At 38.6% G+C, this 72,089-nt stretch overlaps 2 pseudogenes; one reads left to right on the forward strand and one right to left on the reverse strand.

The window, feature by feature from the left end:
- Nucleotides 1-12,075: 12,075 nt before the first annotated feature.
- On the reverse strand, nucleotides 12,076-12,175 carry LOC127133807 (uncharacterized; annotated as a pseudogene).
- Nucleotides 12,176-26,834: 14,659 nt separating this feature from the next.
- On the forward strand, nucleotides 26,835-37,147 carry LOC127126941 (glutathione S-transferase DHAR2-like; annotated as a pseudogene).
- The last annotated feature ends 34,942 nt before the right edge of the window (nucleotides 37,148-72,089 follow it).

Raw genomic sequence — 72,089 nt, forward strand, 5'->3', positions numbered from 1 at the left:
TCCAACAAGTTCACATGACTTGGAGGTCCATTTGAAGGGTTTAAGTCAAGGGTTGATTGTTCAGAAGTCATCAGTTCATGCACAGTCAGGCAAAAACCCTAAAAAGTCAAAGTTGGTCAACAGTCAGTCAAAGCAGTGGATGGTGGCCATTCTTGTGGAATTTGGGCACCATGATCAATAATCAAGAGTCCATACAATTTGGGACATCATTTGAAGTCAAGGTCTCAAGGAGTTAGGGTTTGGAATTCATCAGTCAGTGCATAGACAGTCAGAAACCCTAGAAAGTCAAAGTTGGTCAACTGTGGTTGATTCTATGGTTTTGATGGATGGAAATGTTTTGAGAGAGCTTATTCATGTCCTAATAGGCCTCATATGTCATGGCAATCAACATCATTGAAGAATTTGAAGCCAATCAGAAAATTTCCCAAAATAGAAAGTGGACCTGTAATTTTAACTGCCAAAAATGGAAACTTCTTGATCCTCAACTTGCATCATGATACAAGCTCCAAATGAATTTTTGCCCAACATGAAAGTTGAAGATCTTGTTCTCCCATTTTCAAAAAGTCCAAGAACTCTCAAATCCCATGTGTGGTTGTCAGGATATGATCAATTCAATTTCAGAAATTTGTGAACTTCAAAGGGCCATATCTCTCAAACCATAAGGCCAAATTTGGTGGGGTTTTTTCCTACAAACCACATTTTTCATCCCCTTTCCAAAAATATAAATTTCATTCACCAAAACCCTACCATTCAAAATGGCATTTTTTGACCTTTTCCATTAAAAATCAAAGTTTGACCAAACTTTGACTTTTTGATTCATTGACTTTTTCTCACTTTGGCCAATTAGGAGATGTTTAGAATCATATTTGAAACTTGTTCCAATTCCAAACTCATGTTCATACCACCATTACACCACCATTTTGGATTAAAATGCAAATTTGGCAAAATTTGCAATTGGCTTCATGTAAGCAAAACCAACTTAGCACTTCAGGTACAGACATCAAACAGCAAACGCAATTGCCATATGCAGCCTGTTTTGAGGCCCAGCTCGGGCAAATCATACCCCTCCACTATCCACTTATGCAAGATTAGCAAATGTGCAATTGGATTAAAATGAACAAAGCTTGATTACCATTCCATTAGTTGATGATAAACAGAATATATAAGTTCATTTTCTGACCATTTGGAACCCTAGCCACAAGCCATACACGCACAGAAACTTCATTCTCTCCTCTCTTGCATTTTTGCATATTGGCAATTTCTGCTCATAAACTCAAAAGACTCGAGTTCCCTTCATTGTTCCATCATCCATCAACTATTTGGAGGCTGTTTTGGACCTTACTGCTCGACTGCAAGCAGAAGAAACTCATTGTTCCATTGCAAGCTTCACACATGGCATTTCTAAGCATGAACCATACCCAGCATCTTTGAGCTCGCAACCTTCATTCATTCAGCTTCTTGAAGCTTGTGGAGTAACTTTTTCAGACTTGTGGAGCTAAAACATCATTGAATCTGCAAATGAGCTTCATTTTGGTAAATTTTCGATCCATTTATTTTCCAAAATCGTGCCATGTTTTAGATAGCTTACATCTTGCTGAGTCCAAAGAGCTTTAGATTATTGAAATTGGTTGAGTATGGAGTGAGTAACTCAGTTTTGAAGTTGGTTGTTCATAAACGTTTTTGCTTATTACTTTGTGCCCAGTTTGTTTTAACGAATATGGACTTGAGATTATGATTATGCTTGGTCTGATTGCTCGATTGGTATACATATTGTTGATTTCTGGGCACTTTGCTTTTTCATGCTTGAAAGTTGGAAATGAAGTTACTCTGTTCATAAACCTTGAGGAAATCTGCCCAGAAAATTCACATGCAGTGTGTTTGGTTTGTGTTGTTTTGATGTCGCATTGAATGTTAATATTCCATTGCCTGGCTGTGTTTGAAATTTTGTTTGAATTCGTTTTATGTTGATTAGCATGAATAAGTTGAACTTGCTGCTGCATAAACCCTAACACCTGCCCAGAACATGAACCGTGTTTGGTTATTGCTATTGGTTTTTATGTTGCATGAACCTTGCTGTTTTACTGCCATTTGGTTTGCCATGCTTTTGAATTTTTTTTTGGTATTGATTGCATGAAAATGAATGCATGATATTGCTGTTAAACCCTAGGTCGCATGAAGTTTCTACTTTGCCCAGAACATGAAAACATTGATTGGTCGTTTTGTTTGATTTTCCTGCGAATTTACTGTTCCATTGGTTTTAACCAATGAGAATATTTCGTTGCCCTAGCCCAAAACGGTGTGTTTAGATAAGTGAGTTACTTATTTACAGCATTGCCATTCGGTCAACCATGTTTGACCATTCATCATGCTATATTGCTCATGTTTGCTACCAATTGATCATCAACTTCCACAATTCATATTTCACTCAAATTAAATCCAAAAATCATGAGATTTTTTCCATAATGTTCATGAATGTGTCTAGTATTTAATTGTGATTTTTAATTAATTTTTCATTGGCTGGATTTTAATTGATAATTGGTTTCCTAACATGTATGCCAAATTGATACATTGTGCCATTCCTTTTGTGAAATACTCATGTTGCATCCTTTGGTCTTGAAATTTTTTGTGGTAAAACTAGACACATTCACCTTCATTTTGATATAAAGTTTGTGCATTTCTCATATGTGGTGTGTGAGCTTTGATTTTTTGAAGTTAAGTGTTACATTTGGTGTTACATGAATGATGTGCATTTTCCCAATTTTGTTTGACATGCTTCCTTGCATCCAAATGATCCAATTTTTTGCATGAGCCATCCTTTATATGTCTAGTTCATGTGTGATTTTTCTTGGAATTGATTGTGCTGTTTTCCATTTGATTGTGAATTTTCTTCCCTGCCTAGTCCATGTTTGACTTTTTGTGCTACACATTGCCATTTCATTTGGGAAATCCTCATACCATATTGTATGACCATGAAATTTCATATGTGATAACTAGACATCTCAAGCTTTGCATTGGTGTTAATCTCATTCATTTCTCATCTGTTTTCAATTTGATATGATTTTTTGAAGTTGACCCATGCTTGTTGACTTTCATTGTGCTTACTTGAAATTGGTTTGACTTCATGATTTTATTTGACTGCCTTCCTCTCATCCAAATGCCATGAAATTTGACATGCTTGCCATGCTAGATGTTAGGATTGAATGTGATTTATTTGATGATTTTTGAAAATGTTTGGGTTGACTTTTGATGCAAGTCATTCTGTTGACTTCTTTGAGCTTTCATTTGCCTTACTTTGACTTCAAATGTTCATGAAATGATAATAATGCATGATTTGAATGTGGGCCCAATTGTGATAGCTTCTTAAATGTTTGACCTTGACTTTGGTTGACTTTTCTTTGCTGTTTTGACTTTTTCTTTCATCCTTGACCCTAGGCTAGTCCTAGTGGTCTTTTGTGCTTACTATTGAGTTTCTGTTTCAGGTTAAGCACCATTGCCATTGAGATCATGCAAATGTGATTGGATTTGTTTACATATGAACTAACCTTTGTTTTGTAGATGGTTTGACTCATGTGTTGAGTCTTGCTTTGCACAGTTGACCTTCTGTGGTTGACTGTTTATCCATTCCTTTTGCTTTTAACTGTTTAATTGCATACTGATTTGTTTGGTTTTTTCTCAGGTACCCTTTAGTTGCTTTAGTTGCTTGCTTTGCTATTTAGCAATTGCTTTTGAGGTATAATTACTCTCTCTTCATGTAGTCTGGAGACCCGGTCTGTTATTTGACCGGGCAAACTGTCTGAAGTCCTCCTTAAGAGGCCATGCTTGTGGGTGTTTAAAATTGTCCCGAGCAGTAAAAGTCCTTCAAGTAAGGCAATTGGTAGATCAAAGGGATAAGCAACCTATCCCCTACTATTCAGTGAGTCTTCTCCTTGCTCCCATTACATGGTTGTAGCATTGAGATCAAAAACCCAAGATCTATCGAGTCAATAATGTGGAAAGAGCTCCATCTTTCTGAGCTCCCACACTTTCTGATATGCTCTCCCTGATCAGGGATAGAAGCAATGAGGCACACCCCTCATCTCCTTTCATCTGCTTCACCTTAGCCCCTCAATGGCAAGGTTAAGAGCACACTTCACCCCATTCCAGAGGTTTGTTTGTTGAGGTTGATATGACCCCTCAACTAAAACCTAACCCTTGTGTGAGCCTCTTGTATGTATATAGTGTGTGCTATCTGTGATTGTGATTGCTTTGCTTCTTAGGTTTAGCTTAGACTTGCTGCTTGTGCAAGATAGGTTTAGTTTAGACTAATCCTTGTTTGCTTTCGCCCTCGTTGCGATCCTTTCTTTCGCCCTCGTTGCGATCCTTTCTTTCGCCCTCGTTGCGATCCTTTCTCTCGCCCTCGTTGCGATCCTTTCTCTCGCCCTCGTTGCGATCGAGCCTTTTCCTTTCTCTCGCCCTCGTTGCGATCGAGCCTTTTCCTTTCTCTCGCCCTCGTTGCGATCGAGTCCGTTTTCCCTCCGTGGCCGAACTACGGCAACTCTGATTCTCACGTTCAGGTGAGATACGTAGGCACGAGATGCGATGTCTTGCCGAGTTTGACTAACAACTAACAGCTAATCCTTGCTTGCTTTCGCCCTCGTTGCGATCCTTTCTCTCGCCCTCGTTGCGATCGAGCCTTTTCCTTTCTCTCGCCCTCGTTGCGATCGAGCCCTTTCCTTTCTCTCGCCCTCGTTGCGATCGAGCCTTTTCCTTTCTCTCGCCCTCGTTGCGATCGAGCCTTTTCCTTTCTCTCGCCCTCGTTGCGATCGAGCCTTTTCCTTTCTCTCGCCCTCGTTGCGATCGAGCCTTTTCCTTTCTCTCGCCCTCGTTGCGATCGAGTCCTTTTTCCCTGCCGGCCGAACTACGGCAACTCTGATTCTCATGTCCAGATGAGATACGTAGGCACGAGATGCGATGTCTTGCCGAGTTTGACTAACAACTAACACTAACTCTTTTCTCTCACCCTTGCTGTGATTGAGACCTCCCCTTTCTCTTGCCCTAGTTGCAATCGAGACCCTTGCTTCCTGTGCAAGCCGTGTCTAGGATAGGTTGGCCCTTGTGCCATTTAGCTAGAAACCTTAACTTAGGGTTGACTTTGCATGACAACATCTAGGCTCGAGTCGTAGTCTCCCTAGTGTTGTGTCTCCCTCTGTTATCTGGTTAGGCTAGATCCTTGTCCCTGCGTAGGGGAACTACATCGCCCTGATCTTCATACCAGATGAAGTATGTAGGCAGGAGATTGAGCTGATCTCTCCGGGCGCCTTTTCTTTTCTTTTGTGTTTGTTTGACAGTTGTAGGCTGAGTCCCCGACTCCCTATCTACCTGTTGTGTTGTTTTGTGCTTGGAAGCCGACGTAAGTCCATCGAGTGGCATTTGGGTTCCAGTGTGCGTGTGTTTGGTTCGGATGCTGATGTAAGTCCAGTGATTGGCATTCAGGCTCCACGTTTGCCTTTGTTTCGTTTTGTTTGTGTGCGTGTCAGCCGAGCTACGAATGCTCTGATTCTTCTCTCGTCCGAGAAGATACGTATGCATAGGATGCGATATCCTAGCGAGCATGTGTCGTTTCCCCAGTCCGAACTACTTCGACTCTGATGTCTATGCCTGATAGACTAAGTAGGCCCAGGATACGACATCCTGCCGAGTCAGTTTCAGTCAGTCTCTTTCGTTTCTTTCAGCCAGTGTGTGTGTGTTTGAGCAGTGTTTAGCAACCAATTTTCCTTTCTAGTGTGCGTGGATCCCGTAGAGTACTACGGATGCGTAGGGTGCCTAACACCTTCCCTTCGCATAACCGACTCCCGAACCCATCCTCTTTGGTCGCGAGACCATGTTCTTTCCTAGGTTTACTTCGAGCGTTTCCTTTCCCTCTTTTGGGATAAATAACGCACGGTGGCGGCTCTGTTGTTTCTTTCTTTTCCCGCCGGTTTTTCGCGTGATGCGACAATAGTGAGTAAAAACCCAAGATCTATAGAGTCTAACTTGTGGAGAGAGTTCCATCTTTCTGAACTCCCACACCTTCTGATATTCAAAGCTCTCCCTGACCAGGGATAAGAGCATGAGGCACACCCCTCATATACTTTCATCTGCTTCACCTTGGCTCTCAATGTCAAGGTTAAGAGTACCAGTAACCCTATTCCAGTTGGCTTCAATGCCCACCCTTTGTATGAGCCTCATTGTTTGGTTATAGAGTGTGTTGAATGACTTCATTTGATTGATTGCTTATTTCATATGCACATGTTTGCTTGTATGATTTATGCATTTATCATCATTAATTGCTCATTAGTGCATGATCATTTCATTTGTCTTTGTGACATATCCTTGTTGTTTGCCCATTGAGGACAATTGTAAGACCATTCATTGGCCATTGTTCCTATGATATGGAAGTGAGTATAAGACCATTTCATTAGCCACTCATCATCTCTTTGCTTGATGCATTGGTTTGTTGTATGTGAGGATGCAATTGTAAATCAGTGTAATTTGGCATTTGTTTTCCTATGATCATATGTTGGAGGTTAGAGTAAGCCCAGATAGATTGGCATCTGACATCTAAGTGTTTGCTTTATTGTTGAAGATTGGTATAAGTCCAGATAGATTGGCATCCGGTATCCACCTTTTTATTTCTTTGTTGAGGAAATTGGTATAAGTCTAGATAGATTGGCATCCGGTATCCACTTTTTATTTCTTTGTTAAGGAGATTGGTATAAGTCCATAGAGTGGCCTCTGATATCCAGTTCTATTTTAGGAGATTGGTATAAGTCCAGTGATTGGCATCCGGTATCCGCTTTTGTTGACTTTCCTTTTTAGCTTTGCTTGTTTGTTTTTTGCTCATTGTCTATTCCAAAGGACGCACTTGAATCATCTTCTATATGATTTCAAGAGGTGAACCTTCTAGGAAGTTTTACACTCCATCTTCATCCATTCATCCCTCTTTGTCCTAAACCTTTTCACACATTGCTTTTAAAACTTGAGATAGATATTGTGCAAACATCTTCATGCTTTTAAATTAAAAACCTGGACCCCAAGTCCTTGACTTTTTCAAACTCCATTTTCATAGTACTTCTTTTGAATCAATCTTAATCATACTTTGACCCTCCTTTTGTGAATAATCATAATCAGTTAACTTCACCCATTCAATGGTTTTGTGGCTTTGTCCACTCTTGTTAAGTTTTCATACATTAGCCATAGGTTTGATTTATCCTAGTTGGTTGATGTTAATCTCACCTATTTGTCCTTAGTTGATTGAATTGTAAGTCTTCCTTGCTTATTATAGGGTTAACCCCTCACTAGCAAGTTGAAGCTTTTCTCACATGGTGAACTCGTTGTTTGTATAAGGTTGAGTTTTCTCCCGTGGATAACGTAAGACCTTAAGGCTTGTGTTTAAAATTGAATCCACTAATTTTTGGAAATCTTTTAGCCGAACTACGGCGTTTTGATCCTTACCTTTGATGGAAGGTACGTAGGCAACGGGTTCATCCGTTCGAACACAAAAATAATTAAATTGTATATTCTTTTCTCATCATCCCACTCATGTTTGCACAATAAATATTTCATATCAAATAACAATTTAATACAACAAGTGTGAAAAGGGCTCCCTAGGAGTACCTAGGACGTGATGGGTGCCTAACACCTTCCCATTGCGTAATTTACCCCTTACCCAGATTCTCTGATCTTTTTCATTAGTTTTCTACGTGTAAAACTTCTTAGGTTTTTGTTCGCTTTTTAACCATTCCTTAGGATAAATAAAAGTGCGGTGGCGACTCGAGTTCATTGTATGCTTTGCTTATGGTTTAATCAATAAATCATATAGCGACGAATACACCGCTACACAGAGTTAACCCCATTTTGTTCATCCTACCCGATGACGGTTACTCTTCTGTGGTTTTCTACCTAATATTGGTATATGTAATCCCCTCTTTGACAATTATCTTTATCCAATATTCGATATTGACAGTCCTTCACTTTTTGAGTGTATCTCCCAATAACAGATGATATATCTCCCGGATCATTGCCTTTGTCAATGTATCCCCAGCGGGTCATCTTTCATTTACCCATTGGTTGGTAATGATTGTTTCTCCCTTTGATTGGTCATCATTTTATACCTAGTATTCGGTATCCTGATGTCCTTTCTTTTCGGTCGATTTATCCTTTATTAACCCAGTAATCGGTTGTGGATAATCTTCCATGCGAGCATGTTATCTACATTCTGACGGTAATAGATAATATATCTCATGCGCTCTTTGGTCGAAGTCTTTTGCTCTTCCCCAGTCGAGTAAGATTCGTATCCCCTTTTGCGGAGTCGAATGCCCATCCTATAGTTGAGTTTTATTTTTAGCCCTTCTTTCGGATGATGAGTGTCTTGGAAACATTCCCCAATTCACGCTTGGTTGGTCACCTATTATATGTCCAGTAACCGAGATCCCTGGTGTTCGTTCCTTTCTGCTCCCTATTATGACTTTTGTCCCTTGTGGAGTCAAATTTTCCTAAGTTGAAAAACACCTTTTCAGGTCTTCCTCAGATGTTTTGGATGTTTTATATCTCTCACCCTCATACCAGTCTTAGATATTCATTCTACCTGAGCATGTTGTTCTCTCACCCTTATACCGGTGTTGCGATCACATGTCTCCTTGAGCTTATTACCTAGTAACTGGTAATACCTCATTCTGTTGTTTCCTCAGATGAGTCCTGTTTGGACATTCCCCAGCGAAGTCCCTTAGTGGATTTTTCCCCATCTGAGTCCGGATTTTCATCCGAAGTATCCTTTATGGATAGTTTTGCTGTATTGGCATATTCCCCAATACATGCATCTTTGAGTCAGCTCGAGTCCTTCCATTGATTTATTTTCATGGAATTCTTCTCGTGTCTCTCAGCAAGTCTCAAGACGTGACCTTCTCACGCATTTTATTCCCTTTCTTATCCCCCATTAGAGTTCCCAGAGTCTCTGTCCCATTGAGTGTATTACTCATATGGATTGACAGTCTCTCCTGATTTCTCTTCTTCTTTGTGGACACATATCCCCACAGAGTACTACTTTTTGCGTACATACATTTGCATCATGAGGTCTCTTAGGGACCAAAATTCGTCTCTTTGTTATTATTTAAGCCTATTCTACCTCGTTGAGACGAAGATTTTAACCTTCATATCTCCGGCTAGAATGACCTTAAATAGGGGCATCTGTAAGACCCCAATTTTGACCCTAAGATCCCTCATTGCATCATAATATTGCATTTACATTGCCTCAAGGATCATAAGCATCTTGGATCCTTACCTTTGGGTGGGACCTCTTGTGAGTTGGTTTGAGATCACCAAGCATGCTTGAATTGTATATTATTGTTTTTCTCATTTTTATTTACTAACCAAAAGCACAAAAATATGTCACTAACATCTCTTGTTTGTAGCTTGAGCAGTCACAAGGTCCAAAGCCTCTAGGAGATCCTATGCGCATTAATATGGCCAAGAGAAGATGAAAGCAAGCATGGCAATGGTTCCCAAAGCTCTCATCCATCAAATATGCCTCCCAAGTATCTCAATTCATAATTTTTATCAAAGCAAATCAAAGGGTTTGAGGCTTGTTTCCCAAGGAAACCCTATTTCATTTGTTCATCAACTGTGCCTTGCTCATGAAGCAACCTTAACCCATGTGATAACACGAAATTATATCATATTTTAGGACTTAATTCCATTAAATTCTATGACTATTTATTTCGGTTTACTGCATTTTATAAGATATTACGTGGTATTTTCTTCCTATTTGTCTCAGGTAGTCTATTTTGAAGAACAAGTGAAAATGGAAGAAAAGGAGGTGCAAAAAGGAGAGAAAAAGAACCAAATGCCAAAGCCCAGCCCAAAGCGCAAAACATAAAGGCACTACCTGTGACGGACGTCACAAGGTGCGTGACGAGCGTCACGCAAAGCAGCCTTGTGACGGACGTCACACATGGTGTGACGAGCGTCACACCATTCCACTATCTTTTTGGCGCAAGTAACGCCCTCAGAAGACTTGAAGAGACGTTGAGGAGTTTGTGTCCTATATCCACGCCATGCATTTAGCCACGTTGAAGACCCTTGGGAAACGAAAAGCAGTTACCAACACCAATATAAATAGCTACTTCAAAAACCTAAAATGGTTCCTCGGTTTTTCCACGCTCACACTGCCGAAGCTTTTCCAATTTTCTTTCTTTTTTCGCTTCTGCAATTTTCTTTTCCAGCAACTTAACATTGTTTATTTATTTATTTCTTTTGCAAGTTCTACGTTTTTTCCCTTGCAATTTACCTTTCCCTTTTTAGCATTTAGATATTTTTCGCATAATAGTTTCTACACCGGAAACTATTGTGTAACTTTTTTATCGGATCTAACCTTACGTTAGATTCTAGTTTTATTTCCTTGGTTTAATTTATTGTTTAATTGAAGAATCCAAGAACAAATCCTACCGGCTTGTGGTGGAGTGTTCAAGACTATTGTATTACGCATTCAGGTTCTTTAATCATTATTTAATGTTTTGTTTTATTATTTATTTATATTATCTGCCTGGAATGAGTCTGTTTATGCATGATATGTATTCTGGTTCGTTTAGCATGTCTAGCTAATTCGCCTAGATATCGGTATGTAAAGTAAGCAGAATAAGGGATCAAGACTGAGTCGGTCTATTTAAACTTAAAATTAAAATCAATCTTTTTACGGTCTCAACTTACAGGTTTAATAACAAGATTTTTTACAAAAGTAAAGGACATAAAGAAGTTAAAATCAATAGAGCGAGAGTTTGAGGTTTTAACTGGACAGTGTAAGTTAGGCATTAATTCTCGAGAGCAAGTTTTAGAGTTAATTAAATTCTGACCTTTTCCAAAAAGTATTTTTAAAGATTGAATGTGAGGACGAGAGTTAAGCATTTGGATTTAATTATATAACCTAAGTCAACAGAGCGAGAGTTTGAGATAAGGGTGTTTAAAACGGTCAGTGTTTTCTTAAGAAGAGTTTCTGCAACTTTATTGCTTTCAAAAAGTGGTTTTTGACTTAATTATAAGTGACAGCTACATTAATATAAAATCATGGTTTATTCAACAGAGCGAGAGTTTGAGATAAAACCTTTAACCAATAAAGTTAACCGAAACGATTTATTTTAAAACCAAGAAACCGACAAAGACTTGATTCCCTAGTTTTGACGAACTACATACCGATATCCGTTTTATTAATATTTAAGCTAGATCTTAGTTTAGCCTTTAGTCTTTCCCCAAACAATCAAACATTTTTCACCTTAGCTTTACGTAGTAACCTTAGATAACGGTATATCGATTCATAAGTCCCTGTGGGATCGATATCTTTTAAAACTACGCGATAGAACTGTGCACTTGCAGTTTGTATCCCATTCTCGACTCACACAGTCGAGCGATCAAGTTTTTGGCGCCGTTGCCGGGGACTTTTATTTAATCGATATCGTAACTCTTCCGTTACGCTGTAGAGACTAAGGTTTCTTTTTCTTCTATTCTTTCTTTCGTTGATTTGTATGCCACGCACTCGCTCACAAGGCGAACCGCTCTATTTACGAATCAACGATATCGAACTGTATCTCCGAGTCTTACGACGAATTCGGGAATACCGAGCTGAAAACAATCTCCCTCCTATCGAATTTCCTGATCTCAAAGAAATTCTTCTTTCACCCGAGATGGCAGAACCAGCTCGTGCTCTTAGAGATTACGCCGCTCCATCGCAAGATGAACCGCATTCAAGTATTGCTCCGCCCGCAATCGAAGCAAACAACTTCGAACTTAAACCTTCGCTGTTGCAGGCTGTGCAACAGAACCAATTCTCTGGAAATCTTACCGAAGATCCAAACCTTCATTTATCCGTCTTTGTCCAATACGCCGATACTGTTAAAGCTAATGGTGTCACTTCAGAGGCAATTCGACTTCGTCTTTTTCCTTTCTCATTAAGAGATAGCGCTAGAAGATGGCTTCAATCTCTCCCTTCCAACTCAGTCACCACATGGAACGAGTTGAAGAAAGTTTTTCTTGCCCGATATTTTCCGCCAAGCAAAACAGCTATGTTAAGAGCCCAGATAAACGGATTTAAACAGAAAGACAACGAGTCTCTTTTCGAAGCATGGGAAAGATACAAAGACATGATGAGACTTTGCCCACACCATGGTTTGGAAGATTGGTTAGTAATTCATACATTTTATAATGGTCTCTTATACAACACAAGGTTAACAATAGACGCCGCTGCAGGTGGTGCATTAATGAACAAACCTTATGCTGATGCTTACCAGCTTATCGAGAGCATGGCCCAAAACCACTATCAGTGGGGAACCGAACGAACAACGGTGGAAAAACCTCAAACGAAAACTGGCATGTACGAGATAAGTAACCTTGATCACGTTAATGCAAAAGTGGATGCTTTGGTCCAGAAAATTGAAAGTTTAAACGTATCACCCCCAGCCGCCGTGGTTGCTATAACTCAGAATTGCGAGGTCTGTGGAATCCAAGGTCACACCCCTGCGGAATGTCAACTCTTGACTGGAATCCAAGCAGAGCAAGTGAACTATGCTCAAGGAAGCCCCTACTCGAATACCTATAACCCAAATTGGAAGAACCATCCAAATTTTTCATATAAGAGTAATAATGCTTTGTACGCACCTGGACAGTCTCCAAATCAAGCCCCATCTATACCTCCGGGATATCAGAAACCGAATCCGTCCATGCCTAACAATAACACCCCTAGGAAATCCAACTTGGAAATCATGATGGAAAACTTTATAGCTTCCCAACAACAAACCAATAAAGATTTCTTAAACCAGAACATACACACTGGCGAACAACTTAAACAACTAGCAAGCAAAGTAGATGCCTTGGCTACCCATAACAAAATGCTGGAAACACAAATATCACAAGTAGCCCAACAACAAGCACCTACTGCTGCCCCAACTGGTACATTCCCTGGACAGCCCCAACCTAATCCGAGAAGCCAAGCTCATGCAATTATATTAAGAAGTGGAACGGAAGTGGAAGGACCGTCTGATCCAAGGATAGAAAACCAAAACCCTAAGAAATCAACTGAGGAAAGTGAACCTAAGGAAAAGGAAGAGAGTAATAAGGAAACCCTAGAAAAGAAGGAACCTTATGTACCTCCACCACCTTACAAACCACCTATCCCTTACCCTCAAAGGCTTGTTAAAACCAAAGATGCGGGCCAATTTAGAAAATTTGTTGATCTCCTTAAACAATTAAACGTTACAATTCCGTTCACTGAAGCTATTACGCAGATGCCCTCATATGCTAAATTCTTAAAAGAAATTCTTTCTAATAAGAGGAAACTTGAGGATAGCGAAACCGTTACACTCCCTGCCGAATGTAGCGCTATAATCCAAAACATGCCCCCTAAACTCAAGGATCCAGGTAGTTTCTCTATACCCTGTCACATAGGAAAATTTGTCATTGACAAAGCCTTATGCGATTTAGGAGCCGGAATTAGCGTTATGCCTTTATCCATATGTAAGAAACTGGAAATGGGAGAATTAAGACCAACCAAAATGTCTGTGCAACTAGCAGATCGTTCCATCAAATATCCTGTAGGAATCCTTGAAAACGTTCCCGTACGCATAGGTCAGTTTTACATTCCCACTGACTTTACAATTATGGACATTAGAGAAGATGATATTACACCTATTATACTAGGAAGACCGTTCTTAGCAACTGTCGGTGCAATCATAGACGTAAAACGAGGACGACTCACCTTCGAAGTAGGTGAAGAGAAAATTGAGTTCATTCTTTCCAAATTCTTGAAAGCACCTGCAATAGAAGATACATGTTACTTCATGGATATCATCGATGAATGCATAAAAGAAGCAGAGTTAGGAGAAGACAAATCATCAGACTATCTTTTAGAAGACAAATCTAACCAATGTTTAGCAATAACACTGGACCCTACGCAATGTCTTAACAAACCAACCCCTGACCTGAAAACACTTCCCAAAAATCTGAGATATGAATTCCTAGACTTAGAACTTGAACGACCTGTGATAGTTAATGCAGACCTAGGGAGACTCGAAACAGAAAAACTCCTACATATCTTAAGGAAGTATCCAACCGCACTAGGGTACCACATCACCGATCTTAAAGGAATAAGTCCTTCTATCTGTATGCACCGTATCATGTTAGAAGAAGACTGTAAAACCTCTAGGGAACACCAGAGAAGACTAAATCCGATCCTAAGTGAGGTAGTAAAAAAGGAAATAACCAAGTTATTGGAAGCAGGTATTATATATCCTATATCTGATAGCAAATGGGTTAGTCCTGTACACGTTGTACCAAAGAAAGGAGGCATAACCGTTATTGAAAACGAAAAAGGAGAAACTATAACTAAACGAATCGAATCGGGATGGAGAATGTGCATTGACTATAGGAAACTAAACAAAGCAACCCGAAAAGATCATTTCCCTTTACCATTCATTGACCAAATATTAGAACGATTAGCAAAACATTCACATTTCTGTTATCTAGACGGTTATTCAGGCTTCTTTCAAATACCAATTCACCCTGATGACCAAGAAAAGACAACGTTCACGTGCCCTTTTGGTACCTTCGCTTATAGACGAATGTCGTTTGGTCTGTGTAATGCCCTTGCAACCTTTCAAAGATGCATGATGGCAATTTTCGCCGACTTTCTCGAAAACATCATGGAAGTATTTATGGATGACTTTTCTGTATACGGACAAAGTTTCGAAGAATGCCTTGAAAACCTGGAAAGAGTTCTTGAGCGATGTGTAAAAGTAAACTTAGTACTTAATTGGGAAAAGTGCCACTTTATGGTACAAGAAGGAATTGTTTTAGGACACATCATCTCGAACAGAGGAATTGAAGTAGACAAAGCCAAAATAGAGGTAATCGAAAATCTTCAACCCCCAAGAACCGTGAGAGAAGTACGAAGCTTTTTAGGACACGCCGGTTTTTACCGACGATTCATCAAAGACTTCTCTAAGATAACTAAACCTTTAACCGGACTGTTGATGAAAGATGCTGAATTCATATTCGACGATAACTGTTTAAAAGCATTTCAAAAGCTTAAGCAAGCATTGATCTCAGCACCCATAATGCAGACACCAGACTGGAATGAACCATTCGAAATAATGTGCGATGCCAGTGATTATGCTGTAGGTGCTGTTTTAGGACAAAGAAAGGATAAAAAGCTTCACGTTATATATTACGCAAGCAAAACCCTGGATGAAGCACAAATGAATTACGCCACTACCGAGAAAGAACTCCTAGCAGTGGTATTTGCGCTAGATAAATTTCGTTCTTACTTGGTCGGAGCCAAAATAATAGTCTACACTGATCACGCTGCTATCAGGTACCTTTTAACAAAAAAGGATGCTAAACCTAGACTCCTAAGATGGATCTTGTTGCTACAAGAATTCGACTTAGAAATCAAGGACAAGAAAGGAACTGAAAACGTAGTAGCAGACCACCTCTCTAGACTTGAGAACCTTGAACCGGAAAGAACATCAATTAATGATGATTTCTCGTACGACAAACTTATAGCTACTTTGGAAGAGAACAACTCCGACATGCAAGTAGAAACCACCTTAGCTATATCTGCCACACCGTGGTACGCTGATCTCGTCAATTATTTAGCTGCCGGAATAGTCCCACCTACTTTATCTTACCAGCAGAAGAAACGATTCTTCTACGACATAAAACACTATTATTGGGATGATCCCTTACTTTTCAAAAGAGGCCCCGATGGTATTTTCCGTCGATGTATACCCGAAGAAGAGGTAGAAAATATAATCCAACACTGCCACTCCGCTCCTTATGGTGGACACACAAGTACATCCAAGACCTGCTCTAAAATCCTACAAGTCGGCTTTTATTGGCCAACTATATGGAAGGACGTACATGCGGCTATTAAGGAATGTGACAGATGTCAACGCACGGGAAACATATCTAGACGTGACGAGATGCCACAAAAAGGTATTTTGGAAGTAGAGATCTTCGACGTGTGGGGAATAGACTTCATGGGACCTTTTCCATCCTCTTTCGGTAACAAATACATACTCGTGGCAGTTGACTACGTATCAAAATGGATCGAAGCTATAGCTTCTCCAACAAATGACACCCGAGTAGTAACTAGACTCTTTAAAAATATAATATTTCCGAGATTTGGCATCCCAAGAATAGTAGTCAGTGATGGTGGATCACACTTTATATCCAAGGTACTCGAAAAACTACTACTTAAGTATGGAGTGAGACATAAGATAGCGACACCTTACCACCCTCAAACCAGTGGACAAGTGGAAATGTCTAACAGAGAAATCAAGCAAATACTAGAAAAAACGGTCGCCACTTCAAGGAAAGATTGGTCATTGAAATTACCAGAAGCTTTGTGGGCATACCGAACTGCTTATAAAACCCCCATAGGGACGACCCCATTTAAGCTCATTTATGGAAAATCCTGTCACCTCCCGGTAGAATTAGAACATAAAGCCTATTGGGCTATTAGAAATCTAAATTTGAACTATAAGGTCGCCGGTGAAAAGAGAATCCTTGACATAAACGAATTAGAGGAACTCAGAAGAGACGCCTATGAAAACGCCAGAATCTATAAAGAAAGAACAAAACAATGGCATGACAAGCGTATATCAAGGAAAATCTTCAAGCAAGGCGACGCAGTACTTTTATTTAACTCTAGACTAAAGTTATTCCCGGGAAAACTACGATCCAGATGGTCAGGGCCTTTTCATATCACTAAAATCTTTCCCAGTGGAGCGGTAGAAATAAAAGGAAAATCTACAGAACCGTTCACCGTAAACGGGCAACGTCTGAAACACTATCACTATGCGGAAACCAACGAGGATTCGCAAATCCTACACTTAGACGAAACGCCCCCAGGACCTATAGATTATATTTAACAGTTTCTTTGTCGAGCTTGCGACATTTAAACAAAGCGCTTAGTGGGAGACAACCCACAAATTAGTTTGTTATTTTCTTATTCTATTATTATCATTCCCCTATTTCTTTCTTAATTATTCTTTTAATTTCTGTTTAGTATTCATTCTTGATTTATTCAAAAAGAAAAAAATAAATAATAATAATAATTTTTCCTTCTTTCGGCATTTGGCCAAATCCTGACTTAAACTCATGTTTTCTTTTCTCTAGCTAACACCAACCAGATGGGACATATTGATCGTATGGGTATCAAGTTCAGAGGAATGGCTCAGAAACAAAAGTTTGAAGAACTAGCCGCTAGAGAGATGCTACCTAGTTTATATGCTGATGATTGGGCTATGACTGCCCTTGGACTGAGACAGAGTGTCCTGTATTTGCTGAATCAGATAGGATGGGAGACATCCCCTATCCTAAGACATTTCACCACCTACCGGAGACTCACACTAGAATTCCTTAGCTCATTAATCTATCTACCCAGCCATGGAAAAGGAATTAGCAGAGGTTTTATCCAGTTCAGAATGTTCAACATGGAGTACCAATTTAATATTAGAGACTTTACCAATCTTTTGGGTTTTCCTACCTCCTTTGATACATTCACTGTAAGCCAGGAAGAACTTTTTGAATATAGAGAGCTTGAACACTTTTGGGGTAAGCTGACTGGAAATGATGAGCCCGAAGAACATGAGTTTCTCTCTGGAAACATACACAACCCAGCCTTCCGCTATTTCCATAAGATCCTGACCCACACTTTATTTGGGAAGAAGCCAAACAGTACTTCAGTTTCACGTGATGAACTCTTCATCATATTTTGTGCCTCCCAGAACCGTCCAGTAAACGGTGCTACCTTTATGTTAGCTAATTTGGACCACCTTATCCAGGATGAGCGAGCACCAATCAGAATAGGCGGTTTGATAACTATGATAGGTAATGCTATTGGATTACGTCAGCCTATGCTTGACCTAAACCCTTTTTGTGGCATTACTACTATGAGTATACCCTTCCTCTTCAACACTATGTTCATAGCAAACCTAGGGTCTGATGAGTTTGAGCTTATTATTGATAACCAGGTTCTTTGCTTATTCACCATGCCCGATCCTAGGACTAGCATTCATAACCGCAGTAACTGGCTCTATAACCTGAACGAAACTCCCACTCCTGCTAGATCCACTGAATCCATCCAGGACTATGAGATTTGTGATGACTATGAGACTTATGATGACCAGATCCCTCATGCTGAATCTGACCCTCAGACACCATCCGGCTATTATGATATTGACCCTCCGCCTCAACCTGTTCAGACCGAAGAATCAGCCATAACCGACCAGCGGTTTACTGAGTTGTTCAGCAGGTTCGACAACTTAGACTTACGTCCGAGATCACCAGGTCCAAGAACCAGAGGCGGAAGACAACCTTAGTTGTAGTTTCTTTTTCCTTTCCATATTGCATTTCATTTCCTTAAAACATTGAGGACAATGTTTAATTTAAGTATGGGGGGGAAAACTTGTTCTTCCTATTTCCATTTTTCAAGTATGTACCTTTCCTTTTAATGTTATTTCCCTCTTTAATTGTTTAAAAAAAAAAATATATTAAAAAAAAAAAAAAAAAAAGAAAAAATATAAATTTTTAAGTTAAGTCCCGAGTGCGAAAATTTCTATTATCTATTCCCTCAAAAATTTTCATGAGCCATAACAAAAATTTAACACACCCAATAAGTACAAAAGTTGCTTACTTTATAAAACTTGAGTGAAATCAAGACAAAATTATTACCATAACAACGCTCTGAGAACCTCAACATGTTAGATCAGGATAAGTACCTCTTATACCAATCCCTTGAACTTTTAGTTTTATAGTAACCCCGAGTAGTTTATACGAGAAGTCAGCACCATCTTAAACTACGTGGAGAGTCGATGAATATAAGTGAATGATCCCCAAAGTAACACAAAATATATGAATATATCAGGAAATGCACTGATTAAATTAGGTGATCCTTACCAGATCATTTAATCTAAAGGTTGCAGATCATGCAAAAAAACACAATATGAAAGATCCATTATGAGTTGGTTCAGTAGGTATCTGGTACTGAACTCGGTAGGGCGGACTAAGGTTCGATCCCCCACAATTTGCAATGGACTGAATAACGAAGTTATCCGACTTATGTACCAGAACTTCTAGCTAAAAGCGGATCATAATCACTAACCGGTTACTCCACTATGTGCGCGAAAAGATAAAGGGCTTAATGTGATTTCGCTAGAATGAAAGCGGGTGAAATAAAAGTAAAGGAACTAGGATAGCTATAATGGCATTACTTGAACTGATTTGCATAAGCTAGGGTTATCTAAGTTGTAACGGTAGTTGTTGATGTCAAGATTAAACTCAAGTTGCTTCTAAACAAAATCCACTTGCAACCTATTACGAATTGATGTGTGTTTTGAAACTTCACCTGGCAAAATTTTTGAAAACGATTTCTATACTGAATTTTGCTTGAGGACAAGCAAAGATCTAAGTATGGGGGAGTTTGATAACACGAAATTATATCATATTTTAGGACTTAATTCCATTAAATTCTATGACTATTTATTTCGGTTTACTGCATTTTATAAGATATTACGTGGTATTTTCTTCCTATTTGTCTCAGGTAGTCTATTTTGAAGAACAAGTGAAAATGGAAGAAAAGGAGGTGCAAAAAGGAGAGAAAAAGAACCAAATGCCAAAGCCCAGCCCAAAGCGCAAAACATAAAGGCACTACCTGTGACGGACGTCACAAGGTGCGTGACGAGCGTCACGCAAAGCAGCCTTGTGACGGACGTCACACATGGTGTGACGAGCGTCACACCATTCCACTATCTTTTTGGCGCAAGTAACGCCCTCAGAAGACTTGAAGAGACGTTGAGGAGTTTGTGTCCTATATCCACGCCATGCATTTAGCCACGTTGAAGACCCTTGGGAAACGAAAAGCAGTTACCAACACCAATATAAATAGCTACTTCAAAAACCTAAAAGGGTTCCTCGGTTTTTCCACGCTCACACTGCCGAAGCTTTTCCAATTTTCTTTCTTTTTTCGCTTCTGCAATTTTCTTTTCCAGCAACTTAACATTGTTTATTTATTTATTTCTTTTGCAAGTTCTACGTTTTTTCCCTTGCAATTTACCTTTCCCTTTTTAGCATTTAGATATTTTTCGCATAATAGTTTCTACACCGGAAACTATTGTGTAACTTTTTTATCGGATCTAACCTTACGTTAGATTCTAGTTTTATTTCTTTGGTTTAATTTATTGTTTAATTGAAGAATCCAAGAACAAATCCTACCGGCTTGTGGTGGAGTGTTCAAGACTATTGTATTACGCATTCAGGTTCTTTAATCATTATTTACTGTTTTGTTTTATTATTTATTTATATTATCTGCCTGGAATGAGTCTGTTTATGCATGATATGTATTCTGGTTCGTTTAGCATGTCTAGCTAATTCGCCTAGATATCGGTATGTAAAGTAAGCAGAATAAGGGATCAAGACTGAGTCGGTCTATTTAAACTTAAAATTAAAATCAATCTTTTTACGGTCTCAACTTACAGGTTTAATAACAAGATTTTTTACAAAAGTAAAGGACATAAAGAAGTTAAAATCAATAGAGCGAGAGTTTGAGGTTTTAACTGGACAGTGTAAGTTAGGCATTAATTCTAGATCAGGGCGAGAGCAAGTTTTAGAGTTAATTAAATTCTGACCTTTTCCAAAAAGTATTTTTAAAGATTGAATGTGAGGACGAGAGTTAAGCATTTGGATTTAATTATATAACCTAAGTCAACAGAGCGAGAGTTTGAGATAAGGGTGTTTAAAACGGTCAGTGTTTTCTTAAGAAGAGTTTCTGCAACTTTATTGCTTTCAAAAAGTGGTTTTTGACTTAATTATAAGTGACAGCTACATTAATATAAAATCATGGTTTATTCAACAGAGCGAGAGTTTGAGATAAAACCTTTAACCAATAAAGTTAACCGAAACGATTTATTTTAAAACCAAGAAACCGACAAAGACTTGATTCCCTAGTTTTGACGAACTACATACCGATATCCGTTTTATTAATATTTAAGCTAGATCTTAGTTTAGCCTTTAGTATTTCCCCAAACAATCAAACATTTTTCACCTTAGCTTTACGTAGTAACCTTAGATAACGGTATATCGATTCATAAGTCCCTGTGGGATCGATATCTTTTAAAACTACGCGATAGAACTGTGCACTTGCAGTTTGTATCCCATTCTCGACTCACACAGTCGAGCGATCACCATGGTCAAATACAATCAAGGGAAGTTCCTTAATTCATCATTTCATGCATATTTGAACTTATTTGAGTGTCCTCAATCATCAATTCATCAAGATATGAGGTTTGGACTTGAGAAGTTGATCAGTCAATTCATCTAACTATTTTGAAATACACTGAGACCTAACTTTTTATGTATTTGTCAAATGGAGATGACCCCGAGAGAAAACATGTTCTTAAGGACTATATGAAAAACTTTCATGTTCATCAAAAATTTATTTGAAGCTTGGAAGGTCATCATCCATTCCAAGACATTATAGGTCATTTTGACTGAAACCCTAATTTTGGGTCAACTTCCCAAGGACATAACTCCTTTATTTTTATTGATTTTGAGGTGAGATAAAATGAATTGGAAATCTTAAGATGTCTACTTCAAATGTTATGTTGATCAAAATTTCAAAATATCAAAAGAAACACATGTGATAATGCAAAACATTATAGGTCACTTTGGACCAAATGCATTGAAATGTGAGAAAGTCCAACTTCAAGTGCCCATAACGTCTTCATCAAAACTCCAAATGATGCAAAATGTAAGTCCAAATTGATTGTCTTGAAAATATCTACAACTTTTATGTTGAAGATTTTGTCATTTGGAGCTTGTATCATTGAGACAGAAGGGCTTGAACGTTGGCCAATGTTGAAAATCTCACACATGCATGATTTGCACCCTACACTTCATGTTCAATTTTCACCAATTTCCAAGGCCCAAATGGAGTTTTGATCAACATAACAAATGATCCTTATGAAATAAGCTTTCCAACCATTACTCATGAGGTGGTGTTTCCATTTTTGGCATAGCATTTTCGAAGATTTGAATATTATAGTGCAATTTTGGAAGATCATTTAATTTGCCTTGCATGGGCTAATACAGTCCAATCTTCACGTCCATTTTTCTTTCATCATGCATCAACCTTCATTTCCAGTTTGAATTGGGCCCTCCATGCGTCTGTACAGGCCCATGCATGGAGGCCCTTTCCATTCATGCAAACTTTTGATCATGCATTTCAGCTTGCTTCTCCTATAAATACAAGGCCATTGCTCTTCATTTCTTCAACCTTAAGGCGCCCCAATTGCTGCTAAACTGAAATCTCAGCCATCACTAAAGGAACTAGCTCTCTTTTCTTTAAATTTTTCAGATCTGAACTTTGGTTTCATTGATCAATTTTCAGATCTTAAAGTTCCTAAACCTTTTCTCCTTGATCTATAGTGTCAACTGTAAGCATTAGCATCCAAGGATTGTGAATCAAAGCCTTGCAAATCAAAGGTTCATACCAACTGTTATTTTCTTCGAATCTACTTGTATAGTGCTCAATTCTCATTGTTGTTGTGTGATCTGAAGTCCTCTACATAGAGGCAACATTGATGTGCTTTCAATTTTTGAAAATCATGAAGTTCATATAAGCACCACAGATCTTTCACTTCTGATTTCTTCCCATATAGAGATCTAGAATGGATTTGAGTGGTACAGGGGTGATGTACATCACCCCAGCTCTCGATTGATGCCTGGATCGTGCCTTTTGGTTACCTTTTTCATTTTTGCAATTTTTTGACTTGGCCGAAGAAGACGGTGGCGCTGGCCACCGTCTGGTCTCCAGATTTCATCAGAACCGTCCATTCATGTTTCCAGATTCAATCTCACGCGTCCAACCTTATGACTTATTTAATGGCTTGGTGTGTTGCGTTTGACTAGCGCGTATGGTGAACACGTGCTTCTTAGCCGTGTGATGATCCACGTCAATTAATGAATCATCATCAGACGGCTCACGCTTTTTTCAATTTCTATTCTCTGATTTTATTTCCATTTTATTATTTTAATTCCCTTTCTCTTTAAAAATTCATATCTCTCTCATTATTGGTCCAAAAATTATGGGACCAATTTCATTCTTCTCCTTTTAATTTTTAATTTCTAAAAGTGATTTTTAATATTTTTTATTTTATCATTTGATATTTTTTAGTAATTTTCTCTTTTCTGGTTATTTTTAATTCATTTAAAATAGTTTTTGATATCCAAAAAATACAAAAATAATTTTATAACCTCTTTGAATGATGATAGATCTATGAAAAATATTCTCATCAATTTACTAATTGATTTGAGATTTATTTGAGATTTTAATTCAATAAGGTTATTTTTATGCATTTTTAATTGATTTAAAATAGTTTCTGACTTTTAAAAATGCTGAATTTTTTTTGTCAAACTTTGTTTGACCATGTTGAACTTGGGATAATTCACTTGGACTTTTTAAAGTTGATTTGAAGTGAGTTTGAAGTTTGACCTTTCTTTATTATTTTAATTCAAGTTTTATTTTAATATTAAAAAATGCCAAAAATATTTTATTTGTTTCTTGACTTCTAATCTTCATTTTGCTTCTGTATTCTATTGTTTGACCTTGATCTTCTCTATCTTTGGTCAATGCTTGTTGATTATCTCATACCATTTCCATTAATGCACTTTAATTCTTCATCTTCTTCTTCTTCTTCTCTCTTTTTCTTTTTGATCAATGAGTTAAGGATTGGTGGTTAGCATTGATACATGGAGGCTTAATCTTCCTTGATACAAATCTAATTCATCTTGATCATGGATCAAGTGAATGGCTTTGCATTAAGGATAGGTTGCTTCCTAAATCATGCAAAGAACCTAAATCAATACAAGATCATTTCTCATTTTCTTTTTGGCATGGCAAGTTGTTGGAGTTTGTTTCACTAATCAAGACCTCTAACTTGTGTTGTTGCCTACATTATTATTGACCGGCCTCAGATAGTTGTGACTTCTACATAAGTCCAATTACGATTGCTTAACATAGCGCTAAATTGCCTTATGGCACACTAACTATTAACACTAACCATTAACCATTAACATTTAATTCTTGCACTTTACATTTATGCAATTTACTATTCTTGTACATATTATTCATTTGCTTTTTCCTTTGCTCATTTGAGCACATGTTTATGTTAATGCAATTTGCCTTTTGCTCACTTGAGCATATAATTGTGTATATATTATTGTGCTTGTGTTTTGTTTTGTTTGTTGTGGACCAAATGCAAAGAAATGGACAAATGGACTTAGTTTCTAGGACATTCCCTATGCAAAATTGGAGTAAAAGAACCTTAATGTTGAAGATGGATTAGAAGGACCAAACCTCTAAACTCACTCTTGTCCATTCTTGATTTACTTCATAGAACTTTTTGATGTGTGTGCTTTTGTGCTAGGGAATCCTATGTGAGCCAAATTGAAGAACCATTGCCATGTTCATCCAAAGTGAAAGATACAAGAGACATTGGGGATCTCCTGAGAGCTTGTTTGATTATGTTGATTGCTTGAGCTTACACTTATTTTGCTTGCATATTCCAAAGGATGGGAGCTACTTGGATCATCAATATGATCTCAAGAGAAAAACTCCATTTGTGGTCTTGTTTCTTATCCCTCATCTCTTGTATGATTAGGACTTTAGCCATTCTTCTTCTTCCCTCCACTCTAACCCAAGTCAAAACTTTTGTGCAAACATTTAACACTTCTTTTCAAACATTAGAAACCTAAGCCTTATGCTTTTGATTTTCAAACCTTCTTTTCATAACAATTATTTTGAATTGAATCTTTAAGTCAACTTTGACCATATTTTGTAAATACTTTTCATTGGTAAATATAACTTATTCAAATAATTTTGTGGTCTCAATGGCCACTTTCTTAATCAAAACTTTTCATAACCTTTAGCTATTAGGTTTGAGTTATCCCTGAGGTAGATGTAATACTCGCCTATATCCTTAATGATGGACAATGAGTCTTCCATGCTTATTATAGGGTTAACCCCTCACTAGCATGTTGAAGCTATCCTCACATGGTGGATTTGTGGTTTTAGGTTTAGTTTTCTCCCTTCGATAACAAAAGACCTTAAGGCTTTTGGACCAATCAATTCACCAATTCATTTTGAGATTTTTACCCCGAACTACGAGGTTTTGATCCTAATCTTTTTTAAGATGGTACGTAGGCAATGGGTTTATCCATCCAAACACAAATTGTAATTAACTTGTATATTCTCTTCTTATCTCTTCAATCATGTTTGCACAACTCACAAAATACCAACCTTACAACAAGTGTGAAGAGGGCTCTCTAGGAGTACCGAGGATGTTTTGGGTGCTTAAAACCTTCCCATTGCATAACCAACCCCCTTACCCCGATCTCTGACATTTTTACTAGTTTTTGATTCGATAAAACTTTTAGGTTTTTGTTTGCTTTCTAACCATTCTTTTGGATAAATAGAAGTGTGGTGGCGACTCGACTTGTATGGTTTACCTTGGATTTAGTCAATATCTCTAATGGTAACGAATACCCCGCTACAATGTTTAAGGGGAGAGATGGTAATTGTACACACTCTATGTTCATATTGCAGTGGAATCCAAAGTTTATCTTTCCTCTGAGTGAATTATTGTTTATTTGTCGTCTTGTTGTGGATTTTGAGAGGAATCCAAAGTTGAAATCATATTCTTTATCACGTGAGTTGTTTCTTCCTTGGACCTCATCATTTCCTCTCTGGTAGTACTACTCTTCGACTTCACGTATGGCTCAAAAAAATATTATTTTTCCTTCTCTAGATCATTCCACACTGCATGCATTAACCTATTTTATTTATTGTTGCGTTTTATAATGTTATTTCAATTCAACATATGTATGCACGTGTATGGTAGCTTTTGGTTGTATGTTATTTCATGGAGAGGTGGAAATAGATCATGCTACGTTCACATAAATTATCTTATAAAATTATTTGACATGTCATTTAATAACGTTATTAAAAAATAATTTCTTCAATTTCCTCATGATTATTTTCCTCGAGATTATTTGGGATCCGAGAAACAAGTTCAACTTTCTAATGACTTAGTCTGAACCATCTTTAAGATTTTCAATGGATCTGCTATCTCACCTTTAACAACAACCTCATAAGTTTTGAAATCAGTTATTACACCTGTTTCGACTCATCTTGGAAAAAATGAGGGTGTGGCATGGCGGACCCACAAGAACCACACCTTTAAAATCTAAAATTGAAGAAAAGATCTATAAACTCTTTTAACACTATCATACTCAATCAATTATTAACTAAACTTAATCCCATCCAATTAAACCAAAGACCGAACCGTAACAATATTCATTAAATAATTGATGAATCTAGTCCATATATAGACCATATACATCAAATCTTCAACGAATCTAAAAACAAAATTTTATTTATAATAATGACTAAAAGAAATAATAGTTATATTATTCAAATAAATATTTTTTAAATTTAAATTTCATACCATTCAAATAAATATTTTTTTATGAGACTGATAATATACAAATATGTCTTTGATTTGATGTGTTGTATCACTAATATAACTTTTGTAATAGTACTATGTCAAACTTAATCTCATATGCTTAATAAACATTAGAGTATTTTAAGCAGACTCTAACCATTTCCTTAACCAACCTTCCATCATTATAAAAACACAGCACCAATCGATCAGTCACAAAACACACACTAGTCATTCGCCAATTCACATTCTTTCTTCACATTCATTCATTCATCGCAAATGGCTCTCGAGATCCCTGTCAAGGTCATCGTTGGTGCTCCGACTATTCTCGGAGACTGTACGCTTCTCTCCCTCTCTAGATTTTGGTTATTCATTCTTCTTCATTTATCATATTTGTATTTTGTTTCGTTTTCATTTCAGGCTATTTTCACAAAGAATGTTGTTAACTTTGGAAGAGAAGAAGATCGCGTATAATACTCACCTGATTGATGTATCTAACAAACCCCAATGGTACTCCAAAATCAACTTTGCATGTAGTTTTTTTCTTTTTTTTTTCTTTTTCTAAGTATTGTTTCTGTGTATTTTGTTGAAATTTGAGGGTTATTATTCATTGTTTTGTTGTTTGGTTTTTGGAAGTGAGTCCAAAGGGAAGGCTCCGGTGGTTAAGTTTGATGGAAAATGGGTTCCTGATTCTGATGTTATTGTGGGGATTCTTGAAGAGAAATACCCTGAGCCATCCTTTGTTACTCCTCCTCAATTTTCTTCAGTGTATGGTCCTTCAATTTGACCCTCTCTATTTTTGTCCTTTCAGGGTTTACTTTTTCACACCGTTTTGTTTTCATTGTGTTGTTGCTGTCACTGTTTTTGGTCCAATTTTGTTCAAAAATGATACAGGGACCCTTCATTTTTCTACACCTGCATCAACTTTCAAATCACATGCAGGTGTGGTTAATTTAATTGAGTTGTTGGTTAATTTAAATCATGCATAAAATTGAGAAACAGTCTAAATTATGTATTTGAATTAATTACAATTTTGATCTTGAATTGAATTAATCCTCTACTCAACTGAATTAACAACATTTTCTAAAGTGATTTGTAGGATAAAATGGGTGTCTGAAAATTATTACTGTTGATATTTTTTCCTATGTTAAAATTTTCTTTTGTTCTTTTTTTGTGTGGTGATGTTTAAGGGGAGAGATGGTAATAGTATACTAGTAAGACACATCTCTTCAAAGAAAGAACAACCTTGAAAAGAGGTTATGACAATTCACACATTGAAGATAGTATTTAAGATCATGGGAATGTTTATGTTGGTGTTGGTTATGATCTTTTTTGTCTGTTCTTTTGTGAGGTGGGGTTGTGAACAGTTAAATTAGTAGAAAGAACTATTTGGATTGATTTATTTGAGCTTATTTACTTGTTTAAACACTTCTTAAAACTCTTTAAGAAAGCTTATGGAAACAATTTATGACCTTTTCTGTTTATATCCATAAAATCTCTTGGATAGATTACGAGAAAAGTTCGACTTTATTTTATACACATTTTTATAGAAATAAATTTTACGTAAGCATTAAATAATAAGGATTTGTGCTTTTGAATTTGGCTATACACACTCCATGTTCATAATTGCAGTGGATCTAAGATATTTAGGACTTTTGTGAGCTTTGTGAAGAGAAAGGATTCAAATGATGGAACAGAGTAAGCCTTGGTTGCTGAACTGAATGCTTTGGAGGAACATCTTAAGGCCAATGTATATATGTGAATTTATAATCAACAACCTTATTTTTTGTTAAGTTTTTTTTCTTTTTTTACCTTATGGTAATAGCTATTTAGCCACACTAATATGTTGGAAGTATGTATGGTAACCCAGGGTCCATATGTTGCTGGTGAGAAGGTCACTGCTGTTGATTTGAGTTTGGCACCAAATCTTTACCATGTAGTGGTTGCACTTGGCCACTTCAAGAATTGGACTATTCCTGAGAGTTTGACACATGTTCACAACTACATCAAGGTAAGCGGTTGTTTTCGGCAATGCATGTAATATTTTTGGTACAACTAAGAAGTTGAAGTTAGCTTCAAATGTGAAACTTTTTTTTAACGGGTCCTATTTAGCCGTAAAATTAACTGTGGAATATGCGTATGGAGGTCCTTTTTGTCATAGCTTAATCATAAAAATCTATGTGAGGCATGTGGTGTTAGTCGTCTTGCACCCCCTCATAGTCGGTCTTGCAATCATGTCTTATGCATTACCATTGAACATCTGTGAAAACTGCGTGATGAAATTGTTTGGCATTTTGTTATGACAAATTTTTCACATAATGAGGCACAAACTGTATATGGTTGGTTGCTTTATAGATAATAATGTTATAAAGTTGAATTTTAAGATGACACGTACTGATAATAAAGTAGAGAGTATCTTTCCTCTGAGTGAATTATTGTTTATTTGTCGTCTTGTTGTGGATTTTGAAAGGAATCCAAAGTTGAAATTATATTCTTTATCACGTGAGTTGTTTCTTCCTTGGACCTCATCATTTCCTCTCTGGTAGTACTACTCTTCGACTTCACGTATGGCTCAAAAAATTCTTTGTTTTCCTTCTCTAGCTCATTCCACACTGCATGCATTAACCTATTTTATTTATTGTTGCGTTTCATAATGTTATTTCAATTCAACATATGTATGCACGTGTATGTTCATGGTATTGTTAAAGTATACATGGTAAACAATACCAACGGCAGAGAGAGAGAGAGAGAGAGAGAGAGAGAGAGAGAGAGAGAGAGAGAGAGAGAGAGAGAGAGTTCTGATTTTGATTATATGGTTGACCTTCCTATTAAGCAACAATGTCACTTAATATCTCTCTTTTAAAGTTTATGTTTATTTGCTTAATAAACAGTGAGAAACATTTTTTTCTTATTTTATCTAAATCTTCTTATGGTTTTGAACAATCTATAACAATATATAAAGACAAAACTTAATTTTGGTGTCACCTATTTTCTTTTTTCATAATACGGTATTCCAAATCACCAAATTATTCCACTCACATTATTGATTTGTTTGAAAAAAACTGGTTGAATAACGTCACGTCACAATGCGGTTTTCTCAATTCAAACAAAATTTAATACAAAAAATATTACATTGCCGTAATAAAGGGGAAACAAAGATGTTGTGGTTCATGTGTTTATTTACATGCCATATCACCCAATATTCAAGTCATATTCAAGATCACTTAAGCCCTAATCAAGTTCTCATCAATGGATACTCATTATATCATCAACATGACCTGAAATGCAATAAAAATCAAGTTTGCACAGAGGGATACAAGGTGGTTTGACCTAATTTGCAAGTATGGCATGCCTTTGGTCCAAACTCCATAACTCCTTCAGTTTTTATCCATTTTCCAAGATTATCTTAGCCAAATGTGCCTTTTTGGATCCTCTAAAACTTTGATTCAAGGGTCGAACATCAATTCATTCATTAAGGACCTCATTTGTGCAAAAGACCAAGTTGCCAATTTGGGCCAAAATCTTACCATGACCACTACTTTTCACCCTTGCCATTTCCAACTCAAGCACTCCTTTTACCCCATTCCTTTTGAATTTTGTTAAGCTTATGTCAAATATCATTTGACCCAAGTTTGGCTCAAAATGAACGAAGGGATCAAAATTTATGGCATCATGAACATGTGACCTCAAAATGATCAAACATGCTGCAAAGTGCTTGACCAATTGCCTAACCTAAAAACCAGGTCACGACCCCAACTTCATAAGCATGTAACTTTCACCTCAAACCTCCTATTGACTTGTTTCTTTTTGCATCTTGTTCTACTCCATGAAGTGATCATTTGGCTAAAAGAAAATCAGAAAACGCCCGAGTGTATTGGATTTGGCCTAAACATGAACATGGTGACCTGAACTCTATTTGCACCGTGACCTATAATCTGTAAACATGCCAAAATCAACTTGGGACCACTTCTCATGTGTGAAAACTTGCTTCCCATGATCAAATGCATCTGACCACAACATGAAATGACTTGCAAAGCTCCAAAATCACGAGTTTGGCACCAAAATTTCACACGGGTTGGATCTGAAAATTTCCAAGTTGATTCACATGAATTAAGATCCATTCCACACGTATTTGAATCCCAACATATTCCCTATAAATAGAGGAAGATGTTTCCTTCATTGGCAAGCTTTGAAGCCAAAGAAACTCTGAAACCATTGAAGCCCGGTACCTCAAATAACCAGTCACTCTCTTTTTCGATTCAAGCCCTTTTACTTTCATTTCTTTGCTCATAATCCTTCATAGGCATCATCTGAAGCTATCTGAAGCATTGATGTGGCATGAATCCTCCTGCAACCTTGCTTTCAGATCCACCATTATTGACTTCTGAAGCTACAATAAAAAAGGTAGATACAAGTTACCATTTCAAGCAAACAAGTTACCATACTCTTCGCCTTGTTCCACTGATCAAAAACCCTCACTTACTTGGAATTTATTTTCAGTATCCATCATTTAATTTTAATTTGAAGATATAGGGTTCTTCGAGTTCTTGAGCAAATTCTCCCTGCTCAAAGTCAATCAATTTCTCTGATGCAGGGAGATATGAACGATGAGATGTTTAGCAACTGAATCCATGTTTGATTCATGTTAAAAACACGAGTTCATAACTTAGCAAAAAATCTGAACCGAGGTTGAAGACGACCATACTTCCCTAGTGTTTCAAACATTTTGATCCAAAATTCAATTATCTGACCAATCATGTGCTGACGCGTGTTTTTTTTGAATTAGTTTGTCCGCTGTGATCTGGTACAGTGATCCCCATGGTGAGCGCGTGTTAACTTGGAATCTTGGCCATGTGATTAGTTGACTAGACTTTAATAGTAAGATCTAGTGGTTCTTGATTTTTCACTTATTTTAATTTTAGTTTTATTTTGTTTTTATTTCCTTTTTCTTTAAAAAATTATTAAAAATATCTCCTTATTTCTTTTTAATTCCAATTTTTTATAGAAAATCCCTAAAAATATTTTTTATTGGATTTTATTTTCAAACTATTTTTTAAATTATTTTTTGCATTTAATTCATATTTTCTCTTATTTTTCATTTAATTTTATTTTAGAATTTTTAATTTATTCATTTTTAAACATTTTTGATCCTAACTTTGGAGGTCATTCTCTTATATTTTTGTTGACCTTTTCCATTTTTCTTGGACTTTTATTTGATGTTTTGACACCTCTTTGACACTTTCTCTTTTATTTTCTTTTATTAATAATTTTAAATCATATCTTGATCATGTTTTATTTCCTTTTGTCATTCACTTGATGTTTTGAATTGAGTTGATTGCTTGATTGATGATTTATTCCACATCTCAAATCATTGATAGATGGACTTGAGGTTGATTCAACCTTCTTTGTTCCAAAACTGTTGATAGATGATCATAAACCTTCTTCAATACTTTGCATCAATGATAGGTTAACCCTCGATGTGCCATATTTTGAGTCCTTTGATTTGTGGATAGAATGATCCCTATGTGATTGCCTTGATTTTCCCTTTCACTCTTCCTACTTTCATCTTTTCTCTTCTTTTGATCATTGTGTTACATGTTGTAGGAGATTAACTTTATGTTAATTCTCTAACATTTCTGACACGTACATTGTTATTGATCAGCCTCAGATAGGTGTGGCTTCTACATGAGCTTACTTACGATTGCTTAATATAGCGCTAAATTGTCCCAACACAAGTAATTAACCATTAACTCCTAACATTACTTCTTGCTCTTTACATTATTGTCATTTCATTCAAGTCATTTAGTTTATGTCATTTACTTAATGCACTTTAATTTCATGTCCCATTAATCATCATATCACTTCATACTCTATTCATCTTGCCTTATTCATCTGTTGCTTCTTATCTTGTATGTTTGATCTGTTTGTTAATCCTAATGAATCAAAACATGATAAAGAAACTTGGACTTAATCTTAACCCTATGCTTAAATTGGAGTGTTGAAGACCTCTTTGGACTTTGGACTTTGACTTAGGTTTAGACCCCTTGCTTGACTTGGAGTAACCTTGGACTTATGGACCTTGTGGACATTTTGACTTGCTTTGCTCCTGTTAAACTTTTGAGCTTGTGGTTTTATTCATCTGTTTTATTCATCTACTTTATGCCTCATGCATTCATCTGCTTATGTTTATCACACTTTTTACACACACATGACTTTCTTTTGGGCTACTTAACAACGAGACATAGGATATTATACTTTGCACCCACATGGCTTTATCATTGGCTACCTAACAATGAGACCTTAGGCTAGTTTTGTATGATCATGCATCTCTGTTTGTTCATCTATCCTTTTCCTCTAATTTGGCTTGATAAATTCTCATTTGATCAACTAGATCCTTCCATCTGTTACACTCCCCATTTGTCTTTGGCAAGTGACCATAAGTCCCTTGGTCACTTGATGACATTTTTCTCTATTACTTTGGAGCATCAACCTCTCAACAAATTCAAGACCTGTAGCGGTAAATTCATGATCATCAAGCTATGGATAAGCGAGACATCAATAAAACCAGAGTCGCCACCACGCTTTTATTATTTCCAAGGGAAAAGGGAAAAGTATAAACAAAACCCAAAAGTAAGAAGTTATCAAATCAAACCTAATAAAATGTCAGAGATTACAGGTAAGGGGGTTGGTTACACAGAGGAAAGGTGTTAGTACCCAAAGTGTCCTAGGTACTCCTAGGGAGCCCTTTCTTGTGTGCATATGTATTTTGTACAAAATGATGTATACAAACAAATAGAATGGGGGATGAGAAAAGAATTCATTAATTATATTTTTGTGTTTGACAAGACCTTCGGACTTGTGCCTACGTACCAGCATAAAAATGAGGGATCAAAACCTCGTAGTTCGTGATACAAATTTCAAAGTGGATGCATATTTTTTAATAAAAATTAAGTTTGAAAGGAACAAAGGCCTAAAAATGGTTTGAATGGGTTAGTTCTTTTTGGATTTTGAAAATTTTAAATCAAGTATAATTAAGTTTATTTACAAGTTTGATTAAGAAAAGATATTTGAAAATGCAATGGCATAAGGCCAAAGTTTCTAGTTTGCAAAGTGGTCAAAGTTTCGAACAAAACTAGTTCAAACAAATAAGATTTAAAAAAAAGAGGAAGAGATTTTGAAATTAAAGAAATGGGGAGGAGATGAAGAGACTAATCCTATGCACGAAATTAAAAGTTAAGAGTTGAAAAGATCTGACCAATGGGTAGCAATCCAATACCCAAATTCCCTTGGAAATTAGAATTAGGCAACAAACAATGCATACAATATTATCTTGAAGAGCAAGGCATCAAATAAAGATAGCCACATCCAAGCTTATCCACTCCATGATCTTCTTCAAAATAGCCCATGTAACAGATGAATTCCACAAGTCACAGGTTCAAAATAACAGCTTCACAATGACCAAGTTGCAGATGAACTCAAAGGGATCTTCAAAGATGTATCAGATGAAATTTCAAATTGCAAGCACTTGGTTTCACAAAAGTTGGCATTGGCCAAGTCCTTTAGCATAAGGATGTTGCCTAAATTCTAAGTCCAATTTATCCAAGATCAAGCCAACAGTCCACATAAAAGTTTTTTAGGGTTTTTGTTGTTATTATGTACATTAATGGTCAAAGACCACACAAACAAACAAAATATACACAAACAAAATATATCAAACAAATCGTCCAAGTGGATAAAAGAAAAATGGCATTAACATAAACAATTAGAATGGAATGAATAATGGCAAATGAATAGAACTTTAAAATTAAAGTGCATTAAAATAAAGGACTTGAAATTAAATGTTAGTTGTTAATAAGTTAAAGGTTAGTATTTTTTTTGCTTTTGCTTTTCATTTTAAGTCATTCTTTGGAGAATACTCAACCCACTTATCACAAGCATGGATCCTTGAACCAAGACATCTTCCAAAGGAAGGGAAAAAAGGCCAAGTTTCCACACAATACCATGAAAGATGGGAGACTTACAATATCACTAACTAGAGTGCTATGCCTTTTGTGTCAAAAAATGTAGCGCTATGTTAAGCAATTGTAATTGGACTTATGTAGAAGTCATAACTATTTGAGGTCGGGCAATAGAATTTTGGTGTTAATGCATGTTAGAGACATAGTATAATGGACTATGCTCATGAAACATACCACACACAAAAAGAATATTCAAAAGAGGTGGCCTAATCTCATCCATACTTATGTTGATTTTGCAACTAACTAGCCTTAGGATCTTGAGATGTCATAGGTCAAATGAAATGAATGCATAAAGAAGGGGATTAGTGGAAGAGGGAGGGGAATGGATCATAACTCAAATTAGTCAAAGGAGGACTTTTACCAAGTTAATATCATTCATTCATTTTGGGAGATGGAATGTACATTCCATCAATCCCCTAAAATCAATGATATTAACCTAGCAAAGTCAAATCAACCTTGACCAAGGCCGAACAACACAAGTCAAACTTACACAAATCATCACAAGAGGTCAACACAATTATTTGACATTTATTCAATTTAAAAATACTAAAAATAATGCATTAAATTAAATATGGTTTGTCAAATTCCTAAAACCTCATCAAAACACCAAAGAAATGGCCATGAGATTTATCATAGGTCAAACAAGGTCAAAGGACCTTGGAGAAAAAACTTTCAAAAATTTTAAAGACTTAAAAGTATTTTTAAAAAATTAAAAATAATCACAAAATTAATTAAATCATGAAAAACATTAATAATGATCCAAAAAATAATTTTAATTCAGAATATGAAAGAGGAATTTATTTAATTTTTTTTGGTGAAACTCTCATATTTTTTGGATCAATATTAAAATTAATATGAATTAATGAAAATCAAATGAAATAAAACAAAAATCCAAAAATCCAAAAAACATGAGCCACTTGATCTCCCTCATTAATTGAGGTGGCACAACAAGTGGACACAAACGCGCATTCCATGATGGAACCTAGTCAGCGCGCCACACGCGTGGTAATCAAAACCAACACCTAAGATTAAAACAAATTGGATGGATCCTGTGGCTGGGAGACGTGCCAACACACCGCCGGAGCCAGAGCTCTGGTCTTCTTCTCCGGTTGACCTCACTGGACTGGTCCACCCTCAACCATCACCAAAATAAAAGAGAATGACATGATCTCAAAGAAAAAATGGCGTAAAGCACGAATCTGACCTTAATTTCAACTAACTCCAAATATATAGAAAGATATGAGGAGTTGAATTTTGAGGTGTGTCAACTGAGTTGCTTCGATTTGACCTCTAAGCAACTCAATCTTCTTGCCTACATTGGTAGGACTTCGGACAACCAAAGATCCAAGAGAATTGAATAGAATTGAGTGAGAATCGAAGAGATGAAGTTTTCTGAAATTTACCTTCAATGATGTGCAGAACTTGATGTTGCTTGCTTCAAACTCGATCTCATCACACTTGAGAAGCTTGCAGAAGAGGTTTAGCAATGGTACAAAGCTTTGGATCCTGGAGTTTCTAAATCTCCAAACAGTGAGATTCAAACTCAATTTTCAAGTTGAAAATTCTCAGGTTTTCCTTTGAAATGTGAGGGTTTGAATTGGGGGGAAAAGCTGGCGCGCAAGGTGTGTTTGAATTGAGCTCCAAGGGCCTGTATTTATAGCAATTGGGACTGATATTTGCACACTTGAAAAATTGCTAATTTTGGACATTTCATGCACAAGCTTGCATGGGCATGTACAGGCCCATGAAGCAATCCAATTTGGTCCACTTGCAAACATTCTGAAGTTCAAATCATGCTTGGATGTCAAGGCAATGTGAAATGTGATTTTTGGCATTTGATTTCTTCCAATCATGCAGCTCTGTTAAAGCCATGCGCATACCTAGCAAACCTTGTCCAAAATGCATGAAATTGGGTTCTTTGGAAAGCTTAGATCAAGGGGAACAAGTTTGATGTTGAACAATTTCTCATTTGGAACTTGGATCATGGCTAATTTTGAGGTGGAAATTTGGAAATTTCAACACGTTGAAATTTTTTCTAAGTGTCAAGTCATATATCTTAATATTTCACCTTACTTAACTTTTTATGTGAGCTTCAAATGAGAAAAGTGTATTCATCAAAGTTGTATATCTTTCAAAATTGTCACAAATTTCATGTCATTTGGATTTAGAATGATAGAGTTATGCATTTTTGAAGTTTGGAAAACTCACTTGTTCAATGGTATAGGTCAAAAATGACCTATAATGTTTCCTCATATCACATGCTCATAAAAGTTGAATTAGCTCTCACTCCAAAAATCAAAGTTGAATTAGACATCTTGAATTTGATTGTTAAACTTGGAAATCTTTCATCTCATAAAAATTGAGCAAGTTATGGCCTTGGGAAATTGACTTTCAAATTAGGATTGAGACAAAATGACCTATAATGTTTCAACATAGAAAATGATTTTCCAAGCAAAACTAGCTCTAGGTCTCAACATGAAAGTTGTTTGTAATGTCATTTAGAGTAACGTTTCTCTTGGAATCATTTTCATATGGTGAAAATTGTAGGATATAGGGTCTAGGGAGACCTAGTTTTGATCATATGGATCATCTGGCCAACCACCATCAACCAACTTGCTAACCTTCAATTCTTTTGACTTTATAGGCTCATGGTAGATCATATATGCATAAGATGATGAATTTTGAAGTGTCCCTTGATAAATTAGATCAATTGGTGAGATAGCTTGTTGGAGAAGTTACTCAAGATACCCAGTCAAACTAAGGTTTCCAAGGCATAAGATGATGAATTTTGAAGTGTCCCTTGATAAATATTACATGTACAGATCATTGGGAGTCATATATGATGCTTATAACCATTTGTGGATCAATCCTTGGTTGTGCTATTAGCCATGAGGGTCTCAAACCCTAGGTATGAACTTGATAGGTCAATGAGAACATGCCCTACCTACAAAGAGTTAGGCAAATACAAAGACATATTTTTGGTATTTTGGTTAGTAAAAATGATAAGTATGATACAATCACATGGTTCTTGGTGATCTCTCCCAATACAAACCCAATGAATGAGGGGTAAGGAGGATGTCAAGGTATGCTCCCAATGCTAATGCTTATGATGAAACTGCATGAGGGATCTTAGGGTCAAAATTGGGGTCTTACAGCTGCCCCTATTTAAGGACGTTCTAACTGAGGAGATGAAGGTTAAAATCTTCGTATCGACTCAGTAGAATGGGCTTAAATAACAACATAGAAACAAATTTTAGTCCCTAAGATACCTCACAATGCATATGATATGAATGTAGAAGAAAATTCTCTGTGGGAAATGTTGCCACAAAAGAAAAGAAATCAGAGAGACCGAAAATCCGCAGAAGCATAATGCATTCCATAAGGAAAAATCACTGGGGAGACAGAGACTCTAGGGGGATAAAAGAGTTATGCGTATGCCAGGCTACGACTTAAAAACTGTTGGGGGACTAGAGGAATTCCATAAAAAATGGAAAGACTCAGCCGGGGAAATAAAACAATCTGCAGGGCATTACAAGTAGATTAGGATAAAACTCAAGTACTTTAATTAATGCAGGGAAAAGCAATTTCACTAAGGAAACGCGCACTCAACTCGACTGGGGAAGAAATAAACTTCAACACAGGAGGAGCATAAATCTACTATCGACTACCTGTCATTGGGTAAGGAAATAATAAAATTCTGATAGAGAGGACACCCGTCATCGGTTAGGATGAACATATCAAGGATGACTCGCTGGGAACCACCAGGAGGAAGTATTCATTACTTGTTACTGGGTAAGAATAACCTTGCTAGGGAAAACTGCAGAAAAAATAAGATTTACAACTACCATTTACTGGACAGAAAACCAAAGATGAGAATATCTGTCACCGGTTAGGGTGAACATATCAAGGATAGACTCAAAGGAAAGAAAACCCGTCATCGATTAGGATGAACATATCAAGGATAGACTTGCCTGGGGATGTTAAGGAGGATATCCGTCATCGGTCAAGATGACATATCAAGGATAAACCAACTGAACAAAAAGTAGGAATTACGTCTCTCGAATGATGGCTAGAATACCACAAGAGAAATATCTGTCACCGGTTAAGATGATCATATCACGGATAGACTCTGTTGAGGAGCGAAATAGGAATTACATCTATCGGATATTGGATAGAATACTAAGAGTGTATCCATCACTGGTTAAAGTGAACATATCAAGGATAAACTCTGCTGGGGAAAAGTAGGATTTACAACTATCGGTTACTGGGTAGAAGACCACAAAGAGAAGGAAACCCATCATCGGTTAGGATGAACATATTAAGGGTTAACTCTCTGGGGAACAAAATAGGGATTACAACTACCTTTTTACTGGGTAGAATACCAAAGATGAGAGTATCAGTCATCGGTTAGGATGAACATATCAATGATAGACTCAAGCAGGGGAGAGAAAGACATCTGTCACCGGTTAGGATGAACATATCAAGGATATACTTCCTGGGGGAAAAGAATCCACTGGGGACTTTACTGAGGAGAAAAGCAGGGATACTTTTTGTCGGGTATTGGGTAAGAAGTAACAAACTGCAAACTAAGAAGAATATTACCAGTTACTGGGTAATAAACTCTTAGGAGACTCAAGGCATCTATCTAGGCAAGAGCTAAACAGAAACGGTCAATCAAGACTCAACCCAATGAGGATAGATCTCCAAAGGAGTGGTTCCATCCAGATAATCAACTGGGGAGGAAACAGAAACAATAGTCTTCCACGAGGAAATAACTCAGTGGGGAAAGGAGAAAGGTTAAGTTCTTTCTGCTTAAGGGGACGACACTCTATAATTGAGAGAGGACAAACATCGAACTTGTATGGGGATAAAGTACCACCATAACAGAGAATAAGAATCTCAAACAATAATTCAGCAAATTTGATGATGCAAATATGCAATTATGAAATTATATGAGTGTACATGTATATGTATATATGATGATTATGCTGACAAAACAATCACAAAGGATACAAAGGTGTTGCAAAATTTGAATCATCGGTACATAAAAAGGCTCAAACTTAGCCGAGGAAGGAGGAGATCTGCTGAGGAAAGGAAACGTTATCGAGTTTGTGGGGAATTTTAGGTTAACACCATATCAAATGGGAGACAACCATACAGAGGATAAACACAAATAGCTTCTCAGAAACCAGGAGGAAACTCTGACTGGGAGCGAGTCGGGGGGGGGGGGGGGGGGGACTGGTGGAGAAACCAACGCGATCTACTGCGGAATACACAATCTCTGCAGGGAAATACAGAAACTCCGTCGGGGACTGAATCAACCAACTCAGCTAGGAAAAGTACAGAAGCTCCGCTGGGGATCAAACATGCCGGAAGGGAACTGGATTAACAAACTCGGCTAAGGATACCCGAAGGGTTAACTTCTTGGGAAACCCATGATGCTCCACACTTAGGACTTGTTGTTCTTCGAAATGTTGTTTATGTTTCTTTTAAATTGCTTCGAAAAATTCTTGCTTTTATATGTTTAAGAAAACAATTTTGATTAAAATTTTTAATTTAAAAAATGATCATAATAAAATTTGAAACTATTGGCTGAAGTAAATAAGAGTAGAAACAATTGGATAAAAGCTCAACTTTATTTAATAGAATGGTAGTCTGTAAAGGACAAGACTCCATGGATTTTTACAAAGTTTAAAATGGTAATTTTCACAAAAAAGGGTTACATTGAATACAAATGACCACTAATCCTTCTACCAACTCTTGATGTCCGCTGTGCTTTTGCCGCTACTAGGGATGATGAATCATTATCAAGCCTTGTGCTTACCAAAGTTTCTAATACTGAAGATCAACAGGATGTAGTTACTTGCCATAATCCTTATTTTTTGCATAAATTTCCCCAAGGTGGGGTACTCAATTTATCGGGATGATTCTTTCTATTTTATGTCTCTAACTTTTGTGTGGATCTCCCTTTCGAGTTTTCAATCCACCAAGACGCTCATTTTTGCCTAAGCCGCCCTTTCGGGTTTTCAACTTAGCGAGTTGTTCTTTTCCTTTTTAGGCGAAGTATTTCTTGACTGCATCTACGTTCACAGGGCGAGTGAACTCTTCACCATCCATAGTTATAAGAATCAAAGCATCTCCTAAAAAGGCTCTCTTAACAACATATGGGCCTTCATAATTAGGAGTCCATTTGCCCTTAGAATCTGGTTTGAAAGATAAAATCTTCTTGAGCACAAGGTCACCTTCTCTAAACACACGAGGTCTAACCTTCTTATCAAAAGTTTTCTTCATCCTTTGCTGATATAACTGACCATGACACATGGCAGTTAATCTCTTCTCTTCAATCAAATTCAACTGATCAAACCTGGTTGGACACCATTCAGCCTCAGTCAACTTGACTTCCATGAGCAGACGCAATGAAGGAATCTCAACCTCTACGGGGAGCACTGCTTCCATAGCATATACAAGAGAGAAAGGGGTTGCCCCCGTTGAAGTGTGAATGGATGTTCGATACCCGTACAAAGCAAATGGGAGCATCTCATGCCAATCCTTATATGTCACCACAATCTTCTGAATAATCTTCTTGACGTTCTTGTTCGTAACTTCAACAACCTCATTCATCTTGGGTCTGTAGGGAGAAGAATTATGATGTGCAATCTTGAAGTCTTTGCAAAGAGCTTCCACCATATTGTTATTCAAGTTCGATCCATTATCAGTAATGATCTTACTTTGCACACCATAACGACATATGATCTGATTCTTGATAAACCTCACAACAACTTGCTTGGTTACATTTGCATATGATGTCGCTTCAACCCATTTTGTGAAATAATCAATTGCCACTAAAATGAAATGATGTCCATTCGAAGCTTTGGGCTAAATCATCCCAATCATATCAATTCCCCACATGGAGAATGGCCATGGGGAAGAAATAACATTCAATAGTGTTGGAGGAACATGAATCTTATCCGCATATATTTGACACTTGTGGCATTTCTTCATAAACTTGCAACAGTCAGATTCCATTGTCAGCCAATAGTAACCTGCTCGCAATATCTTCTTCGCCATTGCATGTCCATTGGAATGAGTACCAAAGGAACCTTCATGCACTTCAGTCATCAACAAGTCTGCTTCGTGTCTATCCATGCATCTGAGCAAAACCATGTTGAATTTTCTCTTGTATAGAACATCGCCATTCAGGTATAAATTGCTGGCTAATCTTCTTAACGTCTTGTCTTTCAAAGATGCCCCAGACGGGTAAATATGACTCTGGAGGAAACATTTGATGTCGTAATACCACGACTTTTCATCTTTGATCTCTTCAACAACAAACACATGAGCTGGCCTATCAAGATGCAACACCGATAAATTAGGAACCTCATTCCAATACTTCACTACAATCATTGATGCCAATGTTGCAAGAGCATCTGCCATCCGGTTTTCATCTCGAGGGATATGATGAAACTCAACCTTTGTAAAGAAAGTTGAAATCCTCCTCGCATAATCTCTATATAGTATTAAACCGGGTTGATTCGTCTCCCATTCTCCTTTGATTTGATTCACAACCAAAGCGGAACCTCCGAAGACATCTAAATGCTTGGTTCTGAGATCAATGGCCTCTTCAAGCCCCATAATGCAAGCTTCATATTCTGCCATATTATTTGTACACTTGAAAGTCAATCTAGCTGTAAAGGGAAAATGCGTGCCTTGAGGAGTAATAATCACTGCCCCAATACCATTACCATATTGATTGACAGCTCCATCAAATACCATGCCCCAATGGGAACCAGGTTCTGGCCCTTCTTCAAGCAATGGTTCATCACAATCTTTCATTTTCATGTACAAGATCTCTTCATCAGGAAAATCATACTGCACTGACTGGTAATCTTCAATTGGTTGGTGAGCCAAATGGTCAGCTAAGATACTACCTTTGATCGCCTTCTGAGATCGGTATTCGATATCATACTCTGATAACAACATCTGCCAACGGGCAATTCTCCCAGTTAAAGCAGGCTTCTCAAGTATATACTTGATTGGATCCATTTAGGATATCAACCAAGTGGTATGATTTAACATATACTGACATAGACGCTTAGCAGCCCAAGCCAATGCGCAACAAGTCTTCTCAAGCATAGAATACCGAGTCTCACAGTCGGTGAACTTCTTACTGAGGTAGTATGTTGATTCTAAGTGTTGGCAGCAATTTTGGTAAAACAAAGAGTGTTCACAAGATGTCATGTGTGATGTCTTAACATAAGATATCCTATGTACCTGCTGGAGTTCAAGAACATGTGCATGCAGGATTGTTTCAGAATGCCACATACAATGATAAGGCTTTGATATGGATGTACATGCTGGAGCTTAAATGAAAGACATGTTCATGCAGGATTGTTTCAGATGACATACACAATGTCATGACATCTGATATGGATGTACCTGCTGGAAGTTATAAAAGGAATTATTGGATTATGCAGGATTTTTCCAAGATGTCAGACCCGATGTCATGACATCCTGTACACAGAAAATTCAGTATGAATGTCTGGTGTTTTGTGATTGCACAATTAATGGCAATCTTTGGATGATTGAAGATATGGCTAGCTGGCGCATTCAATCATGGATTACAACCAGATTTACTTTTTTCCAAGGAGATCTATACAGTTGTTATAAAAAGATTTGATTGGAAAGTAGATTTAGGGTTTTCAAGATGTCCAAGCCCAACTGAGAGCTTCTATAAAAAGGGACTTAGAAAACCTGTTTCAACACACAACCAAGATTGAGCGAAATATAGAGAGAGAGCTAGGGTTTGTGTCTGTTTAGTCGTAAGACTTGTAGGTCATTCAAGTCATCCATTGATGATTGAATTGGACTGATTTGTGGTTGTAATTTGTCACTCTAAAGCTGTTAAGCAAGAGTGTGTGTCTTCTTGATCAAAGTTGTGAAGCAAGATCAAGAGTGTGTCTTCTTGATTTAAACTGTGAAGTAAAATCAAGAGTGTGTAATTGAAAAGTATTTTCTTTTCACAAGGAATTGTTGTTTAAAATCACTGGTGTGTGATTGTAGGGAAGTGAGTGGGTTCTCATATCTAAGAGTGCTTAGGTAGAAATTGCACGGGTAGAGATTAGGTGAGAAAGACTGTAACTTGTTGAAGTGTACGGAGAGTCTTTGAACTGATTCTATTTTAGTGAATTTCCTTCCTGGCTTGGTAGCCCCCAGATGCAGGTGAGTTGGACCGAACTGGGTTAACAATTGCTTGTGTTATTTGCTTTACCATTCTATTTATCTTATCCATTGTATGTTAACAGATATTAGTGTCGTAACATTACCTTCGACATCTTATATCTGATACCAGAATTTAAATTGGTATCAGAGCAGGCATCCTGCTCTGGTTCTGGGTGAGATCTAGGGGCAATACTTTCTGGTACAATGGAGAGAGATGGAGGATCTGTTCATAGGCCACCAATCTTGGATGGTTCTAACTATGACTATTGGAAACCTAGAATGGTAGCGTTTCTGAAATCCCTTGATAACAAGGCTTGGAAAGCTGTGCTAACAGGTTGGGTGCATCCTGTCATTACTAAAGAAGGAGAAGCCACCACTAAGAAGAAGCCTGAAGAACAATGGTCCAAGGAGGAGGATGATCTTGCTCTTGGAAACTCTAAAGCCTTGAATGCAATATTCAATGGGGTAGACAAGAATATTTTCAGGCTGGTAAATAACTGTGAAGTGGCCAAAGATGCTTGGAACATTCTCAAGATCACTCATGAAGGCGCAACTAGGGTAAAGATGTCTAGACTTCAGCTGCTCACCTCCAAGTTTGAAAACCTAAGGATGAAAGAAGATGAAAACATTCATGAATTTCACATGAGTATCCTTGAGATTGCTAATGCTTCAGGAGCCCTGGGAGAGAAGATGACAGATGAAAAGTTGGTGAGAAAAATACTCAGGTCTCTCCCTAAGAGATTTGCAATGAAGGTGACTGCCATAGAAGAGTCTCAAGACATCTCCAACATGAGGGTAGATGAGCTAATTGGTTCCCTTCAAACCTTTGAGTTAGGATTAAATGATGGTGTTGAAAGGAAAACAAAGAGCATTGCCTTCATGTCAAAAACAGAAGAGGATAAGAGTCAGGAGGGTGATGAAGATCTGGTCAATGAAGTAGCAATGTTGGGAAGGCAGTTCAATAAACTGTTGAAAAAGATGGATGTAAGATCAAAGGCAAATGTCAAGAACATCTCATCTGACATCAGTAAATCCAACAATGCTGGAAGAAAAGCAAGATCAGATGAGAAGCTCAAAGAAGGAAAAGAGATTCAGTGCTATGAATGTGATGGGTATGGACACATCAGGACTGAATGTGGAACCTACCTCAAGAAACAGAAGATGAGTCTTGCTGCCACGTGGTCTGATGAGAGTGATACAGAAGAGGCTGCAAATCTTGAGACTGCTTTGACAGGAAGATGGGGGTCTGATGAAGACTCAAGTGACGGTGAAGTAACCTTTGAGGAATTGGCCGCTACCTACAGAGAGTTGTGTCAGAAAAGTGTAGAGCTGAACAAGCAGGTTTTAAACCAGAGGAAAGAAATAACTCAACTTGAGAATGAGAAGGAAGAATACTTGGAGACCATCTCCAAATTGAAAACAGAAGTTATGGCTCTGAAGGTCAAGCTAGATGAAAGTCAACAAGTTGAGAGCCAGAAGACAGTAAAACTGGAGAATGAAAAGGCAGAACATGTGGAAACCATCTTCAAGCTAAAAAATGAAGTTATGCTCTTGAACTCAAAACTAGAAGAGACAACCAAGTATGTAAGGATGCTAAACAATGGATCTGACTCCTTAGATAAGATTCTCCAAACTGGACTAATCATAGGAGCCAAATCTGGAATAGGGTACCATAAATCTAAGGCTGAAAGTAGTTACACTGGTTGCAAGCCTCAAGCTAAACCTAAATGCAGCAATAATAAGAGCAGCCCTAAGATGTCACAGCATATGTCACATCATCAGAAGAGAAAACAGCAAAAAAGCAGACACCAAAGATGGAGATGTCATTACTGTGGGAAATTTGGACACTCAAGGCCCTTCTGCTATAAGTTGTATGGTTACCCTGCCCCTGTTCATCAACAGTGTCACTATCAACCCAGACCCAAATAGCACAGGCCTATCAACAAGAAGCAATGGATTCCTAAGACTAATGTTACAAGTCTAATAGCTCACCAAGAAGAGTAGTTTTTTGATAATGGATGCTCTAGACACATGATTGGAAACTCAGACTTGATAACTGATCTTCACCCTCATGACTTAAGCTATGTAACCTTTGGTGATGGAGCAAAAGGTGAAATAAAGGGGATAGGCAAGCTTGAGTGTCCTGGAGCTCCTAAACTTGACAATATTCTACTGGTCAAGGGATTGACTTCAAATCTGATAAGCATCGGTTAGCTAGGGGATCAAGGTCTGAATATCATCTTCACTAAAACTGAATGTCTGATTGTTAACAAAAACAGTGAAGTGATTATGAAAGGAATCAGGACCAAAAACAACTGCTACATGTGGAGCTCTCAAATGGATGACCCCTCTAAGATGAGTGCAGTTGCGAGAAGAACCTACAAGGGAAAGGAAAAATGTCAGACAATGATGTTACACCAAAACCTAAGACCTAACCTAAAAGAAGATAAGGTCATGATGGCCCTGTAATACCCCAAAATTTACCCTTCATTTTTTCTAAAAAAAAAAAAAAAAAAAAAAAAAAAAAAACAAAAAAAACCGAAAAAAAAAATTTAATTAATTAATTAATTAATTAATTAATTAATTAATTAATTAACTAAATAAAATAAATAAATAAATAAAATATAACAAATTATTTTGGACTTGGGTCTCCCTCATTTGAGCCCATTACCCACGAAAATCAGTCTATAAATACTGAGGTTTCAGTAGAGGAAAAGACACTTGGAGTTACACTGGGAGATTCACTTGAGAAAAAGGGAGAGAAGCAAAAGTACTATGAGGCTTCCTTAGAACAAAACCACGAGGAAAAAGATAGTGAGAGAAGGAAACCTAGGAACTACTCTACAGCAACCTCCAGGCAACTCTGAAAGGTTCATTCTGACTCACAGACTTTCAGCTCAAGCAAACCCTGCCATTTGATTTTTCTTCTCCAATCAGGTTTGCCCTATATCCATCATCTTTATGCCTTTAATTTGAATGCTCTAAATATATGAGGTATTATGGGTGAATTTGATACCCTTTTGATGCATGTGTTTGACAAGAGGTTTAGGCCTCCTACCCTTTCTTGCTTTTTGTGAATTGAAAGGGCATGATTCATGTGGTTACATTTTGATTTGAGGGCAACTCTTGGTTACCCTATTTTGTTTCACTAACCCTTTTGTTGAGTTTTTGTGAAGGCACATGACTTTTGCAGGGATAACTTGCGTGGTTTCCCACTTTATTTGTGGGATACCCCTAGAGGTTTCATTCCGATTACCTGTACTGACTCACTTTCTTTGATGGTGTTTAGCTTGGAAGGATCCCTGGGTTTCCCATTCCTTTAATTGCTGTAACTTCGGATCTTTATCCGTGTGGTAATTTTTTCCCTTTCTCATACTTTATCGCTTTCTTAGCTGGAAGACCTCGATAGGAGGCAATGTTTGAGCCCCTTGGTGGCATTTTACTTTGAGATACATGTTTTGTGTTTTGTATTCATATCCCCACATGTAGCGCAGTTCCTTCGTCAAGGACTGCCTGTTTGCCCTCGAGCATCCCAAACCCTAAAACCCAAAGCAACACGTTTACTCCTTCTACTACAGGCGAGTAAGTCTCCAAAGGTCGAGCATCCGGTAGATTGCGTAGTGACGTCGTTCGTCCAAAACCCAATCCATAACCCCGTAGTTAGCCGAACTACGGCTTGCTCTGATTCTCATTCCAGATGAGATACGTAGGCATAAGACGCGATGTCTTAGCGAGCACACATCCCCCCAACCCATAGGTCAGCCGAGCTACGAAGACTCTGATTCTCATATTCAGATGAGATACGTATGCAGTGGATGCGACATCCACGCGAGTCATTTTCATTTAACCCTTTTTTTTTTGGTAAACAGCACAAGATAAACTCACACCCTTTAGACAAGAACTACAAAAGTGGATCCCGTAGAGTACTACGGATGCGTAGGGGTTCTAATACCTTCCCTTCGCATAACCGACTCCCGAACCCAAGATTTGGTTGCGAGACCTTGTCTTTTCCTTTCCTCTTTTCAGGTTTACTTCGAGCGTTTCCTTTCCCTCCTTTGGGATGAATAACGCACGGTGGCGACTCTTCTGTCATTTTCTTTCGCCGGTTGTTTTTTCGCGCACTGTATTTTTCAGGTTGCGACAGCTGGCGACTCTGCTGGGGACTTAAGAAGTTGACCTCTTGCTGGTCCATCTTCCCTAAGCGAGTCCCTCCTAGCTTTTGTGATTTTCTTGTTTAGTGGGTGTTCATGCTTTTGTATATTTTATTTACTTACTTGCTTGCATTCATCTGCTGTATCTGTTGGAGCTGTTGTTTGTTTGTTGGGATGGGATGTTCTACGAGAGATAAGCCCATTACCCAGGCTTGAGTGTACACACAGGTTTTAGAGTGGATGATCATGAGGCTTGCGTGGCATGTTGCTACGTTAAGTCGTTCATGAAGAACCACACCCAGACGAGGTTTCTCTTGGATATATTATGTCCTACGGATGTTCCGTAACGACATGATGTTCCTTTAGAAATTGTCGACTCTGGTGACCATTTCCCGAGAACTCAGTCGAGGCCTCTCCTCCGAGACGTGATTATGTTAGCTCTGGTGGGCGCATTCTCGCCGATCAACCCGAGGACCCCGAGACTGGGAACTTGCTTTAGGATGTCCTGTTGAGGGGAGTCAGTGGAGGCCTTTTATCCCGTAATAATGCCAAACCTTCAGTGGTAAACGTATTATTCGCGACTGAAGGGCTGAAGTTGACGAACTTCTGTTCTTAGAACCTACCAGTGAGGGGCGGGCTAAATTCAGGAAACCTTAACCTCCAACCAACCCGGTTTTCTGGAGCAGAGCTTTGATCTTGTATTATATTCCTCAGTGGTTTTCTCTTCAGACAGTGTAACCTGACAGATGTTCAAGCAGATACAGCAATCCTGATTGACATACCACTGCACTGCATTCACATCATCACATCATTTGCATTCATATCATTTAACACATGTTTATCCTTTTCAAGGAGGTTTAAATCTTCTTCTTGATTCTAGTCGGGGTTTTCTTCTTACACTATTTATCAAATGTGAGACTGGAATCAAGGGGGTAGAATGCCTTTTGGAATTGATAAACATGTCATTGCATTTGCATAGTCATCCGCATGTCTTGCATAACAGGTACCGCCACAGTGTTCTCAGTTTGTTTGGTGTCCCATCAGCAGGATAGCTGACTCAGGCATTCACCGATACGGTACCCGAAGGAATCAACAGAGAGCGATGGAGAGCCTTCAAGCAGAGCTCGCCGAGATGAAGATTCGCATGAATCAATTCATGGATTTGGTTCAAGGGGTGGCTCAAGGACAGCAGGAGCTTAGATTGTTGGTGCAAAGGGATCCCCCTATTACTCAACCGGAGACGTTGGCTGATCCTCCAGCTGGAGAGGCTAATGGTCCCAATGGACCGGGGCCTATCCCGATCCCGCGCATCAACCTAGATCAACAACCTATTCAGGATGGTCAGGATGATCAGTTCCCTTTGCTTCAGGAAGACTTTGGCATGGACCCCATGTTTAAAAGATTGGAAGAGAGGTTGAAGGTAGTGGAAGGACAGAACCTTCTGGGAGTAGATGTTGCTGACTTGGGCTTGGTCCCAGGTGTGAGGGTGCCACCGAAATTCAAGGTCCCGATATTTGACAAATACCATGGCATCACTTGTCCCAAAACTCACGTGCAAGCCTATTTCCGTAAAATGGTTGCATACTCTGACGACGAGAAGCTACTTATGTACTTCTTCCAGGTCAGCCTGGCTGGGGCATCCTTGGAATGGTATATGAGGCTGGACAGAGCCCACATCCGTTGCTGGAGGGATTTGGCAGAGGCTTTCGTGAAGCAGTATCAGTATAATGCAGACATGGCTCCGGACAGAACTCAACTTCAGAATCTGTCTCTTAAAAGTAATGAGTGCTTCAGGGAATACGCTCAACGCTGGAGGGATACAGCTTCCCGTGTTCAGCCTCCTATGTTGGAAAAGGAAATGGCCAACATGTTCATGAATACTCTGCCCGGACCTTACTTGGAGCGTCTGGTGGGGTGCAATGCTTCCAACTTTGCTGATGTGGTCTCTACCGGAGAAAGGGTGGAGAATTACCTAAAGACCTATAAGAGCCAGAGTGGAGGTGGATCCTCATCAGGGGTGAAGAAGCCGTTCATTCAGGGACAGAAGAGGAGAGAAGGGGATGCAAATGCCATATCTTCTTATCAGAACAGGGATAACCGGAGGAATAACTTTCAGAATTATCATCAGCAACCGTATGTTGCGGCTGTGACCATTCCAGCTGCAGCACCACTACAACAACAACAATCACAACGTCAACCAGCTCAGTATCAACAGCAGCAACAACCGGGTAACAGACCCGCTTATCAACAGAGGCAAAGGATGATGGACCGGCATTTCGACACCCTTCCAATGTCGTACGCTCAGATGCTTTCTAGTCTTCAACAACTACAACTTGTGCAACTGCGCACTCTGGCTCCTCCTGTTGGTAGACTTCCGGTGGGTTACGACGCCAACGCTAGGTGTAGCTTCCACTCTGGGGCACCTGGCCACAATATTGAGAACTGCAAAGCTTTTAAGCACGTAGTTCAGGACCTCATAGATTCAAAGGCCATCGACCTTGCACCGGCTCCGAATGTCGTCAACAATCCCATGCCCCAGCATGGTGGTGCGAACGTTAATTTGGTAGAGGGAGAAGCCAAGTCCATTAAGGATATGTTGAAGTTGAAGACTCCATTGTTGGATATCAAAGGATGCTTGATGAAGGCCGATGTTTTCCCCGGTTGTGGGAAGGGTTGTTTGGATTGTGCCACTCAGAGTGGAGGTTGTTTGAAGCTACAGCAGGGTATCCAGGCCTTGCTCGACAAAGGTATCCTCCAGGTTGAAGATTTGTCTGTCCAAGAGTCTGTGAAAGAGGTTAAAGCGGGTGCCTCTATCTCATCCTTTAAGCAGGCACGGGCCGTGGTGGATTCAGGTGTTGCTCCCGGTTGGGGGCGTCTGTTGGAATTACCAGTGAAAGAAGATAAGTTCGGGATTGGGTACCAGCCAGCTCTGACTTCTACAACTTCAACACTTCAGACTCATCAGGGGCCGATTACTTTCTCCAGCGCTGGCATCTTTCAGTATGGCCAGATATCAGCAGTCAACGAAGAAGATGGGGATAATGATTGTGACATTGACAACTGGGTGCGTCCGAGGATCCCGGGTGAAGTCATCAACAATTGGTCTTCTGAGGAGATTGTCCAAGTCACTTTTCTGAAGGAGTAATTTTTCGTTGTTTAATCATGCATATCCAAGTCTTACGTTCCGCCCAGGGCGTAATGATTCATTGTAGGGCCCATCTATGTGACACTTGCATTTTTTATCATAAATAAAGGACGTATTTTTGCATTCAAATATTTCGTTCCCTGTCTTTCTATTTTTGCAGTTTTTCAAAATAAAAAAAATGGCAATGTTTTGTTTAGTTTTCACTTCTTGTTCACACTCATAAGCACATACCATCACTCATGCAGATGCACAACACCGGATCCTATTGATAACGGTTCTGCTATGGCTCGTTTCGACTTTGAAAATCCAATCTTTCAAGCTGAAGAAGAGGGTGATGAAGACTGTGAACTCCCTGAAGAACTTACCAGGTTATTAAAACAAGAGGAAAGGGTTATTCAACCGCATCAAGAGTCTGTTGAAGTGATTAATCTCGGCACCGAGGACGCCAAGAGAGAAATCAAGATAGGGGCTGCTTTAGAAGACAATGTGAAAAAAGGGCTGATTGAATTGCTGCAAGAATATGTTGACATCTTCGCCTGGTCTTATCAGGACATGCTTGGGCTGGACACAGACATCGTGGTACACCGCTTGCCTCTCAAAGAAGGTTGTCCTCCGGTCAAGCAGAAGCTCAAAAGAACAAGACCAGAGATGGCTGTCAAGATAAAGGAAGAAGTGCAAAAGCAGTTCGATGCAGGGTTTCTAGCAGTCACCAATTATCCGCCATGGGTTGCAAACATCGTCCCAGTACCTAAGAAGGATGGAAAGGTACGGATGTGTGTCGACTACCGGGATCTGAACAGAGCTAGCCCTAAAGATGATTTCCAATTACCTCACATCGACGTTTTGGTGGATAATACAGCTCAGTTCTTGGTATTCTCCTTCATGGATGGCTTTTCTGGCTATAACCAAATCAAGATGGCACCAGAAGACATGGAAAAGACAACTTTCATAACCCCATGGGGCACCTTCTGCTACAAGGTGATGCCGTTTGGTCTGAAAAATGCCGGAGCAACATATCAACGAGCTATGGTAACTCTGTTCCATGATATGATTCATCATGAAATCGAGGTTTATGTGGACGATATGATTGCCAAATCTCAGACAGAAGAAGAACATTTGGTGAATTTGAAGAAACTGTTTGAGCGTTTGAGGAAATTCAAACTGAGACTTAATCCGAACAAGTGTACTTTCGGGGTGAGATCTGGAAAATTGTTGGGTTTTATTGTTAGTGAAAAAGGGATTGAGGTGGATCCTGACAAAGTGAAAGCAATACAGGAAATGCCTGAGCCAAGAACGGAGAAGCAAGTCCGTAGTTTCTTAGGTAGGTTGAACTACATTGCAAGGTTCATCTCTCACCTAACAACCACGTGTGAGCCAATTTTCAAATTGCTGAGGAAAGATCAGGCTATCAGGTGGAATGAAGATTGTCAAAGGGCTTTCGAGAAGATAAAAGAGTATCTACAGAAACCTCCGATCCTTATACCTCCAGTTCCTGGGAGACCTCTGATAATGTACCTATCAGTGACTGAGAACTCGATGGGGTGTGTATTGGGACAGCATGACGAGTCTGGTCGAAAAGAGCATGCCATATACTACCTTAGCAAAAATTTTACCGACTGTGAAGTCAAATATTCGCAGCTTGAGAAAACTTGCTGTGCTTTGGCCTGGGCTGCTCGCCGACTGAGGCAGTATATGCTGAACCATACTACCTTGTTGATTTCTAAGATGGATCCAGTCAAATACATATTCGAGAAGCCAGCTCTCACCGGAAGGGTCGCTCGTTGGCAAATGATTTTAACAGAGTATGATATTTAGTATACGTCACAGAAGGCCATCAAAGGTAGTATTCTGTCAGACTACCTTGCCGAGCAGCCGATTGATGATTATGAGCCGATGAAGTTTGAATTCCCTGATGAAGACATCATGTTCCTCAAGATGAAAGACTGTGAAGAGCCAGTTGTTAAGGAGGGACCTGATCCAAACGAAAAGTGGACTTTGTTGTTTGATGGGGCTGTCAATGCTAGAGGAAGTGGAATTGGTGCTGTCATTACAACTCCGAAAGGTGCCCACATGCCTTTCATCGCTCGTCTGACTTTTGAGTGCACAAATAATGAAGCTGAGTACGAGGCCTGTATTTTGGGTATTGAGCAAGCCATTGATTTGAGAATCAAGACTTTGGACATCTTCGGAGATTCAGCTCTGGTGATCAATCAAGTGAATGGTGATTGGAATACTCTCCAGCCCACTCTGGTCCCCTACAGAGATTACACGAGAAGACTGTTGACTTTCTTCACAACAGTAAAATTGTATCATATACCTCGTGATGAGAACCAGATGGCAGACGCACTTGCTACTCTATCCTCCATGATCAAGGTAATTCGTTGGAACCATGCTCCCAGGATCAATGTGATGCGCCTTGACAGGGCCGCGTATGTGTTTGCTGCTGAACTGGTAGTCGATGACAAGCCCTGGTATCACGATATCAAGTGCTTTCTGAAGAATCAAGAGTACCCTGCAGGGGCATCCAACAATGACAGAAAGACTTTGAGAAGATTGGCAGGCAGTTTCTTCTTGAACAAAGACGATGTGCTGTATAAGAGGAACTTCGACATGGTTTTGCTCAGATACGTGGACAGACACGAGGCGGACATGTTAATGCAGGAAGTTCATGAAGGTTCCTCCGGTACTCATGCCGGCGGACATGCAATGGCTAAGAAATTGTTGAGGGCGGGTTATTATTGGATGACCATGGAGTCAGATTGCTACAAGTATGCTCGGAAGTGTCATAAATGCCAGATTTATGCTGATAAGGTGCATGTACCGCCGAATCCTCTGAATGTGATGTCTTCGCCGTGGCCGTTTGCTATGTGGGGTATTGACATGATTGGAAAGATTGAGCCGACTGCTTCCAATGGGCATCGCTTCATCCTTGTTGCCATCGACTATTTCACCAAGTGGGTCGAGGCAGCGTCGTTCGCAAATGTCACCAGACATGTGGTTGCCCGTTTCATCAAGAAAGAAATCATTTGTCGCTACGGGATTCCCGAAAGAATCATTACTGATAATGGTTCTAATCTCAACAACAAAATGATGAAGGAGTTGTGTCAGAACTTCAACATTCAGCATCACAATTCTTCCCCTTACCGCCCTAAGATGAACGGCGCTGTTGAGGCGGCAAATAAGAACATAAAGAAGATTGTGCAGAAGATGGTCGTCACGTACAGAGATTGGCATGAGATGCTACCTTTCGCCTTGCATGGGTACCGCACTTTAGTACGTACATCGACCGGGGCAACCCCTTACTCCCTTGTGTATGGTATGGAAGCAGTCCTACCTGTTGAAGTGGAGATTCCTTCCCTATGAGTCTTGTTGGATGTCAAGCTAGACGAAGCTGAATGGATTCGGACAAGGTTCAATGAGTTGAGTCTTATCGAAGAGAAGCGAATGGCAGCCATTTGTCATGGGCAGTTGTATCAGAGTCGGATGAAGAGAGCTTTTGATCAGAAGGTGTGTCCTCGTTGTTTCCAAGTCGGAGATTTAGTGTTGAAAAGGATCCTTCCTCCTCAGACAGATCACAGGGGCAAGTGGACTCCTAACTATGATGGACCGTATATTGTCACCAAGGTTTTTGATGGTGGGGCTTTAATGCTTGCAACTATGGATGGTGAAAACTTCACTTCCCCTGTGAACTCAGACGCAGTTAAAAAATACTTCGCATAAAACAGACCCGCTGGACAGTAAAAAGAATAGTCCAGGCAAAAATGGGCATCCCGACGAACCAAGAAAATGAAAAGGTTCGGGAAAAAATTAGGGATTAAAAATGAAAAGAGCGTACACCCGGTAAGTTGAAAACCTGAAAAGGCAACTTAGGCAAAAATGGGTATCCCGATGGATTGAAAACCCGAAAAGGGCGATCCAGGCAAAAGTTAGGGATTAAGCGAATGACTGCGTTCTGAGTAGTTCTGAATCTCATCTCGTGCCAATGACTGGAAATTTTCGAAAGGTAGGAAACAGTCCAATCACCTTTTCAGAAGGCTGATCATCTGGAGGATCTTGAAGACGAGCAAGTCATAGCAGAATTGGAACCCAATAGAAATCCATTTCACATTGCCATTAGATTAATTTCTGTTTTTATCTTTTGTGCGATTACCTCTTTCTAGGGATTGCTTCCTGATGTAAATGCCTATTTAGAGGCCGTTCAATCAATAAAATCATGTTATTCAGTATATCTCTGTTTTCATTTTCATTTTACTGTTTTGTTTGCAAAAATGACGTCCGAATTTTTGATAAACATTGCATCATGACACATAAGGGCTTTACAGGTACATGCTTAATAAACATTTAAAATTACTGTAAATTTTAAGTGCTTTGGATCGTCTATTCAGAACAGATACCCTCGGGGCATTTCCTTAAAATTCCCTGCAGATGATCGTGAATATCTTCCCCAGTGAAGTCACCAACAGACAAATTCGGTGTCTTATCCCTGCAGAGCTGATCAGAGCGTTGGATTCTTCAATCCCCAGCAGTTTCTCACCACCGTACTTCCCCAAGCGGTTGTTTCAGGACATACACTCCCCAGCGGAGTTGACAGTGCCAGACTGTATCTTCCCAGCAGAAGTGGCTGCTCCTTAGAGTTCGATGCCAGATCGATAATCCCAATGCCAGATCCATGGTTTCTTTTCTTGAAGCAGAACCTCGGTACCGTATCAGTGTTTTCTCCCCCTGCTGAGTCATATCTCGCAAACTGTGGTTGCCAGAATCAGTGTAGCTCTCCTCAGCAGCAGGCTTCCAATGCCATTCTTTCCCCGATCAGAGTCTCGGTATGGCCAGAACACCGCATGGCTAGTCATCTCCCCACAGAGTTCATTGTGGTGTGTATCTCCAGCAGCCTGGCCAGAGCCCAGAGGATGGTAATCATTTCCCCAGCAGATCCCCTCGCCTCGGCTTGGCATTCTACCCAGCATTTCGCATCCCTGCATGTAGAATCATATTGCATTGCATCATTCCAAATCGCGTAGCATTTCCATTTTCATGGAGCATTACGCCATTGAAAAATTCAAACATACGCATGTAAGCATAAAACATTCTCGGTATCCCAAGTGATAAGCTAGAAGTTGTTTCCAGTACTCAGACTGAAGATTGTTCATGACTTACCTTTGTTATCCCCAGCAAGTGTCATTGGCCCATGCGCCGCCTCTATTATCATTCCCTATTTCTGCCAATACTGACAGGCATGAAGTTTTCCGGTATCCAGACCGAAGTGGCATTCAGGCCAGTTTTTCCGGTATCCAGACCGAAGTGGCATTCAGGCCAGTTTTCCGGTATCCAGACCGAAGTGGCATTCAGGCCAGTTTTCCGGTATCCAGACCGAAGTGGCATTCAGGCCAAGTCTTTCCGATGTTCAGATCGAAGAAGTTTCCGACGTTCAGGTCGATGCGACTTGTGGCATTCAGGCCAAGTCTTTCCGATGTTCAGATCGAAGAAGTTTCCGACGTTCAGGTCGATGCGACTTGTGGCATTCAGGCCAAGTCTTTCCGATGTTCAGATCGAAGAAGTTTCCGACGTTCAGGTCGATGCGACTTGTGGCATTCAGGCCAAGTCTTTCCGATGTTCAAATCGAAGAAGTTTCCGACGTTTAGGTCGATGCGACTTGTGGCATTCAGGCCAATTTTCCGATTTTCAGATCGAAATCCTTTCCAGTATTCAGACTGCTGAGCGGCATTCAGGCCATGGTTATTTCTGTGTTACCATTTATTTTGGTATCCAGTTTATAATTCTTTTTCGATATTCAGACTGACTCTCACCGTACCAGACGGATTCTTCTTTCAAGACCACCTCTTTGCCGATTCTGACAGGCATTGTGACTTCACTTCACTTCAGTGCAAATTTTTGGGCTTTTATTGTATTCAATCCCTTGATACCTCGAAAGCATGAAAGCAGCTGTCATCTTCTTTCCGGGTCTCCAGTTGATTGAATAGGGGCAGCTGTAATACCCCAAAATTTACCCTTCATTTTTTCTAAAAAAAAAAACGAAAACGAAAAAAAAAAAACCGAAAAAAAAATATTTAATTAATTAATTAATTAATTAATTAATTAATTAATTAATTAATTAACTAAATAAATAAAAAATAAATAAAATATAACAAATTATTTTGGACTTGGGTCTCCCTCATTTGAGCCCATTACCCACGAAAATCAGTCTATAAATACTGAGGTTTCAGTAGAGGAAAAGACACTTGGAGTTACACTGGGAGATTCACTTGAGAAAAAGGGAGAGAAGCAAAAGTACTCTGAGGTTTCCTTAGAACAAAACCACGAGGAAAAAGATAGTGAGAGAAGGAAACCTAGGAACTACTCTACAGCAACCTCCAGGCAACTCTGAAAGGTTCATTCTGACTCACAGACTTTCAGCTCAAGCAAACCCTGCCATTTGATTTTTCTTCTCCAATCAGGTTTGCCCTATATCCATCATCTTTATGCCTTTAATTTGAATGCTCTAAATATATGAGGTATTATGGGTGAATTTGATACCCTTTTGATGCATGTGTTTGACAAGAGGTTTAGGCCTCCTACCCTTTATTGCTTTTTGTGAATTGAAAGGGCATGATTCATGTGGTTACATTTTGATTTGAGGGCAACTCTTGGTTACCCTATTTTGTTTCACTAACCCTTTTGTTGAGTTTTTGTGAAGGCACATGACTTTTGCAGGGATAACTTGCGTGGTTTCCCACTTTATTTGTGGGATACCCCTAGAGGTTTCATTCCGATTACCTGTACTGACTCACTTTCTTTGATGGTGTTTAGCTTGGAAGGATCCCTGGGTTTCCCATTCCTTTAATTGCTGTAACTTCGGATCTTTATCCGTGTGGTAATTTTTTCCCTTTCTCATACTTTATCGCTTTCTTAGCTGGAAGACCTCGATAGGAGGCAATGTTTGAGCCCCTTGGTGGCATTTTACTTTGAGATACATGTTTTGTGTTTTGTATTCATATCCCCACATGTAGCGCGGTTCCTTCGTCAAGGACTGCCTGTTTGCCCTCGAGCATCCCAAACCCTAAAACCCAAAGCAACACGTTTACTCCTTCTACTACAGGCGAGTAAGTCTCCAAAGGTCGAGCATCCAGTAGATTGCGTAGTGACGTCGTTCGTCCAAAACCCAATCCATAACCCCGTAGTTAGCCGAACTACGGCTTGCTCTGATTTTCATTCCAGATGAGATACGTAGGCATAAGACGCGATGTCTTAGCGAGCACACATCCCCCCAACCCATAGGTCAGCCGAGCTACGAAGACTCTGATTCTCATATTCATATGAGATACGTATGCAGTGGATGCGACATCCACGCGAGTCATTTTCATTTAACCCTTTTTTTTTTGGTAAACAGCACAAGATAAACTCACACCCTTTAGACAAGAACTACAAAAGTGGATCCCGTAGAGTACTACGGATGCGTAGGGGTGCTAATACCTTCCCTTCGCATAACCGACTCCCGAACCCAAGATTTGGTTGCGAGACCTTGTCTTTTCCTTTCCTCTTTTCAGGTTTACTTCGAGCGTTTCCTTTCCCTCCTTTGGGATGAATAACGCACGGTGGCGACTCTTCTGTCATTTTCTTTCGCCGGTTGTTTTTTCGCGCACTGTATTTTTCAGGTTGCGACAGGCCCAAACACCTGAACATATGACTGGTGGTATGAAGTCTGAAGGTAGTGAGAGCTTTGCTGGAACTGAGACACAAGGGACTATGTGTGCAAAGAAAATTGAGATAAATAAGATATCAGTTGAAAGCAACAATGCTCAACCAGGGTGGATGAAATTACTGATAATTGTCTACAATGTCACACTCGATGCTATGACATTATATTATGACAACCTGTATGGTACACCTATGTCCAAAGACCATATTCAGCACAGCTGGACCAAGTACATTATTTGCTTTCATCACTCATGTAGAAAATTTGTGGAAAACAAACTCATAGTTCTACAGCATGAAATGCAACTAACCAACAGGACTGCAAAGGATTTGTATGATGTCCAACTGAAATATGAAAAGGGAAAATTAGGGGCTTGGTTTCTTGAGAAAATATGGCAATTAATATGGAATGGAAAAGGTAACAAAAATATTGTCTGCCCAATGAAAAGAAAAAGCCACATTAATAATGAATCATCTCCTAGTATTGGAAATAGTATCTATTTCATTTGCACGCTCTGCCTGAACACAATTCTTTCCATCTTCATCAAACTACTCAGAGAACCTCTGCTAGGGCAAAGAAAGTTTTCCCAAAAGTTCAACAACATGTCTCAACATCCATCAGCATCTAGCTCAAAACCCTTTCATACTAGAACTTCCTCCATGGAATTTTTAGATGAAGATTTGATGGACGTAACTCCTCTGCGCATGATACCAGGTGACGTTCCAGGCTCCCCTTCCATGGCTGGAGCTAAGCAAGGTAACACTCCTGAAAAATCTCATGATAAAGAGGACATGCACTCTACTGATCGCATGATAAGAAACCTAGTTACTAGGATACTGAATGAAGAGCATGGAGTCAAGGACATTTTTACCCCTCTGACCAGAAGGGACCCCTCTCTTGAGGTGGAAACCCAAGCTGAGAAAGATGATGACTCATCTAAAACAGAAAAGGAAATAGCTGCTGAGGGACTATGTTCTCTTGGAAAAAACTTACCTAATATGTCCCCTAATACTGCTCAGGACATTGAGGAAGAAAGGTCTGAGGAAGAAGATGACGCGTTGGTCAATCTTGTGAAAACAAGTGTAGCAAATAGACTGAGAAAAAGGAAGAGTATGGCTGAGATAAGGACAAGTAGGAAAGAGAAAAGGGTTGCTGGTATAGGTCCCTCCAAATCTTGGAGTAAAGTAGAGGTCAGGAAGAAGAAAGATAGTGAGAGTTCTGAATCTAATGAGAATGTTGAAGACGATGTCCCAGACATCTCCTCTGACAAAAGAAAGGCTGTAAAGAAGTCTTCCAACAAAGTAGTTGTTGAGCACCTAGACAAATAGAGGTTTGTCACTCAAAGAAGGGTAGCAGTTAAAAGAGAATTGGGGAAAGAGACTGTTGAAGTGAAGGAAGTAATGGAGTTAATCAAGGTAGCTGGTCTTATGAAAACTGTGACTGCTCTGCCTCAATGCTATGAGGGGCTAGTCAAAGAACTCATTGTAAACATTCCTGAGGAGAGTTATGAAAAAAGCAGCAGGGAGGTCTGCAAAGTGGTTGTTAGGGGTAAGTGTGTGAAACTTTCACCAACCATCATCAACAGGTTCCTAGGGAGAGGAACTGATGGAGGGGTAGATCTAGAGACCACAGATAATGAGATCTGTAGGATGATTACAGCTGGCCAAGTTAAGGAATGGCCTAGTAGGAAACACCTATCAGCTAGTAAACTAACTGTCAAGTATGCCATTTTACACAAGATTGGTTCAGCAAATTGGGTACCTACTAATCACATATCTACCATCTCCATTGCTCTTGGGAGGATCATTCATGCCATTGGAACTAAGATAAACTATGATTTTGGAAAGTTTGTGTTTGATCAAACCATCAGACATGCCTCCACCAATGCTGTAAAGTTGCACATTGCATTCCCATCTATCATCTGTGGCATCATCCTGAGTTAACAACCAGGAATTCTAAGTGCTAGTGGCATTCCAAGCAGGAGAAAATCCCCTCTGTCCATACATTATAAGTTGTTTGAGGGAAGTCATGTCAATGATATCATGACATCTTCCAGAAGGGAGTCTACAGCTAAAGGAAGCTTGATTGACCAACTAAAAGAGACCTGCAAGGGATTGGACAATGGTATAAGGGTGGCCAAGGCTAGAAAAGAGGCTTCAGAAGTTCTTATCTGTATCCTGGAGAAGGAAGAAGTAGAAAAGGCTGGGAAGGACTCAAATACAAGATCAAAATCCCATGCCAATGGAAGTTCTGGAAGCTTAGAAGATTCTGAAGGTGCAGGTGAAGATACAAGTGAAGGTGAAGATGATTCTTCTTCTTCTGATTAATGGTCCCTGGTTGTATTGAAGACTGGGAGGAGTGATGGTGGAAGTTGGTCTGCTGTTTGGAAGGTTGTTGTCTTGATTGTTGTTTTGATTATGTATTTTGTGGTAGTCCATATTGATGCCTATTATGTAAAATTTAGGGCTCTTAAGAAGTTCCTTGGATTTGTTCATTATTCCAGCTTTCACAACTGTGTTTAATGATGATGTGTACTTCCTGAATATTTTGTTTTAACATGCTTAATATTATAACATCTGATCTAACATTCTCTGCTAGGCTAATAGACATTTATTTTGTCTAATTGGTCACCTTTGGTCAATTTTGACTAAAAAGGGGGAGAAGTGTTGTTGTGGAAGTTGTTTGTGGCTGGACAGAAGGACAGCTATTATTGAAAGAAGTGCACAGGTGCTAAAACAGAATGTAATTCTGTTTATTTACAGATGTCAAAGAGGATGTCTGATATGGTGCACAGGTGTTGATGTTGAAGCAGATGTCAGTATGACATTCTGGCTGGTACAGGTACTGGAGTTCAGTAGCTGTTATGATTGGTGTATGCACATATTTAGGGGGAGAAGGAGTACCCTTGTGCATTGTGAATTTGTGTGTCTTACTAGTTGCATCCATAACTAGTAATTCTGTTGTTTGTTGCACAAATTTAGGGGGAGGAGAAGTACCCTTGTGCATGTGTGTATTACTAGTAGCCATAGCTAGTAATTGTTTTGCTTCTGCTGCTGATTAAACTTCTGTTATGTTGTTTAACTACTGATAGTTTTCCGTGTGAACAAAAAGGACAGATATATGTTTTAGCCAAAATTTGCCAAGGGGGAGTTTGTTGATTCTAAGTGTTGGCAGCAATTTTGGTAAAACAAAGAGTGTTCACAAGACGTCATGTGTGATGTCTTAGCATAAGATATCCTATGTACCTGCTGGAGTTCAAGAACATGTGCATGCAGGATTGTTTCAGAATGCAACATACAATGACAAGGCTTTGATATGGATGTACCTGCTGGAGCTTAAATGAAAGACATGTTCATGCAGGATTGTTTCAGATGACATACACAATGTCATGACATCTGATATGGATGTACCTGCTGGAAGTTATAAAAGGAATTATTGGATTATGCAGGATTTTTCCAAGATGTCAGACCCGATGTCATGACATCCTGTACACAGAACATTCAGTATGAATTTCTGGTGTTTTGTGATTGCACAATTAATGGAAATCTTTGGATGATTGAAGATATGGCTAGCTGGCGCATTCAATCATGGATTACAACCAGATTTACTTTTTTCCAAGGAGATCTATACAGCTGTTATAAAAAGATTTGATTGGAAAGTAGATTTAGGGTTTTCAAGATGTCCAAGCCCAGCTGAGAGCTTCTATAAAAAGGGACTTAGAAAACCTGTTTCAACATACAACCAAGATTGAGCGAAATATAGAGAGAGAGCTAGTGTTTGTGTCTATTTAGTCGTAAGACTTGTAGGTCATTCAAATCATCCATTGATGATTGAATTAGACTGATTTGTGGTTGTAATTTGTCACTCTAAAGCTGTTAAGCAAGAGTGTGTGTCTTCTTGATCAAAGCTGTGAAGCAAGATCAAGAGTGTGTCTTCTTGATTTAAACTGTGAAGTAAAATCAAGAGTGTGTAATTGAAAAGTATTTTCTTTTCACAAGGGATTATTGTTTAAAATCATTGGTGTGTGATTGTAGGGAAGTGAGTGGGTTCTCATATCTAAGAGTGCTTAGGTAGAAATTGCACGGGTAGAGATTAGGTGAGAAAGACTGTAACTTGTTGAAGTGCACAGAGAGTCTTTGAACTAATTCTATTTTAGTGAATTTCCTTCCTGGCTTGGTAGCCCCCAGATGTAGGTGAGTTGGACCGAACTGGGTTAACAATTGCTTGTGTTATTTGCTTTACCATTCTGTTTATCTTATCCATTGTATGTTAACAGATACCAGTGTTGTAACATTACCTTCGACATCTTATATCTGATACCAGAATTTCATAGTAAATTGCAAATTCTTTCTTTCTAGTCTCATCTTGTTGACCTAGAACACAACTCATACTATCTCCGAGCACAATCAAATACATGATCAACGGTCTTCCTTCAACAGGCGGAGACAAAATCGGAGGCTCAAGCATATATTCTTTGATACTGTCAAAAGCTTTCTGGCAATCTTCGGTCCAATCACAAGATTGATCTTTTCGAAGAAGCTTGAATATAGGCGCACATGTGGCAGTCATGTGTGAAATGAATCTCGAGATATAATTCAAGCGGCCGAGAAAACCTCTGACTTGCTTCTCAGTTTTGGGCGCAGGCATCTCTTGTATTGCTTTGACCTTTGCAGGATCAACTTCAATACCCTTCTCGCTGACAATAAAGCCCAACAACCTACCAGAACGAACACCAAAAGTACATTTATTGGGATTCAAGCGGAGTTTATACTTCCTCAAACGCTGGAATAACTTCAACAAATGCTCAACATGTTTCTCTTCATCAATTGACTTAGCAATCATGTCATCGACATAAACTTCAATCTCTTTATGCATCATATCATGCAAAAGAGTAGTCATTGCTCTTTGGTAAGTTGCACCAGCATTCTTTAAACCGAAAGGCATCACTCTATAACAGAATGTTCCCCAAGGTGTAATGAATGTGGGCTTCTCCATATCTTCGGGTGCCATCTTGATCTGATTATATCTGGAAAATCCATCCATAAACGAAAAGACTTTGAATTTAGGAGTGTTATCTACCAACATATCAATATGTGGTAGAGGGAAATCATATTTCGGACTGGCTTTATTCAAATCTCTATAGTTGACGCACATGCAGACCTTTCCATCTTTCTTCGGCATAGGCACAATATTGGCCACCCATTGCGGATACTCGACTGTCACAAGGAAACCGGCGTCAATATGCTTCTGCACTTCTTCTTTGATTTTCACAGCCATATCAGGATGCGTTCTCCTTAATTTCTGCTTAACTGGTGGGCATTCTGGCTTCAATGGCAATCTATGCTCTACAATCTCAGAATCCAAACCAGGCATGTCTTGATAGGACCAAGTAAATACATCTGAATACTCTCGAAGAAGATCAATCAACCCCTTCTTAACATCTGGACACAGGCGAGACCCAATCTTGACTTCCTTCACATCATCCTTAGAACCCAAGTTGACTAGCTCAATCTGCTCTTCGAACGGCTGAATGATTCTTTCATCATGCTCAAGAAGAAGTGATAATGCATCACTTATTTCTTCATCACTTTCCTCCTTGGCCTCAAACACAGGGAATTCAAAATTTGAAGAAGGAGAAGGAACATTGTATTCAATGAGGTTAGGAACCAACCTGCATAATGATTTGATATTTTGATTTTAGAGAAGTGAATTTGGGACCAAATATTATGCACATGGACAATTATATTGTTTATTTATGTTTTTTTGTGATTACCATTTTCAGAATAAAGCAAAAAGTAAAAAACAAACATCATAGATGTGGATGAATAGAATTAATTTTATTAATGATCAATTTCAAAATGCCTAACAATGTTCACTTCTCCCTTATGCATAGGAGAAGGATTTTGAAAACATATAAAAGCAATTACTTAGATCGATGCAAAATAACAGGAATATCAACAGCAGTCCAATTGTTGCAAGCCTTTCCATGTGTCACAAAATTGGTGCAGTCTTCCTCTTCGTCGTCCTCTAACACAGCAGCTAAGTGTTGTTCATTGCCATGAATGAACCCTCCGCTACGGAAGCTAAGTCGCATATCCTCAGACCTTGCAGTTGATGAACCTTGCTGAAAGCCCATACCGGTTCTGCCTTTGTTGTTGGAGACCTCTACCATGCTGTAGCGGGGTATTCGTTACCATTAGAGATATTGACTAAATCCAAGGTAAATCATACAAGTCGAGTCGCCACCGCACTTCTATTTATCCAAAGGAATGGTTAGAAAGCGAACAAAAACCTAAAAGTTTTATCAAATCAAAAACTAGTAAAAATGTCAGAGATTTGGGTAAGGGGGTTGGTTATGCAATGGGAAGGTTTTAAGCATCCAAAACATCCTAGGTACTCCTAGGGAGCCCTTTTCACATTTGTTGTAAGGTTGGTATTTTGTGAAAATTTATTTGTGCAAACATGATTGAAGAGATGAGAGGAGAATATACAAGTTTATTTACATTTTGTTTGGATGGATAAACCCATTGCCTACGTACCATCTTAAAAAAAGATTAGGATCAAAACCTCGTAGTTCGGGGTAAAAATCTCAAAATGAGTGGGTGAATTGATTGGTCCAAAAGCCTTAAGGTCTTTTGTTATCCAAGGGAGAAAACTCAACCTAAAACCATAAATCCACCATGTGAGGTTAGCTTCAACATGCTAGTGAGGGGTTAACCCTATAATAAGCATGGAAGACTCATTGTCCATCACTAAGGATATAGGTGAGTATTACATTTACCTCAAGGATAACTCAAACCTAATAGCTAAAGGTTATAAAAAATTTGATTAAGGAAGTGGCCGTTGAAACCACAAAAAGGTATTTGAATGAGTGGTATTTACCAATGAAAAGTATTTACAAAATATGGTCCAAGTTGATTTAAAAGTTCAATTCAAATAAGTGTTATGAAAATAAAGTTTGAAAATCAAAAGCATAAGGCTTAGGTTTCTAATGTTTGAAAAGAAAAGTTAAATGTTTGCACAAATGTTTTGGCTTGGGTTAGAGTGGAGGGAAGAAAAAGAATGGCTAAATTCCTAGACATACAAGAGGTAAGGGATAAGAGAACAAGACCACAAATGGAGTTCCTCTTGTGAGATCATATTGATGATCCAAGTAGCTCCCATCCTTTGGAATATGCAAGCAAATAATAGTAAGCTCAAGCAACAATCAAACAAGCCTCTTAAGAGATCCTCAATGCATCTTGTATCTTTCACTTGGGATGAACATGGCAATGGTTCTTCAATTTGAGCTCTCATAGGATTCCCTAGCACAAGAGCACACACATCAAAAGTTTTATGAAAAACAAATCAAGAATGGACAAGAGTGAGTTTAGAGGTTTGGTTCTTATAATCCATCTTCAACCTTATGGTCCTTTTACTCCAATTTGCATAGGGAAGATCCTAGAAACTAAGTCCATTTGTCCATTTCTTTGCATTTTGGTCCACAACAATCAAAACAAAAGCTCAAACACAATAATATATATACAATTATGTGCTCAAGTGAGCAAAAGGAAAATTGCATTAACATAAACATGTGCTCAAGTGAGCAAAAGGAAAAGCAAATGAACAATATGTATAAGGATAATAAATTGCATAAAAGTAAAGTGCAAGAAGTAAATGTTAATGGTTAATGGTTAATGTTAGTAGTTAGTGTGCCATAAGGCAAATTTAGCGCTATGTTAAGCAATCGTAATTGGACTTATGTAGAAGTCACAACTATCTGAGGTCGGTCAATAATAATATAGGCAACAACACAAGTTAGAAGTCTTTATTAGTGAACCAAGTTCCAACAACTTGCCATGCCAAAAAGAAGAAGAGAAATGATCTTGTATTGGTTTAAGTCCTTTGCATGATTTAGGAAGAAATCTATCCTTAATGCAAAGCCATTCACTTGATCAATTGATCAAGATGAATTAGATTTGAATCAAGGAAGATTAAACCTCCCTAATCAATGCTAACTTATCAACCTTTAACTCATTGATCCAAAATAAAAGAAGAAGAAGAAGAGGAAGAAGAAGATGGATAATGGAAATGAAAAGAATAAAGTGCATTAAAATAAAATGGAATATACCAATCAACAAGTGTTGACCAATGACATTGAGGATCATGGTCAAACTATCAAAAACAGAAGTGGGATGAAGATTGGAAGTCAAGAAATGAACAAAATATTTTTGGCATTTTTAATATTTGAAAATAAACTTGAATTAAAATATTAAAGAAAGGTCAAACTTCAAATTCACTTCAAATCAACTTTAAAAAGTTCAAGTGAATTATCCCAAGCTCAACATGGTCAAACAAAGTTTGACAAAAAAATCAGCATTTTTAAAAGTTAGAAACTATTTTTAATCAATTAAAAATGAATAAAAATAACCTAATTGAACTAAAATCTCAAATAAATCTCAAATCAATTAAAAAATTGATGAGAATATTTTTCATAGATCCGTCATCATTCAAATAGGTTGAGAAAATATTTTTGTATTTTTTGAATACCAAAAACTATTTAAAATGAATTAAAAATAAACAGAAAAGAGAAAATTATTAAAAAATAGCAAATGAGAAAATAAAAAATATTAAAAATCATTTTTAAAAACTAGAATTAAAAAGACAAATAATGCAATTGGTCCCATATTTTTTGGAATTAAAATGAGAGAGTTAGGAATTTTTGAAATAAAAGGAAATAAAGAAAATAAAATCAGAAATTGGAAAATAGCAAAAATCAGGAAGCGTTGGATGGATCCTCATTAATTGACGTGGAGGATCTGATGGTCATGAGCTGCGCGCGCACCATAGTCCAAGGTCAATGAGAAACACAAAGAATTAAATAAAGTCATAACATCCAAGCGTGGAGATTAAATCTGGAGATTGAGATCAATGGTTCACATTGAATCTGGCAATGAGACGGTGGCCAATGCCACTGTCTTCTCCGGTAAACTCCGACAAAGGCCAAAAAACACAGAGGTTCAAATGCTCACTAAAATGGACGATCCAGGCACCGTTCGAAAGGTGAAGTGATGAACATCACTCATATACCACTCACTTCCACTCTAGATTCCTATTAAGAGAGAAATCAGATATGGAAGCTTGATGGTGTTCATCATGAACTTGCTCGATTTTAAAAATTAAGCATACAACAATGATGCCTCTGTAGAGAGGACTTCAGACAACACAATATCAAGACCAATAGATCAAAGAACAAAGAGAATCGAAGCAAAAACCAGTTGATCCACACCTTTGGATTATGAAGATTTGAGTCCCTTTCCTTGGTTCCTTTTGCAAAACAGAACTTCAGTGGATCAAATGATGAAGGTTTAGGAACTTTAGATCTGGAAATTCAACCAAATATAATTGAATTTCAGATCTGAATTTTTGAAGAAAGATGAACTTATTTCCTTTGGTATGGTTGGGGATTCACTCTTGCAGCATTTCAGGCGCCCTTAGGTTCGTTAATTATGAAGCATAGCACATGTATTTATAGTTGGAAATGGCTGAGTGCATGAGTTTACTTGTGTGCATGGCAAATGGATTTTCATTGCATGGCCTTGTGTGATCATGTGGAAGGCCCAATGAAGATTGGAATGACCTGCTGAGCTCATGTGAATTGCAAAGGGACGTGTACAAGAAGTGTAAACAGCTCATGCATGGAAATTTGAATTGAATTTCACAAAATGAATTTAATCTTCATGCCTTCGAAAATGGTGCTTCCAAACTCCAAATGTTACCTCATGAGTAATGGTTAGAAAGCTTATTGCATAAGGAACAAATGATATGTTGATCAAAATTTCAATTGGGCCTTGGAAATTAGTGAATTTTGAGTTTAAAGTGTAAGGTGCAAAACATGCATGAGTGAAGTTTCCAAATTTGGCCATTGTTCAAGCCCTTCTGTCTCAATTATGCAAGCTCCAAATGATAAAACCTTCAACATGAAAGTTGTAGATCTTTTCAAAACAATCAATTTTGGACTTAAATTTTGCATCATTTGGATTTTTGATGAAGAAGTTATGGGCACTTGAAGTTGGACTTTTTTCCATTTCAATGCATTTGGCCCAAAGTGACCTATAATGTTTTGCATTATCACATGTATTTCTTTTGAGATTTTGGAATTTTGTTCAACATAACTTTTGAAGTAGACACAATAATATTTCCAATGCATTTGGTTCCACCTTAAAATCATAAAAAATGAATGAGTTATGTTCTTGGGAAGTTGCCCTAAAATTAGGGTTTCAGTCAAAATGACCTATAATGTCTTGGAACGGAAGATGACTTTCCAAGCTTCAAATCAAATTTTTATGAACATAAAAGTTGTTTATATTGTCCCTAAGAACATTTTTTATCTTGGGATCATCTCCATTTGACCAACACACAAAAAGTTAGGTCTCAGTGCATTTCAAAATAGTCGGATGAATTGACTGATCAACTTCTCAAGTCCACAACTCATATCTTGCTGAATTGATGATTGAGGACAATAAAATAGGTTCAAATATGCATGAAATGATGAATTAAAGAACTTCCCTTGATTGTATTTGACCACGGGCTAAGGTTGCTTCAAGAGCAAGGCATAGTTGATGAACAGATGAATTAGGGTTTCCTTGGGAAACAAACCTCAAACCCCTTGACTTGCTTTGATAAAAATGATGAATTGAGATACTAGGGAGACATATTTGATGGATGAGAGCTTTGTGAACCATCACCATGCTTGCTTTCATCTCCTCTTGACTTTATCATTGTACAAAGGATCTCCTAGAAGCTCTTTAGACCTTGTGATTCCTAAAGCTACAAACAAGAAATGTTAGTGACATAGTTTTGTGCTTTTGGTTAGTAAATAAAATGAGAAAAGCAATGATATACAATTCAAGCATGCTTGGTGATCTCAAACCACTCACAAGAGGTCCCACCCAAAGGCAGAGGGAACCACGATGCTTATGATCCTTGAGGCTTTGCAAATGCAATGTTATGATGCCATGAGGGATCTTAGGGCCAAAATTGGGGTCTTACACATGCGCCCCCACTGATCAACATTGCCTTCTTCCACAATCTCCTTTGCATCTTTCAACGAGGATATAAGTACCCCAACTCTCTTTTCAGCAGCAATAGATAAGGCTTGGAACGAAGTTCCAACCTCATCCTCAACCTCAACGTAAGAGAAAGATGACAGATGGCTAACCAACAACGCCTTTTCCCCGCCAACAATTACAAGCTTTCCATTCTTCACAAATTTGAGCTTCTGATGGAAAGTGGAGGTAACAGCTCCCGCCTCATGGATCCATGGCCTTCCTAATAAACAAATGTAGGCCGGGTGGATATCCATTACTTGAAAAGTAATCTGAAAATCACTTGGACCTATCTTAACTGGAAGGTCCACTTCACCAATAACTGTTTTGTGTGAACCGTCGAAAGCTTTGACGATTACACCGTTATACCTCATGGGCGCTCCTTGATATGATAGCTTTGATAGAGTTGACTTCGACAGCACATTCAGTGACGACCCGATGTCAACAAGCACATTGGAAAAAGCATCCTCTTTGCAATTCATAGAGATATGCAAATCTAGATTATGATTTCTACCCTCCTCGGGGAGTTCTTCATCACAGAAATTGAGGTTGTTGCAGGAAGTGATGTTAGCCACAATATGATCGAATTGATCCACCGTAACATCATGTTCCACAAATGCTTGCTCTAGAACTCTCTGTAGTGCTTCTCTGTGTGCTTCTGAATTCATTAGTAGAGAAAACACTAAAAATTTTGAGGGGGTTTGGAGCAACTGCTCCACCATATTAAACTCACTCTTCTTTATTAATTGAAGTACCTCATCATCATCATTAGTCTTCAAATCGATGGATTCACCAGACTTACCCTTTGAAGTACTAACCAGATCCACCGCAGGCACTTCCACCTTCTTACTGACAACTGATTCTTCTTTGTCTTTTGGGAACACCGACCTAAACACACGACCACTTTGGGTCACCTTGGTAACATCAGCAATGCTCACCATAGAGCTAGTCGTAGGCAACGGAACCTCTTGACCATCTTTCATCATTGTAGCATTATACTGATATGGAACAACTTTATTAGATGAATACATGATTAGACCAATTAACCGTATAACTAACGACGATACTGATCTATTGCTGACACTGTTACTGTTACTACTGTCGTATTAAATCATCAATCTCTACGGTTGCTTGAAAATGGGCACTATGACATTCACATTGTCATCTACATGACGGGATTGAACAATTTGGATCATGCCTTCATCCATCAATCGTTGGATGTCTCTTTTTACAACAACACAACCCCTTGAATTAACACTGCAAATAGCACAACCATCATGGTCATGCTCACAATCACTCACCATACAAATGTCCTTATGCATCTGCACCAAGGACCTCCTTATGAAACGGACATCGAATACTTTGAATTCCCCAGGACAACCGTCCACCATATTAACAGAAGAATTCCCATGGGCAGGCAGTGGATTTGCTTTTAGATTTGGCGCATGATCCTTAAAGAACATCATTCCGCTCTTCATCAGCTTCTGCACCTCATACTTGAGCGGATAACAATTCTCTATATCAAGTCTGGGTTCCCCTTGATGAAAAGCACAACGAAGTTCAGGCTTGTACCACCATGGAAGTGGTTCTGGAATTTGCAGAGGGTTTCTTAGTTGAAGTAGGTTCTTGAGAACCACAAACGGATACAGCTCAACATAAGACATAGGAATCGGGTCTAAAGAGACCTCCTTCCTCTCAAAGTTCTGTTGATGATGATTGTTGTTGGTATTGATGTTGTTGTAGGTGTTTGTTCATTGATGTGGTTGTTGTTGTTGACGTTGTTGTTGTTGAATTGGCGTTGATTGATTATTAGAAAATACTGGAATGACTGAAGATACTTGATGATGGTGTTGATGGGGTGGTTAATTTCTTCTGATCTGAGGCCTCCGCTGCCTCCCACTGGAAATTGCATTAGCTTCATTGTCCTTCTTCTTCCCAAAGCTACTGCCATACCTCTTACTTGACGATGCTTCTTTCTTTGACAAACGTCCTCCTCAGACACTTTCCTCAAGCCTCATCCCCATGTTTACCATTTTTATAAAGTCACTGGGGGCACTGGCAATCATTCGTTCATAATAAAATGAACCCAGGGTCTTCAAAAAGATCTTTGTCATCTCTTTCTCCTCTAGAGGAGGGGTGATCTGAGTAGCCAATTCTCTCAATCTTTGTGCGTACTCTTTGAATGTCTCCTTATCTTTTTGAGACATACACCTCAGCTGGT

The sequence above is a fragment of the Lathyrus oleraceus genome, chromosome 3 (genome assembly GCF_024323335.1).
Source record: "Lathyrus oleraceus cultivar Zhongwan6 chromosome 3, CAAS_Psat_ZW6_1.0, whole genome shotgun sequence".
Taxonomy (NCBI): Eukaryota; Viridiplantae; Streptophyta; class Magnoliopsida; order Fabales; family Fabaceae; genus Lathyrus; species Lathyrus oleraceus.